Source organism: Hypanus sabinus, chromosome 1 (assembly GCF_030144855.1).
Source record: "Hypanus sabinus isolate sHypSab1 chromosome 1, sHypSab1.hap1, whole genome shotgun sequence".
NCBI classification, from domain to species: Eukaryota; Metazoa; Chordata; class Chondrichthyes; order Myliobatiformes; family Dasyatidae; genus Hypanus; species Hypanus sabinus.
In genome coordinates this window covers 92,349,897-92,410,844 of record NC_082706.1, presented here as the reverse complement: position 1 = coordinate 92,410,844, position 60,948 = coordinate 92,349,897, and the positions used below count along the sequence as shown (strand labels likewise).

Below are 60,948 nucleotides of genomic sequence, written 5' to 3'. Positions count from 1 at the left end.
GTTGGTTCTGCGCCACTTTGAGGGCCTCAGCACACAATCAAGACAGTGGATTAGATTGAATGTTAAGGACACTTTCTTTGAATGAGGGGTTAAAATGTGGTCCAATTTACCCTAAAGAGGGCATAAAAACTTGGTGCAATTATTAGAACAAAGAGATGGAGCCTCCCTGGATCCTTAACCAATATTTGGCCTACAACCAATATCTTTTGAAGAACTGTTTTTTGATCAGTTATCTCATTTATTTGTAAGAACTCATTGTGTGTAGATTGGCTGCTCAAGTTCCCTACATGGGCAATACACATCGCAAGACATGAGTTATCTAAAAAGCATTTGGAAAACACGCTGAAGGCATTAATGACATCAGTTCAACATTGTTTTATGTTAATATACAAAATATTCAAAGAACATTTATTACCAACGAATGTTTAAATTATAAAACCTTGATATCCGTTTGTTTAATGGACAGTTGCAAAGCAAGAAACCCAAAAGAATCATGTGAACAAAAGAAGCCAGCAACAACAGCATTCCAAACCAAATTGAGTCCTTAGATCCAAATCCCCGGAGCAGCTCCGAGTAGGTCCAAAGCCCCAGTATTCAGTTCAGCATATTATTGGGGAAAGTTGCTGCAAAGTTCGCAGACACAAAGCACAGCAGCCGGGGGCAGTCTCACAGCCGTAGTGCTGCAGAGAGAGCAGCCCAAAGACTATCTGGGCCAGTATTTAAATATATGAGAGCTTATCCAAAGAATTTAAATAACAGAATACTTTGATTTTGGGGAAAGAGCAAACATATTTGAACCAAATTGGAAAAAGTGATAGCTAAGTATAACGGTACCATGCTGGATTTTCATTGAGCAAATTAGGGGAACTTAAAGTCTGAATGTGAAATTAAACAGAAGAGAGGGAGGATCTTCAAGTTACTGAAGAGAATGAAATGGGTTAATCCATCAAAAACAGGGGTCCTTTTCTAAAAATTGTAAAGTGTAAAAGTTGTATCAAACCCATATAGAATTTTGGTTCAATCATTCTTGGAGTAAAGGCCTATTTACATCGCACCTTTCATAGACTTTGAATAACTCAAAGCTTTTATGGACAATGGAGTACTTTGGAAGTATAGTTGATACTGTAATCCACAAAATAATGTACAATTGAGAAATAGAAAGAATTAACATAGACCAGTACAGCAGAGCATAGGGTCTGGTCCTTCAGCTCACGTTTGTGCTGACCAGGATGCCAATTTAAACCACACATTTGCCTGCCCATGGTACTCCCTATCAATATTCAAAAATTATTTTGTATTCTGCATTTTGTACTCCTGTGAGGGTAAATGTGACATTTTAAAACCTCACCCCGATGCCCCAAAGACAGTACTTTTGGCATTCAGTGTATATGCTGCTTAAACATTGCTTTCATTGTCAAAGCAACACTCAATCCAGGCAAGTGGAGAGTATTTCATTAAAGTCCTGACTTGTGTCCTGTAGATGGTGAAAAACTTTCGGGCTGTCATGAGACTGCTGCAGTATTTATGTAGCCATATCAATTGATCACCAGTGAACCCCTCAGGTCATTGATGGTGAAGTACTGGGCGATGGTAATGAAGTGCCAAAGGTAGGTTGAAGTTAAATATGTTCTTCTGCATTCAGTGTGGTAGTGGGGCCTTGTCCTGAAATGAAAGGTTACAGTTTGACATATTTCAGCCTTATAGACTGGAGTCTTCCAGATCGTATGCGTGGAATAGTAATATAGAGCTTTTGGAGAATGTGCAAAGAAGATTTACTATTACATTGCTAAAATTGAAAAGTTATACAGTACTAATGAAATGATTTTGGCTCTTTTCTCTCAAAAAGAAGTCTGAGGGATGACCAGAAAGGATTTGATAGGGCAGACATACAGAATGTTTCTATGTACACTATAAGAGGCCAGAGGAGGACTTAAAACAAGATAGCTAGTAGTCTAACAGGTACCTTGGGTCATTTTGCAAAAGAAACTCATATAATTCTGTTTCTCTATTGTAATTGCTATGCGTGATGGATCAGCCTTACTTATAATGGCTTTAAACACCATCAAGGTTTGAACAACTATTTTTGAGATATGGTATGCAGATCAACTATATTCTGAAAAATGAATGCCTGGAACTAACTTTATGGTAATATTGTTCTACATGGTTGCCATAGCAACCACCACTACAAAAGCAACCAATAGCAGTTGCCTTCACAAAGAGTGAGTCATTAAACTAATTTAACAAGTTTAAAAGATTATCAGTAAAAACCAGTAAAAAAGCTTATACTATCTGAAGGCTAGATTACATCATTGTCCCTCATTTTTTTTTTATTTAGTACTTCAGCCAGAAATTTAAAGGATGAGTAAGAGTTGAAAATAATCTCATATTTAAACAACAGAATGATTATAGTTACTTTACACAAGTATGGCTTACTGTTGAAATAAAGCTTGAATGCATTTTCAGTGCATATAAAATGCAAGAGAACCTATTCAACCTGTAGAATCAGGTTTATTATTATTGACATACGAGGGGTGATTGATAGGTTTGTGGCCTAAGGTAGGACATAGTCAACATAGTCCCCTCCTACATTTACACACTTAGTCCAGCAGTCGTGGAGCATACGGATCCCTTCTTTGTATAAGTCGGCATCTTGGACTTCCAGGAAGTGGTTCACAGCAGGGGTGATTGATAAGTTCGTGGCCTAGAGTAGAAGCAGAAAGTTATACAGCTCTCATTACATGCACATGCAGTTCAACTCTGAGTGATTATGCAGAAAGTTTGAAGTTAATAACTCTTGTGGTATTTCTGTTTCAGATAATTGAAAATTGTAAGTAAGCACCATCTGAGAAAATGGACATCAGCCTTCATGCAGTCATCCACTACCTCGGTCTCAAGGGCTTATCACCTAAGGAGGTCCACGAGGACATGGTGGCAACATGAGGGGAGGGTGAAAAATAAATGTGCTGGGTTTTCTAAAATTGACTCCTTTTACCTTAGGCCATGAACTCATCAATCACCCCTCGTATGTTCTGAAATTTGACTTCCAGCAGCAGTACAGTGAAAGATACAAACTACTCCAAGTTATAGAGAGAAACGTAGTGCAAATGAGGAATAACAAGATCGCATTTATGGACTAATCAAATCTGATGGCTGACAAGCTGTTCCTAAAATGTTGAGTGTCTTTTTGGACTCCTCATCTCCTCCCCAATGGGAATATTGAGAAGAGGGTATGCTTCAGATTGTAACTGTCCTTAATGATGTTTGCCATGTTCTCGAGCACCAACTTTTGAAGATGTCCTTGATGGTGAGGAGGCTTGTGCCTGTGATGGAGCGAGCAGACTCCACAGCCCTCTGCAGCCTCTTTAGATCCTGTGCATCATCAGTCAGAATGCCTTCCATTGTATAAATTTGTAGGTCCAAATAAAGGCTGGAGTCCCTTCTTTGTGATTGCATCACTGTGTTTGGCCCAAGGTTTAGTCCATGATGTTGAAACCAAGGAATCTTAAGCTGCTCACCTTTCCCACTGCTAATCCTTCAATTAGGTCAGGTGTACATTCTCCTGGCTTATCCTCCCTGAAGTCTATCATCATTTTAGAATTCAAGTAAGAATCACTTGCATGCCTTTATGGAGCAGATGGATGGGCTGAATGGCCTAATTCTGCTCCCATGTGTTATGGTCTATACAAGATTCTTCAGAAACGTTGAAGATCTATACATAATTGAACACACACTCTGCAGTATGTTCGCTACTCTCACCAAGGTAGGTGATGCCAGTGGTTAGGAAAGACTTACTTTGGTAACATCATATTAGAATTAGATTATTCTAAAGTAAATGTAATATTGGCTAATAACTCTTAACTACTTTGTTGTAATATCATAACGTAAGACAATTACAATTCTGATCTAAGCTCTCTGAAACATGTTCAACTTGTGCTGTGGTTTAGAAAATTCTGTCAATTTGAATCTACCAAATCCTGACGAACTGATTAGACTAATAGCTGTAATGCTTCTACAATAATGCACCTAATCTGTTTCCTAAATTCAGTTTTGTTTTTCTTTAAGTTATTCTAAATTTGAATATGTTTCTAAAACATTAAAGTCACAGATTTCTTAATAATTTCTTACCGGTGGCTTCAGTAACATTTCCAAAATTTGAATTCCTTTAATCTACATGACAGGATGTGGTACATATTCACTAAAGTCTTGAATAATATTTAATAAATCTTTCATTCATGTTAAGATTATTTATTATTTTACACTGGGAAAATAATTTATGCAGCAGCGTTCATAATTAGTAAAGATAACTTTCGGATAACAACAGAACACCCATCTTTACTTATTTACATGAGGACTGAAGTGATAGAAAGAGACTAGGACTTGAAAGAAGAAATAGAAGTGATCTGAGAAATAATAGGCACTGGAACATGGAAGTTTCAGACCTCACTGGACAGATGAACCAAGTTAGAAAATGGAACTCTTCATCTTGTAAACTTGTGACGACCGCCAATCAACATACACCAGTTGATGTAAAACAAAGTCATTCAAACTTTTAAGCTCTCCCTTTCTTCATTTTAGCAACCTTTTCTTTTCTTTTTTTGACATGTTTAGGCACTTTGTTTTTCCGTTTTTCTCGCTGGGCTTCTTTAACTAATCTTTTCCTATCCTGTGGAAAAAAGAAACAGCATTGTTCAGAAACATGAAATGCATCAATGACTCAATATTAACTTCTCATTATCCTACAGTTTGTTAATTTTGCATCAACTCACATTTGCATTAACTCACTGGTGCAATTAATGTAACTTACAACTACACCAATGGAAGCAATAAATGCATGAATTTAATTCACTGCTAAATGATATAATGCTCATCACTGCTCCAAGTACATTTTTCTTTTAATCAGGTTAAATTTTTGAGCGGCATTGTTTAGTGGTGATCGATTATTCCAAAACCAAGAAGACTGGTCTCTGGTTACAGCTAAAGGGAAGTAATCAGATCCATCAGTCGGTATGATGCAACCTCATTTCAGCCAGCTGTCCCTGGTAACTGACCCATCACCTCCCCCTCCCAATCTAGTATAATACCACCAGTTTTGGACGAAAGCAATACTTTGGCAGAATCCACTTTACATTCCTATCAAAAATTACAATATACATCTCCTTGTATACAACTGTATTATATACCTCCTTCAGTACCTAGTCTCTCTCCATTCATCCTTGCACTAAGACCCTGTTTCTATATGTGCTTGAAGTCCACCTGCGCTTGTGTAGTATTAACAATAAATAACAGTTCAAGGTTTCCAATTACTACATTGCACCATTCTGTATGGGTACCATGACCATATCATAATACAGGCTGTCAGGAAAACCAAAAATCTAAGTTCCCACTCAGGTTGCTAAGAAGTTAGGGAATATTGTTGACTACGTAAGCTCACCTTTTTGTTAGTTTCATCTTCCTCGATATGCTTTTTTGAAGGAGTCTTTTCTTCTTCTTCAGGATTGAGCTCTGATTTAGAGTCATCATCATCAGAATTAGATTGTTCATCACTTTCTTCTGAACTCTCGAGAAGAGCAGGTACCTGAAACAACAAATTAAAATGAAATCCAAGGTTTGGATTAAGACAATCTACCATCCAAAGTTAACGCAATAATTTACAAAGTGTAAATCACTAATCACCAACAAATTCAATAGAATGTGTTGAAGTATTACTCAAATACCGAAACAAAATGGGAAACATGACATCTTAAGTCCATCACTCTTTGTTTGCTCTCAGTTCACCCATTCAGTACATTTCTTAGATATCATATCTCTGGCTGAACCCTGTTAAATGTAGTCTTCCAAGAAAGTAGACAAAAACCCCTTCTCAAGGCATTCGTTTCATCTCCCTTTTTCCTCAAACTGCATATTTTTTTAAAAAAGAAACATACCATTAAAACCCTGCAGCAAAATGAAGTTTGCCCACATCAATTCTGACATTTAAATCTTGAAAATGTACTTGGTAAGAACACACAAAATGGCCGCTTTTCTCAAACTTCCTTTGCAATTTAGACAAGATTCTGGGTACCCCATAGACCAGGAATTAAAGAATCCTTACATCCAAACTCATTTGCCAGAAACAAATCTTACCTGTTGTACACCTGTCAAGTCCTTCTTCATTCCTGTTACAGTCTGGTACAGAATCTAAGCAAAATCATAAATCATAGTGTCCTAAAGTAAATTGTTTTAAAACAAATGTAAAACACATGCTGTTTGAAGGCATATTTACAAAAACTGGAATTAATCACACTGAACATACTTCTACCTGTGGTATTTTCTAAAAATATTAAGAATCTCAATAGATCCACAACATCTGAAAGAGATTAATTGATTTTATAATATGCACAATTGGTTCTTTTGTTTTTCTTCAGTAGTCCCCCGGGTCAAGGATAATCTGTTTCCAGCTCATTTTTGTCGGCTCTAAGGTGCTGTTCATCTGTCATCTGGTTGAGATATGTGGGGTGTGCAATTAGTTGGGTTGTGTACTCCTTTAACTTATTGCAAGTAACCTCTCAATCTGACATGAGAGGCCCCATCAGGCTTGAGATCGCACCTCCCCCTCCCCCCATGGGACTGGAAGTTGGAAAGCCACGTCTCGGCAGTTGAAGGCTCCACTGAAGGACTGAGTTTGAGCTGCCATGTCCGGGTGGGCCATCTGTTAGTTTTTTGTGCGAGGGAGGATTAGGGTGGTGGTGGGGGGGGGGGGAGGGGATGAATCTCAGAGTTGTATTCTGTGTAATACTCTAATAATAAAATGAACCTTTGAACCTGAGCTGCCATGGTGGAAACAACAGCTTCTCAGGGTCTTCCCAACTGCTGCTTCCCCGCTTTGAGTAGTAAAGGCAAGGAATTAGTATTGGTCTGGAGGGTGTACATTTTTATCCCCCCAGAGATGTTAAGAAATTAATTTCTTTGTGCTCATGTCAAACTCTTTCTGTGACAGTGCTTGTATTGAGAGTCCGGTGTAGCAGATGTAGCTTGCTCACCACAGCTGGTAAAGCATGATCAGAGTGTCAATGATGAGGATAACAGCCTGGGAGAAGGAAATGACATTACTCTTGCCCATTTTAACATGGATTTGTTGGCTATCGTGGATCACAATGGTGAAGTCTCCAGTGCTACGAGGTGTCTACTAAAGGCTATCTATCCATGTCTCTGAAATAAACAGAGGACAACATCAGTGCTGCTTAGTAGACAGCGAGCCAAGCACTGATATATATATTCAGCTCACAAAATATAGGAAATATATACACACACACTCACTCACTATTGGTTCAGTGAAATCCGCAAAAATCTTCAATGTAAAACAGCCAGGGGTTCCTCACAGAAACTTGTGCACTTCTGCCTTTACCTGCAGAGATGCATATACTAGACTGTTGGATATATGCAGTAATAGTTGTGAATTTGGATTGCTTTGTCATTCTTTCGTCAAAATTTAGGCCAGTGTATTGACATTCACAGTTAAGCAGTTTCAGTGCTTTAGCTGAACTATAAACTTTAACTTAAGAAATAGTTACTTTGGAGGAGAAATTATATATATTAAAAAAATTGGGTGGATTTCCACAAATACCCAAGGATGAAACCTAATGCCTTTCTGTGGATTCATTATTTTAATAAGCAGTAAATATCTTCATATAAAACATACTTCCTTTTTTTCTAAAGCTCATCACGAGCACAACCACTTACATTGTCATGCTGTTTATGTAAGATATTCTCCTCCTTGGACTTGGTCATAATGTCAACATCTCGTTCATAATGCTTCACTTCATTCAGCGTCCTGGGAATGTAGGCCTTTTTAAACACCTACACAGAAAGCAGTATATATGAAACCAACTTAATCATGTGTTTAAAGGTATAGAACCAACTAGGGTAAAGGATTATTAAATTTCTTGCCTTCAGTTAATACAGGTCAACCTTCTATAATCTGGCACCTCTGGGACCTGAGCAGTGCCGGATTAGTGAAAGTGTCGAATTACAGAGGGATCACATTAAACAATAGCTAACCGTCTCATCGTACCTTTAAAATATCATGTAAATCAGTACAAGTTAGATAATAATGAAACAGAAATATTAAATAAGTAGCAAGTGAAATTTTAATAAAGTAATATACTGTACAGGGACAGATAAAATAAAGGGTACAGGTAAATGTATAGGAATTAACTTATACAGAACAGTTGAGCACTTCTGCTTCTAAAGTGAGACGTTTAATATACCTTCAGGCAAAGTTACATGTCTGCAAGTGTGGGGTTGTCAGGATCATCAACATCTTCATCTTGAAAAATGAGTGAAGCATCAGGAACTGGTGCTGAAACTGGTCAACAGTTTCTTCAAAAACCGTTGATGATGGTGGAAGCACATCTGGGTGTACAGCAGAAGTCGGAGAAAGGAGGTCTTCTATACGCCACATTTCATACAACTGCCAGACGGTCGGGGATTCGGCACTGGGCTCTTCCCTCTTCACTTGCAATTACTGAGGGAATCCTTGTTAGTTTCTTTTCCTCCGCTTAGTAATATGCTTAAATTCAGCAGGTGGCCACATCTGATCTGAGGTAGTCGGTAGAAGAGAACGGAGCGCCAGCCAGGCGACGCCAGAGGGCAGTGTGAGACTGCCAGCAGGTGGACAAGAAGGCAGACCGACTCAATGCATGCCAGCTCCCCTACTGCTGGCGGGTGAGACGGGCAGGTGCCGGGCAGCCGCGCCTCACCCAAATGATATTAATAAATGCAGGAAAACAAGCAGGAATCGCCTGTCTGTGCTTACAAGAGCACGCCAACACATGAACAACAGATCTAGCACAACGAGAATAATGTGCAGCAGATTGGTATGGTGGCCCGGGGAATTTGAAATTGCAGTTGCACGGAAAATTTGAAATCAGTGCTGGATTATCAAAAGAATGGATTACAGGTAGTCGGATTAGTGAAGGTCAACCTGTACTTCTATCTTTCCCAATCTACTAAATTTTTTTTAATTGTTAGGAAGAACATTTAATGGACAATATAAATGAAAATACAAAACAGCAATATTTTTATCACTTTGTATGCAATATAAAATATGCAATAATTGTTTCTCACTGTTTAACTTTAAACAATACATGCACAGTAACAGTATGGATGCAAAACTGCACCCTCATTTCTGAGTCAGAAGTTTGCAGGATCAATGCCCAGCCAAGAACCTGAAGAACCATTGAACCACAGGAATGCTGTGAAATGAAATTTAAGTGAGATGTTGTATCGATGCACCAGTTAATTCAAATATTCCCTCACCCAATGAGGAATGGCAAGGAGTTTCCCTTGCATTTTGTTTAACATTCTTCCCAAGTAACCTCATCAGAAACAACTAGAAGTTTGATGGGGTCTCAGCCTGAAACATCAAGCGTTCATTCTCCTCCATAGAGGCCGAGTTCCTACACCACTGTGTTGTTCAAGACTTTCAGCACCTGCAGAATCTCTAGTGTTTAGAAGTTTGATGAGATTTTTGTATGAACTTCATGTGCAAGCTGGTCCAGAAACAAGTTCAGGGTATGTTCTAGCAAAGGTTACAAAATCAATGAAGAACAAATTATAGAAAAAATTCAAACAATGAAAATATGCTCTTTAAAATGACATGCTAGCAATACCTATAAGCAAGGCAAGGATGATAAATGGATGGAACCTGGCACACCAAATTATACATGTAGCAGAACTTTGGCTGTGATGAAATCCGTGAAGAATGATGAAAAGAGAATGAGTTGTGGCAGGAGAGCACTGCAGTGCTGCAAACTAGAGGCAGTAAATGCTTGCCTCTGGATTGGAAAAGATCTGCATGATTTTACATTGGTGGATACTCAGGGTATCTCCATCAGACAGCATTTGGCGATAGTAACTCAACTAGTGAATGGTCTGATTTAGCCGATGTGTGACCTGGGAGTAGGATTATGTTAACAGCACTATTGCAGTGTCTGACAAGGCCAGAAGACAAAGACTTTGGTCTTCCTAAAGATCATCTGGTGAAAACTGTGGAAAATGCTCATGCTAGACCAGCAATGTGATGGGGAGGTCACCAGGAAGTAGAAATGGGTAACTTTACAGTACATATGAAAGCTGATCCTATGACTACAGTATGGTCTCCATGGGACAGCATGTAGGAGGGATTGACCATGCAGTTGAATGTCATTATTTCATCAGAACCTCCTCAATTTAACGTTGGGCATAATGGACCAGAATCCAGCTGCTCTACAGCTCAGTAAATTGAACTAGCCCCTCACAATGGTGACACGAACTTGCGTAAACTACAAATGCCTTCCTTTTGATTGGTACTGGAGGAGTGGCCTATTGCTGTATGGCCCGCTGTGGCAGGCTGGCAATCCTCTCTCCCTCATGTGGTGTCTCTCTCTTTTGATAAATATTGGTGATATCATAGGATGATATCATGGTTCTGTGTTTATGGATTGGACTACATCATTTATGGACTGTGGACCTTTTCCAGACTCAAGTTTTTTTTTGATTTGTGGTTTTTTAATCACCTGTTCCTTGACCATTTTGCTGTGTGAGGAAAAGGAGTTTGGAGGTTGATGTTCTGTTAGCTTTTTTTGTTCAGGGAGGAGTTGTTTTTTTTTTGGGGGGGGGGGTGATGTTCCTGTTCCCTTTTATGCGGGTGGGAGTGGGGCTTATGGGGGTTGATGATTGGGATGCTGCTCTTTTTTGTTTGTTGGGAGGGAGTGGGTTTGATGTTTTCTCTGAATGACTTTCATGTTCTTTGTTTTGTGGCTAGCTGGAGAAAACAAATTTCATAGTCGTATATGGATACATGTCTTGATAATAAACAAACCTTTGAAATGCCATTATAGCTTCATAAAGCAGTTGAGCATAATGACGATAGTGATCAACACAAGTTAATCTACACCCCTATTTTAATGTAATTAGCCCACTCAGGCAGTAACACTGAACAGTGTACTAATACATAAAGTGCAGAGCAAGGTAGATAAATGTGTTCTAGGCAAAACTGCACCAGAAATACATTCAAAGATCTGTAGAAGGTGAAAATATAGACAATCGATATCCCACAGAAGATACACACCTCTTCGTCTACTTTATCCTGGTTAGATCTTTCCTCCTCTGTTCTATTTGCAGCTAATTCCATTGCCTAAAAACATAGGTGAAACATTTGGTAATGTTAGACACACAACAAACTAGGAATTTCTTTTATTGCTCATTCATTTATTAAATATTCCAAGAATAGAATTATAATTTTGTAGCACTTTGTTCAGTAAAACTATTCAAAACTGAGAAAAGTTTGCATCTAAAAAGCTCAATCAATCATATTTGGAAAAATACACAAATATTAACAAATAACTTAAAGACTTTGGAAAATAAACAGCCTGGTGAAATACATGGGGTTCCCAACCTGGGGTCCACAGACCTCTATGGTATTGGTCCATAGCATAAAAAAGGTTGGGAATTCCTGCCCTAGAGCATGTTGCATGAAATTTACTGTTGCGAAGAATGAGCATTTTTAATGGCAATACCAACAGCTTAAACTAAATCATACAATTTTAAAGAGGTTGAGGAAAATGGAGGCCAGAGGATTCATAAAATGATTAAGTCGACACTACCAATAAAATATATGCGCTTTGAGTAACAGAGTAGAAAACCAAATTTCCTATCCCAAAATTCTTTATAAATCATTCTTGCTTCATTTCTTGAATTGTACATTTTATAAGACCACTAAGAATTTTGAAGTGCCAATGAAATTTTACTAGAATGACAAGGAGTTTCAGATATTTACAAATAGTGAGCAAAGTTAACCCATAACAGGGCTGTTCAGAATGATTGGAAGTTTTGATAGAGTAGTTTGGGGAATCTATTCCAATTGACAGAACAGTCAATAAACAGAGGAGACATGGAAAATAATGAATTATTTTTGTCTTAATAGCTCAACCTTCAAAATACAATTAGACCAGAGATTGCTGGAAAGAGCAGGTCAGTTAGCACGTGCAGAAAGGGAAACAGAGTTAACATTTCAGATCAAAGATCTTTCATCAGAACTGGAAAAGTGAAGTAACAGCTCAGGAAGGGTATAGAATGGATAAAACAAAGGGTGCACTTCTGTTATAGAGAAGTAGAGCTGCCAAGGTGTTTCCAAAGTTTACAGAGCCAACTGGTTGATAGATTAAAGAGAACAGTTAGAGAAAGAGAAAATAAACAGAAGTTCATGTAATAGCTGCAAAGCTGTTTGGAGTCCCAAATCAAAAGGAAATGCCAAGCAGAAAGGCAGAGTGTGTAAAATGAGATAACTGATTTAATAGTACAGATGGATATCTTTTATAGCAGAACTGCTTAATTCTGATACAAAAGGAGAAAGTGACTTACCTATTAAATTTGAATCAATCTAAAGACTACAATGCCTAGATGGAAGAGGATGTGGTGTTTCTCAAGGGTAGATTGAGCCTTATCGACACAGGAGGCAGAGTAGGTTGGAAAATTAACATGACAGACAGCTGTTTTTTTCTGGTGGTCAGAATGCAGGTGCTTCACTGAGCACTAACTAAACTGCGTTTGAGGAACTAACTTGCCACAATAGCAACGATGCTATTTAAAAATCTAACTATAGTCATGATTTCACAATCTTTCCAGATCCTTTTATACACAATATCTACTGGAACATTCCCGTTTCCCTTTAGCTTATAGAATGAGGGCATTTTGGCTATCAAAACAAAGCATAACTTGACTTTATCATTTTACTAGATCTATCACTTTGGAAAAAGGTAGCAATGTCCAAAATCAGTTTCTCTTCATTTGCCACTTATACATTTTAGAGCAGTGCCAACGCTATATGTACAGTTGCAAGAAAAGATTTGTGAATCCGTTGTAATTACCTTGTTTTCTGCATTAATTACTCATAAAATGTGGTCCTATCTTCATCCAAATCACAAAAATAGACAGATACAATCTGCCTAAACTAATAACACACACAAATAATTGCACTTTTCATGTCTTCATTGAACACATTGTTTAATCATTCACAGTCCAGGCTGGAAAAAGAATGTGAATCCCTGTATTTAATAACTGGTAGAACCTCCTTTAACCTCCACCAAATGTTTCTTGTAGCTGTTGATCAAACTCGAACAATGGTGAGGAGGAATTTTAGACCATTCCTCCACACAAAACTGTTTCGGTTCATCAATATTTCTGGATTACCTTGCATGACCAGTCCTCTTCTGGTCAATCGAGTTAAAATCTGGACTCTGACATGGCCATTCCAAAAGATGAATTTTCTTCTTCTTAAGCCATTCTGTTGTTGATTTACTCTTGTGTTTCAGATCATTGTCTTGTTGCATCATCCAACTTCTATTAAGCTTCAGGTGATGGACCGCTATCCTGACATTCTCCTGTAAAGTGTCTTGATACAATTTTGAATTCACTGTTCCCTCAATGGTTGTAAGCTGTCCAGGCCCTGAGGCAGCAAAGCAGCCCCAAACCATGATGCTCCTTCCACCATGCTTCACAGTTGGGTTGAAGTTTTGGTGTTGGTGTGCAGTGCCCTTTTTCATCCAAACACTGTGGTCAGTCTGCATTTCTGTCAAGAAGTTCAACTCCCCACAGAACATTATCCCAGAAGCATTTGTTACGAATGTGCCACAACTCTGAGAGGCCGAAGGGTAGAAAGTCGCCCCCTCCTTTTTGAGAATTGCAAGATTGCTATTAATCCAGGAAATGAGAGAGAGACACGCAGAATCCTCAATGTTTGGAATGTGTCTTGGCCTCAGCGAAACAAAAACCCCTGATAACAGCTATTGTCTCTTGGAGACGGAATTGTGTATTGAGTACTGTACTATTCATTGAAACCCCTCAGGGGACGACCAGAGTGGGCTGGTTGAGGGATTGCATCATCCCAACCTGACTGACATCTGAGACCCCGTGAGTGAGGATAAAAGAGGGTCTGGGGAACAACCCCTTTAGACGCACCAGGAGAAACGCTAGAAATCCCGTGACAGCGTTTAATAGCGACAGCTCGTGTGCGTCCTTCCCTTGCCTGGGTTGGCGGCCTCACCACGGAAGAACGGCTTTAGCTAAAGGAGAGGCCACAAGTGAACGGCCACACCAACTCCCAACAGATCGAAATCATAAAAAGGAAAGCTGGCAAGTTTCTAAGAATCTCTCTCTCGACTCCAACCAAGGCTGCAGCCTGCATGAACTAAGTGACTTTTATATTTCCATCGGACAATACATTTATCCCCTAGACAACGATAGAGCTTATTTCTTATTGATTATTATTATACCCGCACTTTTAGATTTAGTATTGACAACGTATATTATCTGTATATTTGCATTGATATTATTTTTGTGTATTTTTACTAATAAATACTGTTAAAAATAGTACCATCAGACTTCAACGGACCTCTCTATCTTTGCTGGTAAGTGACCCAGTTACGGGGTTCGTAACACATTATAAAACATCTAAGTAGTCTTTTGCAAACTTGAGAAGTGCAGCAATATTTTTTTTTTGGAGAGCAGTGGTTTCCTTCATGATGTCCTTCTATGAACACCATTCTTGTTCAGTGTTTTTTTTATAGCGGGCACATGAACAGAAACTTTATCAGGTTCTAGAAATTTCTGCAGGTCTTTTGCCGTTACCCTTGGGTTCCTTTTCACCTCCTTCAGCAATGCACCTTGTGCTCTCAGTGTGATCTTTGCAGGGCGCCCACTCCTAGGGAGAGTAGTAACAGCACTGAATTTCTTCTATTTGTACACAATTTCCCTTACTGTGGAGTGATGAACAGTCAGGACCTTGGAAATGCTTTTGTATCCTTTTCCAGCTTTATGGATCTCTACAATTCTTCGAAGGTCGGTCCTTTGAAAGTTGTTTTAATTGAGGCATGGTGCACATAAACAGATCTTTTTTGAGAAGAACAAGCTCTGTCAGTAACCTGACTGTGGCAGGCCACCTCTACAATCCACACTTCCAATCTCATCTCATTGATTGGAACACCCGACTCAAAATACCTTTCGTGGAAGGCATTATCCCAGAGGTTCGCATACTTACTTGAGCCTAGACTATAATTGTTTAAATGGTGTATTCAGTATTGATAAGAAGTACAATTGTTTGTGTTATTAGTTTAGGCAGATTGTGTTTGTCTATTATTGTGACTTAGATGAAGATTAGACTACATTTTGAGCAATTAATGCATTAAACTAGGTAATTGCAAAGAGTTAACAAACTTTTTCTTGCAATGAAGATCTATCTTCAGCAGTATTAAACTCCAAATAAAAACCACCTGGAAGCTTGTTGGAAATTAAGATTTATATTTTAAATTAAGCCTTTAAAACACAAAAGAATGTAATACGAGTTATGTTCTAGTGTAATCTTCGGGTACAGTAAACTGGGGATTATTGCAAACAGATTCAAGTTCTTGAACCAACTGGTACAAACTGAATCATTACAGCACTTAAGTCACTGCATTAACATGGATTTTTTCTGTTATAATTGTAGAATCGTTTGAAAAATTGAGTATAATGTTTATGCTTTCTTTTGAATGCTGCCTTCTTTCTGTGCTACATGCCTATGATACCGCTGCAAATTTTACACTGTACTTGTGCAGACATGTACTTGCACATAACAACAAATTCAAATTTGACTTTGACATTAAGCCACAGTTTTAACAGTCATTCAGGTTTATATTTATACGTTTTTCTAAAGTTATAATGAAACAGCAAAGTACAATGATTCAAAAAGTAGTATTGTCTCAAGTATAAGGGCTTATTTGCAGTAGAGTCTAATACTGCTAGTTGCTACAGCTCCACCAGAAGTGTGCAACTGTAATTACACTATGACATACTTCATATGAGAAAATATCAAGCAAAAACAATATTTTAACAATTTTGTAGCATATGATGGAATCCTCCTGGTCAAGTAATGTCATTTACTTCTTATGGTGAATGAAACAATTGGCAATGCATATGGAGCAAACATATAAATTAACAGTAAAACATCAGAGAAAGGGGATATAAACTAAACTTGCTACTAGGACACTACTGATTAAAGCCAAATATCAGAAACTTGACATGCCTTCTGCTACTTGGAGAAAAATATAAGTTTGTTTTACCTTTTGAAGGTAGGCATCAAGGTTATCTTCTGCAATGGAAGGATCTGTGACAAATTCAAAAAGCTCCCGCACAGTCATAACGGCGACATTGTGTTTACGGAAAAAATCTACCACAAAGAATAAAGAATGAAGTTTATCATATTTTAAAAATATATAAATACAGCTTGAGATTATGTATGTCTCCTAAAACTCTAGCAGATTTCAATAGATGCACCATGGAGAGAATTCTCACTGGTTGCTTCACTGTCTAGTAGGGAAATGCCAATCCACGGCATCATTAAAAGTGCAGAGGGTTATAAACTCAGCCAGCGTCCCCAACATCAAGGGCATCTTCAAAAGGTGATACTTTATGAAGGCAGCAGCCATCATTAAAGACCCTCACCATCCACGACATGCCCTCTCCTAAAAGGAGGTGGTACAGCTGACGATGCACACTCAATGTTTTAGGAACAGCTTCTTTCCCTCCACCATCAGATTTCCAAATGGTCCATGATCCCTGAACACTACCTCACTAGTATGCTCTCTTTGTTGCATTATTTATTTTTAAAACTTTTTTGTTGTAACCTACAGTAAACTTTACATATTGCACTGTATTGCTGCTACAAAACAATGAATTTTATGACATATGTCAATGATAAACCTGATTCTGATTCAGATTCTGAAAGAATTTCCTGATGATCTGAATAATAATAATGGGAATCCTGCAAATGTTTTAAAAACTTTGTTAACTGTTTAATCAAGAATATAAATCCTCAATAATCTATAAACTTAGATGATTTGTATAAAATTGCATGTGTTCATTCCTACAAATTTGATAAGCAATGCCCACTGTGTATCAAGTGAAGAAACTCATCCATAATACTAATAATACATCAAACTATTTGACTAAAAAAACACCAAGGAGTCAAAATTAAGCTAGGTATTCACTGAATACATATAGAATGTTACATTTTTTAATTATTCAAAATTTAAACTAAAATAATGTATGCACAATTACATTCTAGAAAAAAAACAATAAAAAAATAGCTATAATGAAACAGGATCTATTGCTTTCCTGGCAGATATGTCGAATATACTCTTCTCGCGCTTCCAGTCGGGTACAGGTATCGATTATAACAGACGTTTCAAGGACAAACTCTCCCATCTTCTTCAGTGATGATACCCAGGTATGTCTAGACTGGTGGTATTTATACCCTCATAGTCCATCCTCCTCACTGGTTACTCCTCATAAAATCAGGTTTCCACTCTCCCACTTTGTTTACAATCAAATCCAGTTCTTACTTAGAGAGAGAACTTTGTCTTTGTTAAAATTCTTTTCCTCTAGTTTTACTTCAAAGACATCCTTTACCAGGAGGCTCCAAAGCCATTAGTGTGGACAGTAGTTTCGTGCCATCAAAGTCAATCCTTTAGTCATTGCAAGTGCAGTGTTCTGCTACTGCCGATTTCTTTGGATACACCTCCTGTGCCCCTTGATGTGGGTTTCCACTGTGCATCCTGTCTGGCCGATATATACTGTTTTGCATTCACAGGGAGCTCCACTTGTCTGAAGAAATCTGGACTGCCAGTAAACACATGTAAGACACTTTCACCTCAGGCATCAATTCCACCAAGACCTTAGGAGCTCTCTAAGATACACTAGGAGGGTTCTCCCCTAAGGCTATTGTAACTTACTACCTCACTAAGCATTTAACGACCGTGCTGTCTCCCTTTGTTAGGGGCTGTGGGCATCACATCACAATTATGACCCACTTCATTAAAACAACAACTAACATTCAGCTGAATCCAGAGGACGTAATGGTTAGTTTCAACATGGTGTCCCTGTTGAGGTTTAACAAGGGTACCATTGACCTTTCTGAACACCCCTTACATTGACATACTTTCTCCATAAAGAAAACTACCTCAGATACGTTGATGACACCTTCATAGTGTGGCCTCTTGGACTCCCAACTCGCCAACAGTTTTACTACCATCTAAATAGTATACATCTAAACATTCAATTTACAATGGAGACGGAGAAGAATGGTTGCCTCCTGGTGTTGGACATTCGAATGCGAAGCAAACCAGATGGTAGCCTCAGACAGGGCTTTTATCAGAAACCGACTCACATGGACTTTTACCTCACAATAACAGCCACCATCACGCCTCCCAATGTAGAGCAGTTCTTTCTACTTTGACTAACCAGACGAGAACTACTTCAGACCTAAGGAGTCTCCTTGAGGAAATAAGACGATAACAAACAACCATCTTACAGAATGGCTACAAGGTGAAGGAAATCAATCAGCCCCTTAAAAGGCTGACAGAAAAACCTGAAAACCTAACAAGGAGGAACCTGTCACTACCACTGGTCTTCCCTATATTTCCATGGTTTCTGGAAGGATACCCAGGATCTGGAAGAAATACCGGATTAATACCATCCACAAATTGTAAGGAAGCTCAGGTCATTGCTTATGTGGGTCAAAGACGACCTGGGACTCAGGTCATCTGCTGTTTACAGGATTCCCTGTGAATGCAGAGCACTGCATATCACCCTGACGGGATGCATGGTGGAAACCCGCATCAAGGAGCACAGCAGGTGCTGCCGTTTGGGTTACTCGGAGAAATCGGCGGTACAGAACATAGCACTGCATTTGTAATGGCCACAGCATTGATTCTGATGGCACAAAACTACTATGCCACACCACTGCCTTTTGGGATCACCTAGTAAAGGAAGCATTTGAAGTAAAACCAGAGGAAAAGAATTTTAACAAAGATGAAGGTCTCGCTCTAAGAAAGAACTGAAATTTGATTGTAAACAAGGTGGGAGAGCAAGAAACCTAATTGAATAAGGGCTAACCAATCAGGAGGGACAGACTATGGAGGTATAAATATCACCAGTCTAGACATCCCTGAAGAAGATGGCAGAGTCTGTCATTGAAATGTCAGTTATAATTGATACCTATACCCGGCTGGAAGCCGGAGAAGAGTTTATTCGTAATAATGAAACAATTAGACAAGCCATGCATTCTAAAATGACATCCCAAATATGAGTGAATAAAAAAATCTACTTTAATGGAAGAGTATTAGCTTAAAGTAACAATTATTTTGACCAAATCTCATTCCAAAATCTCAAAATAATCTTGTGATAAGATTTCCCATAAACCATTGATAACTATGAAATTAGGAATTATAATACATAATATTTTCAATGTTATGGAAACTATTAGATGGCAGATCAACAGTTTAGGTCTCCAGCATTGTATCAGGTATCAACTTAGTTCATATTTTCAGCATATGAGGGCACTCTCGCCTTACTGTGAAAACTCTAGGACAGGAGTTCCCAACCTGGGATCCATGGAATGGTAGGGGTCCATCGCATTAAAAAGGTTGGAAACCCCCTGCTCAAACAGATTTACTTAACATCTCTATGAATATTCAGTGCTTAACATTAAATATTATAGATTTATTACATAACAATTGATCACAGTCTCCAACAAATCAAAGGAAAAATCTAAGCATAACAAGATTAGTTGTGGTTTTGACCTACCATTAACATTGAGACAGTCTTTTCGGAGAAACTCCAAAGCACACGGATGATCATGTTCTACTGATTGGGATACATCAATTATATAAATACCCCCATTATGGTACCTACATAATGACATTAAGGAAAAAAATGAACAACACACACACCCAATCAGTGACCACTTCAATAGTATACTTGCTTGTTAATGCAGATATCTAATCAGACAATCATGTGGTAGCAATTCAATACATAAAAGCATGCACAGTCAAATGGTTCAAGTTGTTGTTCAGACCAAACCTCGAACGGGAAAGACATGTGATCTAAGTGACTATGACCGTGGAATGATTGTTGGTGCCAGATGGGGAAGTTTCAACATTGCAGGAACTGCTGATCCCCTGGGATTCTAAAGTTTACAGAGAATGGTGAGAAAGCAAAAAAAAAATCCAGCAAGTGGCAACTCTGTGGGTGAAAATTCTTTGTTAATAAAGAAGGTCAAAGGAGACTGGTCAGACTGACCACAAGGTGGCAGTAAACCAAACAACCACACATTACAATAATGGTGTGGAGAAAAGTGTCTCTGAAAGCACAACACACCATGAACCTTAAAGAGGATGGGCTACAGCAGCAAAAGACCACACTGGGTTCCACTCACGTGGCTACTTTATTAAGTACAATCCTCTACCTAAAAATAGTAAGGGGGGAGGGAGTGTGTGTGTGAGTGTGCATGCGTGTGTAATATATATTTATCTCTATTTCTTCTTTAAATTTGCGTATCTGTATATAAAATTACATCTCCCAATTGCTTGATTAATAATGTACGATATATTAATCATTCCTGTCAGATTTGCATGCAGATCCAGTTTCCTTATTGTAAAAGTGTACTAAAGTACACATGAAAATTAACACAAAATCAAAAATCATATCAGAAATGAGCTACTGTAATTTCACAAAAAACAGGCTGAATTACTTAAAGGCTCAGGAGTATCTGATGGAGATCTTTAAAATTGCAGTTGAAAACCAGGGGCCATAATTAAGATAGAAATAAATCCTATTTTCAGAAGGTTTTATCAGCCAGAGAAAGGTGAGAACATTGCAGAGTGAAACAAACAGCAACGATGCATGAAAAGGAAGCTAAACTTAAAAAAAAAGTTACATAAACAGACCGATAAAGGAACAATGCTATAAGCTGAGAAGACAATGTTAAACAGACAGTAAGAATAGAATTGGGCAGAGACAACTTGGATTAACGAAAAACATTTGACAAATCTGTTGGAAAAATTTTCAGCTTGTAACTAGCAGAATAGATAAAAATGAATCAGTTAATACGATGAGTCTGAAATTTCAAAAGGCAAGACAGTGCTGGACAGAAAATTATTAAACAAACAAACAAGGGCAAAATGTTGGCATGGAGAAAACAGTGGGAATAAATGGCTCAGTTTTGGGTGGACAGGCTGTGACAACTGGGATGCAGAAGCAGTTTACAATCTCATCAATGATTTTGATAATACATCCATGTTTCCTGATAATGCAATGCTGAGCACAAGGGACAATATTTGTCCACTGGTATATCAGCATGGTCATCAATGCACGGAGCTGAAAAAGATGGGGGAACATCTTAAATGGAATTTTTGCATCTGTATTTATTTGGAAATGAACAGTCTATAGAACTGAGCCAAACAGTAATGAAATCATGGATTGCATATGGATTACAAAAGAAGAGCATTTGCTATCTTGAAGCAAATTAGGGTGGACACGTCCTCAGGGAGTGGCAAGGTATCCCCTCAGACCTTGTAGGAGGCTAGTTCAGAAATTTCAGTGGCCCTAGCAGAGGTATTTAAAATGTCCATTTCCTCAGACAAGGTGCCAGAGAACTAAAGGATAGCTAATTCTATTCTGTTGTTCAAAAACGGCTCTAAGAATAAACCGGCAAAGGCTAGTGAGCCTGACATAAATTAATGGAAAATATTCTAAAGTACGGGATACATAAGTATTTGGATAAACAGGGCCTGGCTAAGAATAGCTTGCGTGTGAAGTTGTATCTAACCAATATTAGAGGTCTCAGGGAGATTAGCAAGGCTGTTGATAAAGTCCCACAGAGCAGGCAGATCAGCAAGGTTCAGTTGCTTGACATTCAACATGAGGTAGTAAACTGGATTCAACATTGCTTTGTGGGAGATGCCAGAGTGGCAGTATATGGTTGCCTCTCTGCCTGGAGGCATGGAAGAACTAGTGGTGTGCCGAGGAACTGGTGCTGAGTCCATTGCTGTTTGTCACCTATGTCTTCTTCTTAGATGATAACATGATAAACTATATTAGCAAATTTGCGGATAACATCAAGACTGGGGACAACAGAATCAGAATCAGGTTTATTATCACTGGCATGTGACATGAAATGTGTTAACTTAGCAGCAGTAGTTCAATGCAATACATAATCTAGCAGGGAAAGAAAAAATAATAAATTAAATAAAACATAATAATAAACAAGTAAATCAATTACATATATTGAATAGATTAAAAATGTGCAAAAACAGAAATAATGTATATTAAAAAAAAGTGAGGTAATGTCCAAAGCTTCAAAGTCCATTCAAGAATTGGATGGCAGAAGGGAAGAAGCTGTTCCTGAATCGCTCAGTGTGTGCCTTCAGGCTTCTGTATCTCCTACCTGATGGTAACAGTGAGAAAAAGGGCATGCCCTGGGTGCTGGAGGTCTTTACTAATGGGCAACAAAGGCCATCAAAGCTTGCAGCGGGATCTGGACTACCTACAAAATGGGAGATGTAATTTATGCCGACAAGTATGAGGTGTTGCACTTTGGGAGGACAAGTCAGGGCGGAACCTACATAGTGAACAGTGGGGCACTGAAGACAGTGGTAGAACAGAAGGATCCGGAAATGCAGATCTACAATTCCTGGAAAATGCCATCACAGGTAGACAGGGTCAAAGAGAAAGCTTCTGGCACATTGGCTTTCATAAATTAAAGTACCAAGTATAGAAGTTGAGATGCTGTTAAACGTATACAAGACATTGGTGAAGCTAAATATGGTGCAATTCTGGTCACCAACGTATCATCAAGATTGAAAAAATATAGAGAAAATTTACATGGATGTTGCAGGACTTCAGGACCAGAGTTACAGGGAAAGGTTGAATAGGTTAGGACTTTATTCCCTGGAGTGTTGAGAATGAGGGGAGATTTGGTAGAGGTATACAAAATTATGAGGAATAAATGAAAACACACTTTTCCACTAAGGTTGGATGAGTTAGGGATAAAAGATGAAATATTTACAGAGAATTTGAGGAAGAACTTCTTCACTCAAAGGGTGGTGAGAGTGTGAAATGAGCTGCCAGCAGAACTGTTAGGTTTGGGTTCTACTGCAACATTTAAGAGATGTTTGGATAAGGACATGGATGGTGGTGGAATGAAGGGCTGTGATCCAGTTGTAGGCCAACAGGACTTGCCAGAATAAGCCTAGCAAGGACTACATGTGCCAAAAGGCCTACTTCTGTGTTGTCATGCTCTATGATTCAATGACACTAATTGTAAACTGTAAGGACGCTATGTGGAAGCTTCAGTGGATAGAAACAGGTTAAGATGATGGGTGAAGGCACGGAACATGAGATACAATTGGAAAAATGTGATATCTCTGCCTTGCTAGAGACAAAGTTTTGTTTTTAAAGTTCAAAGTACATTTATTATCAAAGTATCTATAAATTAGACAGCCTTGAGATTTGTCTGCTTACAGGCAGCAACAAAGCAAGAAACCACAAATAATTCATTAAAAAAAATCAACAAACACTTGATGCGCAGAGAGAAAAAAAAACTATCATGTAAACAATAAAAGCAAGCAGCAGCATTCAGAACGGAAGTGAGTCCCTAGACACGAAGCCTGGAGCAGCTACAGCAGGCCACATCCTCGGTTCATCACGCAATGGAACAAACCATTGCGAAGTTCCCAGCCCGGAGCAGTCTCACAGTCTCAGCAAAAGTCAAGGAGCAGTGAGCAGAAAATGTTGAGAGACTGAAAAGTATTGATGTTCAAAGAGAGCTACGTACCCTTTGTAGCTAAATCACTAATGTATGTAGGTTCAATAAGCAATTAGAAAAGCTGTCTTTATTACAACACATCTGGCAACAATAACATAAATCCAAGGTGATGTCTGGTATGCTGAGTACAGGCCCAACCTCCCTTCCCAAGGAAGAATATACTTGAGGGTTCACCAGATTGGTTCGATGGATGGTGTGTTTGCAATGAGGCAATGCTTCCTTCAAATGCATGGTTGATAAAGGGTGTGACAGGTTAGATGAGTCAAGTTTCTTCTTGCTAGTGTACCTGGAACTAAGGTCACAATCTCACAATACAGGTCTGCCATGCAAGGCAGACAAGGCACATTTCTTCACCCAGAGGGGAGGAATTCTCCACCTGCAATTGAGTGTTTTAAATATTCAGGGAATCAGGGAGAGAAAGCAATTGTAAAAGTGGTGTTGAGATAAATGATCGGTCCCAATTGCAATGATGGAGAAAATTCAATGAGTCAAATGGCTGATTTCTGTTTCTATTTCTTAATGGTGTCTCTTGTAGAACAACACAGAGCCATTGAGCTAAACAGCATGTTAGTGTAATGTCAAATGTATGTGATTATGTTTCATCCCAGTCCAGTTCATACACTGTTACACACAGAACTACAGAATATGGAAAACACAAGGTAGGAATTAAATTTACAAAGTTGACAGTTCCCTTGGATATATCCATGCCCACCATTCCTGTTTCATATGATCGGCTATTTCCAGGCTCTCTATTTCTTGTCTTTACACAACTTAATACTAATGACCCTGTGCAATCACCAGAGTCACATCTATCTGTCCTCCTCCAAGATCTTTTTTTTTAAATCCCAATTAAACATTTTTGTCAAACATCCTAATATTGCAGCATCTCTTTACTTGCCTATGTCAACCTTTTGAGTTGTGGCTGGCTATGCTTTCCTACAAAGACATGGCATAAGCACAAAGATGCTTTCAGTTACTGTTCAGAAATATTTAAAAATATACAATGTTTAAATTTATAGTCAATATGTAATATTTACATTACAAGCTGATGTTGGTCGTTTCAAAATAAGTGAACCACATGACAGAAATTTGCACTTTAAGTGTGATGAGCTGAGACTGAGACCATGGGCCAGCTCTGGCTTCTCTGGGCTTTGTGCCTACGGAGTTAACTCTGTTCTGAATGCTGTTGCTTGCTTTTACTGCTTGCTCAATGTGTGTTTTTTGTTCTCTCTCTGCACATTCGGTGTTTGTTGGTCTTTTTTTAATGGGTTCTTTGGGGTCCCCACCTGTCCTTTATTCTTCCTCTCGCTATCCTCTCTCACATTCTGGATCCCCGCCTCCTGCAAATTTAGTTCAACCCCGCCCAAGAAGCACTAGCAAACTTCCCTGCAAAAATGTTAGTACCGCTCCAGTTCAGGTGTAAACCATCCCTTCGGAACAGATCCCACCTTCCCTGGAACGAAGCCCAATTATCTACAAACCTGAAGCCCTCCCTTCTGCACCATCCTCTCAGCCACATATTACTCTTTATAATCTTTCTGTTCCTTGCCTCACTCGCACGTGGCACAGGTAGCAATCCTGAGATTGTTACCCTGGAGGTCCTGCTCTTCAGCTTAGCACCTAACTCCCTGAATTCCCTACGCAGGACCCTCTCATTCATCCTACCCACGTCATTGGTCCCTACGTGGACCACAACATCTGGATTCTTGCCCTCCCTCTCGAGAATAACCTGCACCCGATCTGAGATGTCTCGGACCCCGGCACCAGGGAAGGAACATACCATCCGAGACTCCCGATCTTCCCCACAAAATCTCCTATCCGCCCCCCTGACTATAGAATCCCCTATCAATACCGCTCTCTTCTCTTCCCTCCTCCCCTTCCTAGTCGAGGGTCCAACCTCAGAGAAGCCCAGAGAAGGAAGGATTCAAAGGGGGGAAAGGGGCCACAGTGGTTGACAAAGGAAGTCAGAGATTGCATAGCATTAAAAAAAAAGTACGACAGAGCTAAGGTGAGTGGAAGGACGGATGATTGGGAAGTTTTTAAGGAACAACAGAACAACTAAAAAGACAATATGGGGAGAAAAAAATGAGGTACGAACGCAAGCTAGCCAGGAATATAAAGGAAGATAGCAAAAGCTTTTTTAGGTATGTGAAAAGAAGATAGTTAGGAACAATGTTGGGCCCTTGAAGAATGAATTGGGTGAAATTGTTATGGGAAACAGAGAAATGGCAGAAGAATTTAATGAGTACTTTAAATCTGTCTTCACTAGGGAAGACACAAGCAATCTCCCAGATGTATGAATGGGCCAAGGACATAGGGTAACAGAGGAAATGAAACAGATTGACATTAGGAAGGAAACGGTGATGAGAAGACTGATGGGACTGAAGGCTGACAAATCCCCAGGTCCGGATGGTCTTCATCCTAGGGTACTAAAGGAGGTGGCCCTGGAAATTGCGGATGCATTGGTAATCATTTTCCAATGTTCCTTAGATTCAGGATCAGTTCCTGAGGACTGGAGAATGGCTAATGTTATCCCACTTTTTAAGAAAGGAGGGAGGGAGAAAACAGAGAACTATCGACCTGTCAGCCTGACATCGGTGGTGGGGAAGATGCTAGAGTCCATTATTAAGGATGAAATAGTGGCATATCTAGATAGCAGTGATAGGATTGGGCCGAGCCAGCATGGTTTTACCAAGGGTAAATCATGCTTGACTAATCTGTTGGAGTTTTTTCGAGGATGTAACCAGGAAGTTAGACGGGGGAGATCCAGTGGATGTAGTGTACCTCGATTTTCAGAAGGCATTTGATAAGGTCCCACATAGGAGATTGGTGGGTAAAATCAAAGCTCAGGGCATCAGGGGGAAGACATTGACATGGATAGAAAACTGGTTGGCAGATAGAAAGCAAAGGGTAGCGGTGAATGGGTGTTTCTTGGAATGGCAGGTGGTGACTAGTGAGGTGCCACAGGGCTCGGTATTGGGACCACAGCTGCTTACAATTTACGTCAACGATTTGGACGAAGGCATTGAAAATAACATCAGCAAATTTGCTGATGATACTAAGCTGGGTGGCAGGGTGACATGTGATGAGGGTGTTAGGAGAATTCAGGGTGACTTGAATAGGCTGGGTAAGTGGGCAGATACTTGGCAGATGGCGTTTAATGTGAATAAGTGTGAGGTTATCCACTTCGGGAGTAAGAACAAGAAGGCAGATTATTATCTGAACGGTGTAGAGTTAGGTAAGGGAGAAATACAAAGAGATCTAGGAGTCCTTGTTCATCAGTCACAGAAGGTGAATGAGCAAGTGCAGCAGGCAGTGAAGAAGGCTAATGGAATGTTGGCCTTTATTACAAAGGGAATTGAGTACAAGAGCAAGGAAATCCTCTTGCATTTGTACAGAGCCCTGGTGAGACCACACCTGAAGTATTGTGTACAGTTTTGGTCTCCAGGGTTAAGGAAGGACATCCTGGCTATAGAGGAAGTGCAGCGTAGATTCACGAGGTTAATTCCTGGGATGTCTGGACTGTCTTACGCAGAGAGGTTAGAGAGACTGGGCTTGTACACGCTGGAATTAAGGAGATTGAGAGGGGATCTGATTGAAACATATAAGATAGAGGCAAGATTGGACAAGATAGAGGCAGGAAATATGTTCCAGATGCTGGGAGAGTCCAGAACCAGAGGGCATGGTTTGAAAATATGGGGTAGGTCATTTAGGACAGATTTAAGGAAAAACTTCTTCTCCCAGAGAGTTGTGGGGGTCTGGAATGCACTGCCTCGGAAGGTAGTGGAGGCCAATTCTCTGGATGCTTTCAAGAAGGAGCTAGATAGGTATCTTATGGATAGGGGAATCAAGGGATATGGGGACAAGGCAGGAACTGGGTATTGATAGTAGTTGATCAGCCATGATCTCAAAATGGCGGTGCAGGCTCGAAGGGCCGAATGGTCTACTTCTGCACCTATTGTCTATTGTCTTGTTTTATGGCTGTGTGTAAACAGACAAATCTCAAGGCTGTATAATTTATACATACTTAGATAATAAATGTATTTTGAACAAAGCACCTTCTTGTAGATTGTGGCTCTGTTTGTGAAGGACAGATAAAAAGCATAATGACTAATAGGTGCATTGCAAATCTTAAATATAGATGAGATTCAATATGACATAAAACATCAGGGAAGGAACTTACAACAGGTTAAATTCACTAAGATCAGCATGAACTAGCCGGGCATCCTTATACATTCTTCTCATATATTGAATCAGAAGAAGATAAAGCTCTCTGGCCTTGGATTCAGACAAATGAGCATTCTTCAACAGTGGTGCTGGCCTACAAGATAGGAGGGATGGTGAACAAGTACAATATGTCAATTCCTTTACATTGAAACAGGTTTTTTAAAACAATAAAAATGGAACTGATTAAACAAGATTAAACAAGATTAAACACCTGTGATATTTTAATTATGAACAAAATAAACTTTTTTTAAAGTAAGACTCACATCCAATAAAGCCATTTGCAAATTGGTAGCTTTGTTATTGCTTTAACTATACCTGCTATATACCACTACTTCTCTGAATGTCACAGTTTCTTATATTATTTAATGAAAAAAATAACAGGGGGGTTGTAATCATGCAAGAGGTCATTCACTGGTGAGATAGCACAAGATTTAGAAAGAGCTCAGGTACTTTCAGAACTTTTCAGTGGACTGAAGTCATAACAAATCTCTTTAGCACTTGAGAGGGACCCAAAAAAAAGTGAGGTGTAAGCAAAGTGGCCATTGTTGGAGTGCACAGGATTTGACTCAAAGGGTTTAGGCAAGAATAGACGCAGGCTAGAATTTAAGTTTGAGAAGTTAAAGGTACAATAAGTGTTGACAAGATGATAGTTAAGGCAGTTGAATGCTTCTCCTGTGAGATGTGGGATTTTAAGGTTATATAACAGTCTCCCTGGTGAGAACATCTGCAGGAAGTGCACCAGATTCAGCTCCTGACTAACAAGGTCAAGGAACTGGAGCTGGAGAATCATCCGCGAAGCTGAAAACATCAAATGAGATTTTTACTGAGGTTATCACACCCATAGTGCAGGCTTCAGATAGGTGGGTGACCACCAGGAAAGGCAAGGGGAGTAAGCAGTCAGTGCAGAATTTTACGGTGGCCATTCCCCTCAGCAGCAAGTATATCTCTTTGGATACCTGATGGAGTTGGGGTGGATGACCTATCAGAGCAGAGAAGGAGCCAGGCCAGTGGCAGTATGGCCAGCTCTGAAGCTCAGCAGAGAAGGATAAAATCAGGAAGGGTGATAGTGATGGGGTACTTGATACTTAGAGGGACGGACAGGAAATTCTGTGGCCGCAAAAGAAACACCAGGATGACGTATTCCCTTCTTGCTGCTAGGGTTCAGGAAGTCTCAACAGTGGATGCAGAAGAGTCTCAAGAGAGGGAGAGCAGCCAGAGGTCGTGGTGCATATTAACACCAATGACATAGGCAGAAAGGCGGACGAGGTCCTGAGCAGTGAATATAGGGAGGCTGAAGTGCAGGACCTCCAAAGTAATAATCTTTGGATTACTCTCAGTACCACATGCTAGTCAGGGCAGGAATAGAATCATGGCATAGATGAATGAGTGCTGCAGGGGACAGGGTTTCAGAGTTGTGGATCATAGACGCCTCTTCTGGGAAAAGTATGATCTGTACAATAAGGACAAGTCACACCTGAACCCAGGGGGAACCAATATTCTTAAGGGCAGGCTAGCTAGAGCTATTGGGAGGGGTTTAAACTAACTTTGCAGGGGGATGGGAACTGGAGTAATAAGGCTGAGGCTGGGGGCAGTTGATATACAGGTTATTGCATTGTGTAGCGAGATTGTGAGAAAGAACAGGCAGTGGGAGGAATTAAAGTATAACATGGGGGCAAAATCATAGAGGGTGATGAATCCACAACTGCAGGTGTTATACTTGAATGTGATCAGTATAAAGAATAAGGTATATGATCTTGTAGCACAGTTAGAGATTGGCAGGTATGATGTTGTGGCATCACTGAGTCATGGCTGAAAGGAGATCATAACTGGGAGCTTAACGTCCAAGGATAAGCATAGTAACGAAAGAACAGGCAGGTAGGCAAAGTGGGTGGGGTGGCTCTGTTGGAAAAAAAATGAAACCAAATCCTTAGAAAGAAGTGACATATGTAGGATTGGAAGGTGTAGAATCTTTGTGAGTAGACTTAAGAAAATGCAATGGAAAATATACCCTGATGGGAGTTATATACAGGCCTCCAAACAGTAGCCAGGATGAGGGATATAAATTACAATGGGAAACAGAAAAGGCATGTAAAAAGGGCAATGTTACGATAGTTATGGGGATATTAATATGCAAGTAGATTGGAAAAATCAGGTTGGTGCCGAATCCCAAGAGAGTGAATTTATAGAATGCCTTTGAAATGGCTTTTTAGAGCTGCTTGAGAATGAGCCCACAAGGGGAAGGCAATTCTGGATTGGGTGTTGTGTAATGAACCAGATTTGATTAGGGAGCAAAGGAACCCTTTGGAGGCAGTGATCATAAATTGGTAGAATTCACCCTGCAGTTTGAATGGGAGAAGTTAAAGTCAGATGTATCAGTACTACTGTGGAGTAAAGGCAGTTACAGAGGCATGAAAGAAGAGCTGACCAGTTGATGGGAAGGGGACACTAGCAGAGATAATGCAGAGCAGCAATTGGATGACTTTCTAAGAGTAACTTGGAAGATGCAGGATCAGTTCATTTTAAAAGGCAAACCCCAAATATGAAGTATGCTAAGTGAAGATGATGCAACTGTGGCTGACAAAGGAAGTAAAAAACAGCATAAAAGCAAAAGAGAGGGCATATAATATAGCAAAAATTAGTGGAAAGTTAGAGGATTAGGAAGCCATAAAAATCAACAGAAGGCAACTTCAAAAACGATAAGGAGAGAAAGGATGAAATATGAAGGCAAGCCTGACATAATATAAAAGAGGATACTAAAAGATTTTTTGAATATATAAAAAATAAAAGAGGTAAGAGTGGATATCGGACCGCTGGAAAAAGATGCTGGAAAGATAGTAATGGGGCAAAGAAATGGAGAACAAAATGAAGAACTATTTTGCATCAGTCTTCACTGTGGAAGTCACTATCAGTAAGTCAGAAATTTGACAGTCCAGGGGGTAGAAGTGAGTGAAGTTGCTATTACTAAGAAAGTGCTTTGAAAGCTGAAAGGTTTGAAGGTACATAAGTCACTTGGATCAGATGGTCTGCACCCAGGTTCTGAAAGAGGCAGCTGAAGAAATAGTGGAGAAATTAGCAATGAGTTTTCAAGAATCACTAGAGTCTGGAATGATTCCAGAGAACTGGGAAAGTACAAACATCACTGCACTCTTGAAGAAGGGAGGGAGACAGAAGAAAATAAATTTTAGCACAGTTAGCCTGACTTCAGTGGCTGGGAATGTGCAGCAACTGACTCACCTCTTGCTAGCCCAAGGCCTTTCCATAATCTGCAAGGCACAAGTCAAGGGTGTGATAAGATGCATTGCACACATCCAGATGAGTGCATCAGCTGCATCCTCATCACCAAGGAAGACAAGGGCATAGATCCATGGGAAATGGACAATTTACTATATCATCAGGTAGATTCCAGTGTTGTAATGGCACTGAAACAACTTGGTTAAGTGGTACAGCTAATTTCTGTACAGATCTTCAATTCTCCAATTGGGTATTGTCTGATCTTGTAAAAAATTTTGTTTTATCCTTAGCACTCCTGACATATAAAACCCATCAGAATAACCCATCTAGTTATTATTGAATGCAATAACAAGGTTCTCTTTTAAACATTTCATTCATTTTCAATATTAGTAGTTTGAATTCCACAGAAAAAAAACTCACATGTCATCTTTACCAATAAAGCCCATAACAAGCACATGACTCCTGAGCATGATTGGCTCCGGGCAAGGTATTTCTGCTGTCTGCAACCTATGACAAAAATGAACAGAGTTAGATTTTTACTTTTGTGAAATGAAATATTTGCAACTCTAATTTGCTGGATACACTCAGCATACATATTGAAATACTCTCTGCTGATTTAAAACAGATTAACAGCTTTTGTCTGAATTAATAACATCTAACATGATCACATTCAAATGTTAGTATCCATTGTTTATGTGCTGATAATGTAAATGACAGATTTGATATCAATCCTTTTGATGTCGAAGAGAATACTGATGTTGTGTCAAATAATTAGGAATTTTCCTGCCCAAGGTTTTGAACTACATCATGGGCCACATCACTTAATGATTGGAACAATTGTTATTGTAATATGCTCTCAGGTTTTTGTGCCCTGAAACATGTGACTCGACCTAAAACAATTCTTTGACTTAAAATATGAAGTCATTTTCTCTTTCCGAGATTGTCCTGACATATTGAATACTTCCAGAACACCTGGTTTTTATTTTAGATTTCCAACATTCATCATTTCTTTTTTATTGATTTTGAACTGGAACAATTATTTGGCATGACTGAACCCAGAATCTTTAAAAAAGAGGCCACATCATTAAATTCAAAAAACATCTTATGACTTCTTCCAAGTATGGTATAAGAAGTCCAGAAAAATGTCCAGAAAGCCATCTCACACGTGGTGGCAATCCTGGACCAAACTTGAATCAATGAAGGATGCTCGACCGTTGCAGCAGGGCTTGAATGCCATTACCTCTTACAAAGTGAAACCAAGCAACATGGATGATGACAGGGTCTCAGTCCCCAAGGAGCACAATATATACCTCCATACTTTGATAATAAGTGCACTTTGAACTTTCAATGAGTGGTGTGGCTCCTCCAACCTGAGTTTGGCCTTATTGTGGCAACAGAGGATCAGTATGCTTGCTTTGACTATCAAAACATGGAGGAATCTTCACAAACTCCTGCAGTCCCCGATGACCCTGTGATTTCAGTCTCTGAAGCTGACACGAAAGCATTCTTTATGAGGATGAACTCACAGAAAGCATCCGGCCCAGAAGGGTACCTGGCTGAGTACTAAAGATCTATGCTGATCAACTGGCTGAAGTGTTCACTGTCATCTTTAACCGCTCTCTTCGATACTCTGCAGTACCCATCTGCTTCAAACAGGCTTCAATTATACCAGCGCATCGGCAGAACATGGTAACCTGCCTCAATGACTACCATCCACTATGATGAAGAGCTTTGAGTAGATAATGATGAAACATTATCAACTCTTGCTTGAGAAGTGACTTGGATCCACTGCAATTTGCCTAGTGGCACAACATGTCCACAGCATGTACCATTTCATTGGCTCTTCACTCAACCTTGTCACAGCAAAGATGTACTTATCAGGGTGCTCTTATCAATCACAGCTCAGCATTTATTACTATCATCCACTAAAAACTAATCAATAAGCTTCAAGACCTCAGCCACGGTACATCCTTGTGCAATTGGATCCTCGATTTCCTCACTTGCAGACATCAGTCAATTCAGATTAGCAACATCTCCTCCACAATCTCCATCAGCACAAGTGCACCACCAGGTTGTGTGATTAGCCCCCTGCTCTACTTGCTTTATACTTATGACTGTGAGGCTAAGCAAAGCTCCAATGCCATATTTAAGTTCACTGACAATATCACTGTTATCAGTCGAAATCAGCATATAGGAATGAAACTGAAAATCTGGCTGAATGGTGCCACAACAACAACCTCTCACTCAATGTCAGCAAGACCAAAAGCTGATTATTGACTTACTGATTAGCTTGTATGGGGTGATAGTATTGAATGCCAAACTGTAGTTGATAGAGACCATCCTGATGTATGCATCAGCAAATTTGCAGATGACACCACAACTAGGGGAGTAGTGGACAGTGAGAAAGGCTACCAAAGCTTGCAGAGATATCTCGACCAGCTGCAAAAAGGCAGATAGAATTTAATGCAGACAAGTGTGAGGTGTTGCACTCTGGGAGGACAAACCAGGGTAGGACATAAGACAGTGAATAGCAGGGCACTAAGGAGTGCAGTAGGCAAGAGAGATCTGGGAATACAGATCCATAATTCCTTGAAAGTGGTGTCATAGGTAGACAGGATCATAAAGAGAGCTTTATGGTACTTTGGCCTCAAATAAAAGTATTGAGTAAAGGAATTAAGATATTGTCTTGAAGTTGTATAAGACATTGGTGACATCTAATTTGGAGTACTGTGTGCAGTTCTGTTCATCTACCCACAGGAAAGATATCAGTAAAATTGAAAGACAGAACATTTACAAGGATATTGCCAGGATTTGAGGACCTGAGTTATACAGAAAGGTTGAAGAGGTAAGGACTTTATTCCCTGGAGTGTAGAAGAATAAGGGGATAATTTATAGAGGTATAAACTGTTATGAGGGGCAAAGAGATTAGGTGAGACTAGAACCAGAAGACACAAGTTAAGGGTGAAAGGTGAAATATTTAAGGGGAACCTGAGGTGGTAAGAGTGTGGAATGAGCTGGCAGCAGAAGTAGTAGATGAGAATTTGATTTCACCATTTACAGCAAATTTGTATAAGCACATGGATAAGGGGTATGGAAGACTATGTTCCTTGTGTGGGTAGATAGGATGAAGCACAACAGTTCGGCACAGACAGGATGAGCTGAAGGGCCCATTGCTGAGCTGTAGTGCTCTATGACTCGGACTAGGTCATGAAGAAGCACCTTGGCCCAAAACATCAACTGCTTGTTCATTTCCATGGACGATACCGGACCTGCTGAGTTCATTCAGCATTTTATGTTTGTTGCCAAGGTTATTATGTTGCTTACAGAGTGATACTAACTGCACTTCAAAAGTAATTAATCAAAGTAATTGACAGTTCATTTGTACAGGATATAAAAATAAAGATCATTCATCACACACAGACTTTAAGTAGCAATATCCATATGGGAGTATCAGACATTGTTAAGAAATCAAAGTTGTTTTTATTCAAAGTCACAGCAATACAAGACCATACAAAGTCTTTAGATACAAGACCATAAAACATAGGAGCAGAATTAGGCAATTGGACCATTGAGTCTGCTCTGCCATTCAATCATGGCTGATCCCTTTTTCCCCTCCTCAGTCCCACTCCTCGTAACCTCTGATGCTGTGTCCAATCAAGAACCTATCAAGCTTAAATCTACTCAACAATCTGGCCTCCACAGCTGTCTAAGGTAATAAATTTCACAAATTCAGCACCCTCTGGCTAAAGAAATTTCTCTGCATCTGCTTTAAATGGATGCCTCTCTATCCTGAGGCTGTGCTCTCTTGTCCAAGGCTTCCCACCATGGTAAACATCCTTTCAACATCTACTCTGCCTCAGCCTTTCAACATTCAAAAGGTTTCAATGAGATCCACCCCTTCCATCCTTCTAAATTCCAGCAAGTACAGACCCAGAGCTATCAAGCATTCCTCGTATGATAACCCTTTCATTCCTGAAATCATCCTTGTGAACCTCCTCTGAACCCTCTCCAATCCCAAAACATCTTTTCTCAAGACGAGGAGCCCAAAACTGTTCACAATACTTGAAGTGAGGCCTCACCAGTGTCTTATAAAACTTCAGCATCACATCCCTACTCTTGTATTCTAGACCTCTTGAAATGAATGCTAACATTGCATTTGCCTTCCTCACCACTGACTCAACCTGCAAGTTAACCTTTAGGGTGTCCTGCAGAAGGACTCCCAAATCCCTTTGCATCCCAGATTTTTGGATTTTCTCCCCATTTAGAAAAGAGTCTGCACATTTACTTCTACTACGAAAGTGCATGACCATGCATTTTCCAACTTGGTATTTCATTTGTCACTTTCTTGCCCATTTTCCTAATCTGTTTAAGACCTTCTGCAGCCTACCCATTTCTTCAGCTCTACCTACCCCTCTACCAATCTTTTTATCATCTGCAAACTTAACAACAAAGCCATTTATTCTATCATCTACATCATAAATATACAACATAAAAAGTGATCCCAACACTGACTGCTGCAGAACACCACTAGTCACTGGCAGCTAACTAGAAAAGGAATCTTTTATTCCCACTCTCTGCCTCCTACCTAACAGCCAATGCTCTAACATGCCAGTAACTTTCCTGAAATACCATGGACTCTTAACTTGGAAAGCAGTCTCATGTGTGGCACCTTCACGAAGGCCTTCTGAAAGTCCAAATATACATCCACTCAATCTATCCTACTTAGTAATCTCCTCAAAGAATTCCAACAGGTTCGTCTCGCAAGATTTCCCTTAAGGAAATCATGCTGACTTTGTCCTATCTTGTCCTGTGTCACCAAGTACTCCATCACCTCCTCCTTAACAATTGACTCTAACATCTTCCCAACCACTGAGGTCAGGCTAACTGGTCTATAATTTCCTTTCTGTTGCCTATCTCCTTTCTTAAAGAGTTGAGTGATGCATGTTTTATGAGGTAACCACAAATTTTGAAACGTGGGGTCGTGTTAAAGTTACATTTTCTAATCAAGTAGATTATCAACAATATTTTGAAATTAAATATTCATTGGGTTCCCTTTGCCATTACCTGCCACTCCACGAGCTTCACATCTAGTACGCCATTCTCCGTAACTTCCACCATCTTCCAATGGGATCCTGCCACCGAGGACATCTTTCACTACCTTGCCACTGCTTTCTGTAGGGAGCTCGCCACATAACTCCATTGTCCACTTTTCTTCTCCACTAACTTCCATGTAGTATGACAATTGCTACAGCTGCCTCTACATCACCTCCCTTACCACCATTCAGGGCTCCAAACATTCCTTCCAGGTAAAGCAATAATTCACCTGAGCCTATTAGTGCCATCTATTGTATCTGGTGCTCCCAGTCTGGTCTTCTCTACATTGGTTGGACCTGATGCAGTCCGGAGGACTGCTTTGTTCAGCATCTTTGCTCTGTCTACAACAAAAAGCATGATCTCATAGTTGCTACCCATTTCAATTTGATTTCCCATCCCCATTCTGAAATGTCTGTCAATAGCCTCCTCTACTGCCACGATGAGGCCAAACTCAGGTAGGAGGAGCAACACCTCAGACTCAAAGTACACATATTCAAAGTATGGATGTATACTACATACAACCTTGTGATTCATCTCCCTACAGGCAGTGACAAAACAAAGAAACCCAATAGAACCCATTAGAACCCAATAGAACCCATTAGAACCCATTAGAACCCAATAGAACCCATTCAAAAAGACCTTCCAACACCCAATGTGCAAAACACAAAGAACAAATTGGTGCAAACAATAACAAGAAGCAAATAATATTCAATACTAAAGTTCACAAAAGTGAGTTCACAGCCATGAAACTGGTCATCACTGCAGGTGGTCCAGGAGTCTGTGAGTTACAGGCCACTGCCTTAGTTCCACATAGAGAAGAGTAAACCTTGCTGAGCAGCGAACCGAACACCAACCCCTCACCGACCTTTTCAATCTGGACCGGCGCTTAAATTGGCAAAACACTGGCTCACTCTTCACTCTCGGATCTGAGCCATGGAGCTTCAATTCACTCACGGGCCCGGGCTCCACCATTCAATTCAGCATGTACCTAACCTTTCCAATCTGGTCCAGTGCTTAAATCAGTGAAACATTGGCTCATTCTTTGTTCTCAGGTCCAGGCCCCATGACTCGACGACTCTTCCTCACCTAGGATCTGCCGCTTCAAATCGGCTCCAAGTCTGCTTTAGCAATGTCCAAACATTGGCTCATTCAGGCCCAGGCCCCACCACCTCAATTCCCCCCCCCCCCTTTTGTTTTTACCATTCTTGTTACTCTCTCCCCTCCTTATCCTCACCTGCCCATGACATCCCTCTGGTTTTCCCTCTTCTTTCCTTTTCTTCCATCATGCACTGTCCTCTCCTGTGAGATTCCTTCTTCATTCCTTTACTTCTTCCACCACCTATCATCGTTCGTCATCACTCCTCTCCCACCCACCCAACTCACCTGGTCTTACCTATCACCTGTCAGCTTATACTCCACCTTCTCCCCCCACTTTCTTATTCTTGCTTCTACCCTTTCCTTTCCAGTCCTGATGAAGGGTCTTGGCCCAAAACATCAACAGTTTATTCCCCTCCACAGATGTTACCTGATTTGTTGAGTTCCTCCAGCATTTTAAGTGTTCCAACATCTGCGCAATCTCATGTTTATCCTTTACTACCTTTTGAAAGTATTTGAGACCAGATTTGGGAACTACCATCAAATTGTCAGAATGTTCAGGAGAAAACAAAAATGGACACTATACGAAGTATATCCAAAGTTGCCTTGAACTCTACAGTTATGAACTTTGCAGCAATCATTCATGTGCTATATAAAAATTACCAAGACCACTTAAAAGTTCCAACAAATTGTTTGCAGTACCTGATCAAATTTCTCATCTCCTTCTCTGCCCATGTTCTCACCATTTTTCTTGGATTTCCCTTGCAATAACCATGGCGAAATCTAAAAAAAGGAATTGCCCTTTCAACAAAATGTGCTCAAAAACTTTAATTACACGCCTTCATTACAAAACAAAGACTTCCTTTTATAAAAGGTCATAAATTATTCCATTCTATACTATTCAATGCCTCTTAAAATTTTTCTTTAAATAATTGTAGCCCTATTGTATATGTTAAATCATGAAAACTAGTATTCATACTATTACAGAATAATAAACCACAAATATACAGGTATGGCCTATAATATCAGGTACTTATGACACTATGCTTTGCATACACAGACTATTGTAATAAGCAGCTTCAAGAAATGGTTTGTTTTAAATTTCTTAGACCAGGGATTCCCAACCTTTTAAATGGCAAGAAGCCTTACAATTAACCAAGTGGTCTGTGGACCCAGGTTGGGAGCTCTTGTCACATGAAAGATGTCCTGGTAAGGGAAGGTTATTTGTCCCAAACATGTGTTATGCAATAACAACAATGACTAAAATAATAATAAATATTTATATAAATTTACAGGTATTATTCAAAAATTCAATTATTTGGAATATTTCACTGACAATTTGTTTTACTTCCTGCGTTTCATCTGCAGAATTCATATGCTACTCTAGTTCAATGAAGATCGGTTGACTCCCATTTAGGAGATCTTTGCATATCAAGTGTTTAATCATGTGAACAGCATGCGCATTACAGAGATGGTTATAGCACCTAAAATAGAATAACAGAATGAGTGAGGTGCAGGATGTGTCTTTTATATTGTTTGTAAATGAAATATTAGGTGTGCAAATTTAAGAAATTCTAATACATAGAATATTTCAATGTGTCATACCTGAATTCACCGCTGACATATTTATCACGATCTTTAAATATTAGGATTGAAGTTTTGTAGATCTTTATTGCTCTGTTTTCTCCGTTGTTTGTAGTTGCATGATAAACATTTGCCTATTGGTTAAAAAGGATCAAAATTTGACTAGTGAAGGAGGCTTGAAGCAACCATGCAGAAAATAAATGAGTTAAATACGTCTCAGACTCCAGATTTTTTAACCTCCTCAAGTATGCAGCAAGACAATGATTCCTACTTTTTAGCTAGATACTAACACTTGAGAGCATAAAGCACCTTGCTGTACAATGAAAACATCCGTAAAATGAATCTGGTTAGTTAGAACACAGAAACATAGAAAATCTGCAGCACATTACAGGCCCTTCAGCCCACAATGTCATGCCGACCATGTAAAATACTCTAGAAGCTGCCTAGAATTTCCCTACCGCATAGCCCTCTGTTTTTCTAAGCTCCATGTGCCTATCTAAGAGTCTCTTAAAAGCCCCTATTGTATGCGTCTCTACCACCATTGCTGGCAGTGCATTCCATGCATCTACCACATTCTGTGTGAAGGACTTATCACTGATATCCCTCTTGTACCTGCTTCCCAGCACCATAAAACTATGCCCCCTCATTAGCCATTTCAGCCCTGCGAAAAGCCTCTGGCTATCCACACGGTCAACGCCTCTCATCACTTTGTACACTCTATCAAGTCACCTCTCATCCTCCGTTACACCAAGGAGAAAAGGCCAAGTTCACTCAACCTATTCTCATAAGGCATGCTATTTAATGCAGGCAACATCCTTGTAAATCTCCTCTGCACTCTCTCTATAGTATCCACATCCTTCCTATAATGAGGTGACCAGAACTGAACACGGTGCTCCATGTGGGGTCTAACTAAGGTCTTATATAGCTGTAAAGTTACCTCACGGTTCATGAAATCAATCCCACGGTGGATGAAGGCCAACACACCATACAATTTCTTAACTACACAGTCAGCCTGTGTAGCAGCTTTGAGTGTCCTATGGACACAGATCTCAAGATCTCTCAGATCTTCCACACTGCCAAGAGTCTTACCATTAATATTATACTCCATCTTCAAATGTGACCTACTGAGATGAACCACTTCACACTTATCTGGGTTGAACTCCATCTACCACTTCTCAGCCCAGTTCAGCATCCTACAGATGTCCCGCTGTAACCTCTGAAAACCATCCAGACTATCCACAACACCCCAGCTTTTCTGTCATCAGCAAACTTACTAACCACCGTTCTACTTCCTCATCCACATTATTTATAAAAATCGCAGAGGAGAGGCACCAGAACAGGTTCCTGCAGCATACCACTGCTCACCGCTCTCCATGCAGAATACGAACCATCCACAACCAACCTTTGCCTTCTGTGGGTAAGCCAATTCTCAATCCACAAAGCAAGGTCTCCTTGGATCTCATGCCTCCTTACTTTCTGAATAAGCCTCGCATGGGGAACCTTATCAAATGCCTTACTGAAATCCATATACACTACATCCACTGCTCTACATTCATCAATGTGTTTTGTTACATCCTCAAAAAATTCAATCAGGTTTTGTAAGGCATGACCTGCCCTTGACAAAGCCATGCTGACTAACCTTAATCAGAGTATGTCCCTCCAAATACTCATAAATCCTACCTCTCAGGATCTTCTCCAACAACTTGCTCATGAATGAAGTAAGACTCACTGGTCTATAATTTCCCGGGTTATCTCCACTCTTTTTCTTGAACAAGGGAACAATCTTTGCAATCTTCCAATCCTCTGGTGCGTCTCCCGTCCCTATTGATGATTCAAAGATCATCGTCAGAGGCTCAGCAACCTCCTCCCTCGCTTCCCATAGTAGCCTGGGGCATATCTTGTCTGGTATCAGTGACTCATCTAACTTAATATCTTCCAAACGCTCTAGCATATCCTCTTTCTTAATGTCTATACAGTACACTCAAACATTTCGGTCCACTGTAAGTCAACCCACAATTGCCAAGGTCCTTTTCCACTGGTGAAAATTGAAGTATTCATTAAGCACCTCTGCTACCTCCTCCGGCTCCATGCACGTTCCACTCTCACTCCTGATTGGTTCTATTCTCACAATGTTAATCCTCTTGCTCTTCACATACTTGTAGACTGCCTTGGGGTTTTCATTAACCTTGCTCGCCAATTCTTTCTCATGGCTCCTTCTAGCTCTCCTAATTTTATTCTTGAGCTCCTTCCTGGCATTCTTGTAATTTTCTAGACCTCTAACAGTATCTAGTTTCTCAAACCTTTCGTAAGCTTTTCTTTTCTTCTTAACTAGACTTTCTACATCCTTTGTACACCATGGTCCTTTTACCCTACCATCCTTTCCCTGGCTCAATGATGCATACCTACGCAGATGTTCCCTGAGCATTTGCCACATTTCTGCCATGCAGTTCTCTGAAATGTATGAATTTGAAAAGTTTTAAGAATTGTGTGCACTTGGTTAACAAAATTAGTTATGTCAAACTAAACGTGGAACATAATTTCTTTCTTTCTGACTTTCTTGCTAAGCATTTCCACAAAATGCATCCATTTTCTTAACTTCCAGAATATAAGAATTGTTAACTACATCTGTCACATAATTCTGAAATTATTATTACATACTCATGGGACCTAGCAAGCACATTAAAGTCATCTCATTCAAAACAATGATCTATATTTATCATTCTGAAATTAATCTCAATTCTCTTAATGGGAATTACCTCCTTGCCTGTGCTGATACATCCGTGGATTTGAGAAATCACTCCTCTGCTCAGCATTTTAAACAGAATCATTCGAGTTCTTGGATCCAAAACCTAGATATTGACATAACTATTAAGCCAAGTTTCATAAAAATCTGTAAAAACTGTTCAGGATACTTTAGCAACATTCTAAGCAAAGCTGGACCTTGATTTTAATAAGGCAACAAGAAATGCCTTTGGATAAAAATGCAAATCTCTGAGGGTAATGGGATTCAGTTGAAAATTACAGTAAGAGCAAATCTTTCATAGTTACTATAAATTTTGGCTGAATCCCATTACCCTCCACAAAGAGAACTGAGTTGGGTCTTACTCCGCAGTCTTGACTGGACAAAAACCTCCAAAGACATAAACCACCATGTCCATCAAAGGCTTAGAATGGCTTCAGAAAATATTGCAGGGTTGCTGCAATATTTCATGTTATAATAATTAAAATATCACAAGGAAGGGAATAAAATTGTATTTTAGAGATACTTTGGTGGAAAACATTCTTAACTTTCTACTTATTCAGTTTCAAAGCATGATTAAAGTTCCTGAAGAAAATTCAGATCAATGTTTTACCACATTCAGAAAAGTTTTGTTAATTCCATTGCTTTGCCCTTTAAAGTGAATCTTTTTTAAATAAATCGTAAAATAGTATTGAACAGATTAATGCTGAAGGATAAAGTCGATAATTTCTCTGACTATACTTTATATACAAAAACATAGTGCACAAATTATGTTAATGCAATGCCCTGAATGAAAGATCTAACACAATGCAGAATATTTCTTTAGTTTATCAAATACTCTATCTGTTTAATGATCAGTACCAATATTACCTGTTCTACTGTGGCTCGGTCAGATTTATCTTTAACTCGATACCTAAGAAACAAATGGTTAATAAAGAAGGCTAAATATGATTAAATATTTCAGATTAAAATCCTAATGTATATTTGAAGTTCCATTTAAGTATGGTAAACTTTTTAAAATATGTAAACAGATTACAATAAATACGTACGTAAGTACAAACCCTAATTCCTAATGAATAGTTGCTTGGTTTCTGGGAGAAAGGAAGTTGAATGACAGTCATTATCACCCACTATATTACCTAAACAAATCTAGCAATCTTAATAATCAGTAATAACCCACCTCTCTCTACACAGAGGCTGACTGTCCTGCATAGCACTTGCAGTCTTTACAGAATTTCATCTAGATTTCTGCATCTGCAACTGTGTGTAACTTGCATGTTTAGTGTTTTTCACATCCTGTAAGTATACAGTTAACTTACTTGTAACAAGTAACTTCTGTCCCCACTCACTGAACCTGCAAACCTGATTCCACACAACAGCATAGCAATGCCAGGATAGCACGAAAAAACTAAACTGATATTGACCAGTCTTGTTTTCTCACAATCCTTTTACTCAGATTACATTTTATGAGTAATTAATGCAGAGAACCGGATAATTGCAAAGGGTTCACAAACTTTTCCTTGCAATTGTATACTCTGGACTTCTGATAGAAATCAACAGACAGCAAATTGAAAGAAAACCACCTAGCAGTGAAGTCAATTGTAACACCCCAAATGTTTTGCCAGATATCAAAACAAAATAAGACTGCCATCACAAACCCTCAAAATGGCTGTATTACTCCTGTACAAACTAGTTCAAATGGAGAAGCCCAGTTTCCTTTAGTACTGTTAAATAAAGAACACATTAATTGCACATGAAAACGAATCAGATTTTACCGAAATGGATTATACTTACATGTCTGTATGTTTCTGCCTTGACTTTTCAGTTACTTTGTTTATCACAGAATCAGCAAAATTTAGTTTATCTATCAAAAAAAATTGAAAACTCAAAAGCTATTCTTTAACTGAACTGCTCTGTGCTCATCACAAAAGATTTATTTTGACAATGGTACATTATTAAACTCATCTAACAATGCGCATTATTTCCTGGCTGAAAAACAAGCATATCTGGTTCCTTGACAATTGGCATAAATACTTTGCATTTGACCACCATAAACAATGTGGTGGCTCAATTTTAATTCGTCTGAACTTTCTGTAGTCTCCGTACCAAAATATGCATTTTGGTTTTACTCAGTTTTCTGATAAGATATGCTGCTTTTTTTTAAAAAAAAAGAAACTAAATCACAGTAGTATCAGTCCAATCTCTAACATGGTATACTGACAAAATTTTTAATGCACAATTCACTGGGTCAAAAACCCAAACAGAAAGTGATATTCACTTTTCTGAATTCAAAGTCAAAACAGAAACTTAGTTCAAACATTCATTAATGTTAAATTGAGCAATATGAGAAGAAAATCAAACAGTTTAATGGTTCCAATGTTAACAGAATTTGCAGGTCTACAATGTCGTCAGGGCTGAAGTATTAAAGGTAATTGGAGAAATTGCTCCAAAGATTTAGAGAGCTTCAATTGAAGTATTTTAAAGGAGCCTATGAGGTATGCAGAAAGATTTACTCACCTTAGCAGAAAGATCAACAGTTGTGAGGGAGGGGGTGGATTTACAGTGGATCAATTGATAGGAGGATTTGAGAGGAATTAAGAATAAAATTATTTCAGAGTGAGGTCAGAATCCAGAGTTCACTAACTTCACATTGTCCTTCCAGTAAGATGGCAGCATGCATAGTCACAATGGCCTCTCAAGGTTCAATCAAAGGTGCTCTATTCATCTTTTACATCTTTTTAACAATCGCAAAACACTGCTGAATATTAAGAATATCATACTGCAGGTCTACCCCATCAGCGAGTTGCCCAATAGAGATGGAACTGTGCGCTGTGTGGTTGCCTGGACTTGCTGCATATTGTTGTTGTGTGGAGGTGGTGCGCAATCCGACAAGTCAGGCAAATGATTGTCTTCCGCATTTTTATTGTGATTGCAAGACCCTGTTGCACATGGTAATGTAAAATACTGCAAGTCTGGTTTGCTGATTCATTGGCAAGACTGCATTGGCAGGTGAGCTGCAGCTGTGTGGACCAAGTCTTTACGCACAGTGTCACCTGTTGCAGCTGCCTGGAGAGGAGACGTCGGGGCATCGGGGGAGTAAGCAGAGGGCTCTGTGGGCAAGCTAGAATCCGTACTAGATCTGTGCTTGGTGCTGCTCTCCAGTGTTCGCTCAGAACAACAACCCATGCACCATCAAGTTATAGGCCATGCCACTCAGAGACTTGGGCTATATTATATTTTTCTATGCTTTCCTGCTTTCATAACTATACGTGCTAAAACTGGAGAAATCCAACTTTCTTTTTGTGTTAACAGGAGAACAGGAATCTGAACATTTAAATAAAAGCACCTGAATAAGAGCCATAACCTGCAGAACCAAAGTCCAATAATTTGGAGGTGGGACTATCTCTGCACTGCAAAGAAAGAATGAGCAAAATGGCCATCAATTAAGTTTTAAGTTTCGATTCTAAGTAATATTTAAAACTTACCGAGATTAATTTTATGTTCAAATTTTCTCAGAGCCTTGTCTGGTGGAGCGGACATCCTTGTTGAATTATAGTTAGCTTGCCTATTTGCCTAAAACATTTCAGCAGAAAAACTTCTATGTCATCAACTTAACATTCATCCAAAGATATAAACAATAAATAATATTTACATTAACATCTGGACAACAGCAAATCATTAAAAATATTTATGAAAATGTTTGTAATATGAATGCAGAATACAAATTCACAAGAAATATTATAGAAAAACTTAAAAATATGTTGTTTAGAAGAACAAAGTTAGGATACATGCAGACTTTGCTAAAACAGCTAGAAAATGCAATGTTTATTAACAACATGGTCAAATTAATCACAAAGCTATTTTTTGAACAATTACAGAAATAGTTATTTATGAGCATTACATTTGGTATGTAACCAAAAGCATAACACTTTATAAGCATTACAACATTATAGCCCTGTTACTACAAAATCTATTTATATTGCAGGTTATTTTCAACAATGTACAAGTGTACATTCAACAAAATAAATTTATTCTGTTTTTTGAAAAAAGACCAAAAAAAGGGTTAAAAAATTGTAAACGATTTTCTGTGCAATTTATCTTGTATCCAAGTATGAACAGCCTAATACACAGATTTACCAGAGATCACGAGAGAATTTTTGAAGCTTTGCATTACCTGCTGACTGTTGTTCCTATAAGCTGTATAACGCTTGGTGAGATCACCATCACAATCATCCCAGTCCCAGTTTTCATCTTCATCGCTCTCAAAAGGAAATTCCTCTTCATCTGGATTTTTCAGCTGCAGAATCTCAATCTTCTTTTCTGCCCATCTAACCTCCTCTTGTGCTTTATCAGAATAGCCACCATCACTAAAAAACAAATTGCATTGAGTGTCTTGAAAATAAGAAGGTATTCCCCGTAATGCAGCAGAAATTCAATCTTTCACCTTATCAATTGCGAAGACAGTAGGGCATTTGATTATCAGTAATTGGGTTTTTAGGAAATTCTTATACAAAAAAAGGTTGCAAGACTACAATCTGTTGTTAAAGATGTGGCAATCGAGGGCTTAGAAAATAATAAAAGGACCAGGAAGAGTCAGTGTGGAAACATGAAAGGGCTTGGCAATATAAATGCTGATCCTCTGTTCCCCATGGTTAGGGTTGAGAACCACAAGTCACAATCTCAAAATAAGCCAAGGGATCTGTCATTTAGGGTAGCAGGGCTACTATACTACTGTTAATGTAAGCAAAATGTTTACCCTTTTTATTTCATAAAGAACTCCAGGTATTAACTACTGAAGGCAGCCATTAATTTAACGTCTTTATGGTAACTGTCCACTTTTAACTTTATAAGTAATTTGTATTATTTTAAAATCTACAAAATCTCTGAATTTTAAGTGTTTAGTTGAATAAATAGTGGATTGGTTGGCTCATAGTAACTTATTTACAATTCGTATGACTATTTTGGAGTAGAAAAACGGAGTTTGTATTTGTTTTGTATGTATTTCCCCATACCTCTGCACAGCAAGTCATGTATGGGATTATAAGTGAACAGTATACTGTATACAAAGATTCCTGATTTAAGAAATCTTGTGCTTTGTACAGTACTGCAATAGATTTTGACATTTTTGCTTTGACATAATTTATGAGGTTTCCAGCTTAATTTATTATCTATTACCACTCCTAAAAATTTTGTTTCAGATACCTTATCAATTTCAACATGTGTGTTTAACTTTGTGCATCCGAGACCCTTCCATTCTGAATCCACTTAGCCCAGGGGTCAGCAACCTTTACCACTGAAAGAGCCACTTGGACCCGTTTCCCACAGAAAAGAAAACACTGGGAGCCGCAAAACCCGTTTGACATTTAAAATGAAATAACACTGCATACAACGTTTTGTTTTGCCTTTATGCTATGTATAAACAAACTACAATGTGTTGCATTTATGAAATTGATGAACTCCTGCAGAGAAAACGAAATTACATTTCTGCATGCAACAAAAACATTTTGAACTCCGAAAAAAAGACGTTGGGTTGAAGGTTACTTTTAAGTAAAATACTCAACGTCTATTTGAGTCCTTCTTGTATTTATGAAAAACGCCAAACTTAAATTTGCCACCAGCAGCAAACCAAAAATAACGTCAGCCAGCTGGCAACCTGAAAAATAAAAGGACTATTTCACTGAACAATGAAAACATATGAATATACGTAAAATAATAGGCAATTAAAATATTTATCATACTTGGTCAGGTTGACTCACACCTGACAATGCAGTCGTATTCAGTAGGGATGGATCGATGCTTAGGGGAGTGACCGGGAAGGATAATGTGTTTTTTCCCTCTCTGAAGTCACAGAAGCGTTTCCCAAACGATGTTTGCATTGCGATGATTGCAGAATGTAAATACTCCGAATTTATCATGTCGTGACCTTGTTTGAACTCTCTCAAATTGGGGAAGTGAGACAATGTGCCTTTCTGTAAATCTCTGGCAAGCACTGTCAACTTGCGCTCGAATGCCAAAACATCCTCCAACATGTGCAGGGCTGTACGTCCTTTCCCCTGAAGAGCTGTGATCAGCGTGTTCAGGTGCGCTGTCATGTCTACCATGAAGTGTAGCTTTTCCAGCCACTCTGGCTGTTCCAGCTCAGGAAAGGTGAGTCCTTTGCTGCCCAGGAAAGTTTTCACTTCTTCCAGACACGCGACAAAGCGTTTCAGCACCTCCCCTCTGGACAGCCAGCGATAAAAACACGTTGTAGCGGTGTGCTATACGCAGTCAGCAAACTGCAGTCAAAGATAGCTTTATTCGAACTAAACAGCCTTGCTTTTAAGCCTCCCTCAACCCGCCCCCCATGGGCGCGGATGCTGCAAAAGACACGTACTCACAAACCCCCGTAGGCTATCTCCCTTAGCCTGAACGCTGGCTAATTGTGAGCCGGTTCGGATGTGTCCGGAAATGGTTCGCCACAACGTCTTATTTAGATTGCACAAGATCACCATAATCTTCAAATTTAGAATTACATTTCAAAAACTAACTAACATAAAATACATTTTAATTAAATACTGACCAATTATTTCCCAAAGCAACAGGGAGCCGCAACACAGACGTAAAAGAGCCACATGTGGCTCCGGAGCCGCGGGTTGCCGACCCCCAACTTAGCCTTTTCTTCTCCAAGGAAAAAGAACCTAGCTTAGTCTCTCCTCTAGCTGTTACACTCCATTCAGAGAAAAACCTGGTCAATTCTCTATATCCCCTCCAAAGCCAGAGAGGATCTTTCTTATCGTGCAATGACCAAACTGTACAATACTTCAGTTGGCCTACTAGTTGCAGCATGATCTTCCTGCTTTTACATTCTATCTCGTGGCTCGAATGTGTTCTCAGCTATCTTCTCAACTTGCCTTCAGAGATCCTTTGGCATATATATTAAGGTCATTGATATCCTGTCCTTCCTCGTCCCTACCAATCATGGTATATCGAAATCTTATCATTCCTCCTAAAGTGTAGAATATTTTCAGGATTAAATTCCACCTGCCATTTCTACGCCCATCTTCTCAACTGATCAATCTGATCTAGTCAAGAATATTCTCCTCTTTACTCACCAGGGTCAGGGGTTCCCGATATGGGTCAATGGAGCCCTCAGTTTAAGGTAAGGCTCCATGGCATTAGAGGTCGGAAAACCCTTCACTAGGCAATCAATGTTTATGTCACCTGTGGACTTTCCAATTATACAGTTCAGTTTATCATCATTTAGAAACCACAAATGCAATGCAGTTAAAAAAATGAGACAACATTCCTCCAGAATGATATCACAAAAGCACATGACAATACAGACTACACCAGAAAATCCACATAACATTTGGCAATCGCCAATCCAGAGTCTGGAGAGGCTGCTGCGTATTAATATCGCACTACCATCTTAGTGCGTTTCCCAGTAAGGAGCTCCGAACCCACCAGACAAAACAAGACTACCCGGACACACTAAGTCAGGAGACCAACTCTACCACCCAACAAACCAAAAACTAAAGCTACAAGACCTGCACAAAACCATATAGTTAAAACATACAGTTACAACAGTGCAAACAATAGCATAATTGATAAAAAAAAACAGACCATGGGCACAGTAAAAATAGTCCAAAAATGTTAAAAGACTAAGTTGAAGTCAGAAGTTTACATACACCTTAGCCAAGTACATTTAAACTCAGTTTTTCACAATTCCTGACATTTAATCCTAGAAAACATTCTCTGTCTTAGGTCAGTTAGGATCACTACTTTATTTTAAGAATGGGAAATGTCAGAATAATAGTAGAATGATTTATTTCAGCTTTTATTTCTTTCATCACATTCCCAGTGGGTTAGAAGTTTACATACACTTTGTTAGTATTTGGTAGCATTGCCTTTAAATTGTTTAACTTGGGTCAAACGTTTTGGGTAGCCTTCCACAAGCTTCTCACAATAAGTTGCTGGAATTTTGTTCCGTTCCTCCAGACAGAACTGGTGTAACTGAGTCAGGTTTGTAGGCCTCCTTGCTTGCACATGCTTTTTCAATTCTACCCACAAATTTCCTATCGGATTGAGGTAAGGGCTTTGTGATGGCCACTCCAATACCTTGATTTTGTTGTCCTTAAGCAATTTTGCCACAACTTTGGAGGTTTGCTTGGGGTCATTGTCCATTTGGAAGACCCATCTGCGACCAAGCTTTAACTTCCTGGCTGATGTCTTGAGATGTTGTTTCAATATAGCCACATAATTTTCCTTCCACATGATGCCATCTATTTTGTGAAGTGCACCAGTCCCTCCTGCAGCAAAGCAATATGATGCTGCCATCCCAATGCTTCACAGTTGGTATGGTGTTCTTTGGCTTGCAAGCCTTACCCTTTTTCCTCCAAACATAACGATGGTTATTAAGGCCAAACAGTTCAATTTTTGTTTCATCAGACCAGAGGACATTTCTCCAAAAAGTAAGATCTTTGTCCTCATGTGCACTTGCAAACTGGAGTCTGGCTTTTTTATGGCAGTTTTGGAGCAGTGGCTTCTTCCTTGCTGAGCAGCCTTTCAGGTTATGTTGATATAGGACTCGTTTTACTGTGGATATAGATACTGGTCTACCTGTTTCCTCCAGCATCTTCACAAGGTCCTTCGCTGTTGTTCTGGGATTGATTTGCACTTTTCATGCTAAAGTACGTTCATTTCAAGGAGACAGAATGCGTGTCTCTTCCTGAGCAGTATGACGGCTACGTGGTCCCATGGTGTTTATACTTGCGTACTATTGTTTGTACAGATGAACATGGTACCTTCAGGCGTTTGGAAATTGCTCCCAAGGATGAACCAGATTTGTGGAGGTCTACAATTTTTTTTCTCTGAGGTCTTGGCTGATTTCTTTTGATTTTGTTTGTAAACTTCTGACCCACTGGAATTGTGATATAGTCAATTAGAAGTGAAATAATCTGTCTGTAAACAATCGTTGGAAAAATTACTCATGTCATGCACAAAGCAGATGTCCCCAATGTCTTGCCAAAACTATAGCTTGCTAATATGAAATCTGTGGAGTGGTTAAACAATGAGCTTTAATGACTTCAACCCAAGTGTATGTAAACTTCTGACTTCAACTGTACATTCTACACTCATACTGTCAAGGTTTATAACAAACAGCAAGAGTCCCTGCACTGATCTCCACAGCAGAACTCAATTGTTACAGGCCTCCTACTGTATAACCTCCAAGACAACCACAACCTTTTCACAGGGTTTGGAGGCTTGCATGCCTCAATGACCCGGAGAAGTACATTGGTTGGAGTCAGGCCTTTATTCTTTGGCTCTTGGTAGAGTCACCCATGCCAAACAGGTCAAAGTGTAGAGTCCAGACTAAGTGTGGTCCTCCAGGTTCAAGGTTTCAGCTCAGGGCTAACAACCTTGACTCGTCAAACAAAACTGTTACTGAAACAGCAGTGAAGAATCCTTCTAGATCTGAGTGCGACAGTATTCCCAAGTTACCACCTGGAACTTGAATGACTGACAGTAGTGAAAACCAAGAGGAAGCTACTGACACAATGGAGGAGGCCCTGAACACCAGCAGAGATGGAGAACCTTCATTGCTGCCCTAAATGCCAGTGGCGTAACAAGCAGTAGGGCCTATTTCAAAAATAACCTCCACTAATCAAGCTCTGCTGCCAATTACCAAGCCAACGTCAGACCCAATTAGGCAAATTGCTCCACATTTCATAGGCTCTTGAACCAGTTTTACCTGTGGGATTTTAATCTGATTTGTTCCAAGGGTTACCTTCTTGCTGCTAATATTTCCTTGAATTTGCCTTCCTGTACTATTTCATGCAACCTCTTTGCCCCAATTACTTTTTAAATACTTTATTCTTCAGAGCCCATTATTTTTAACACACCAGGTCATAAACTACCTTTTTTCTCTAATCAACTTTTCAATGCCCTTTGATACCCATGATTTTTGACTACTCTCGATTGGATTTGTTGAACGCACCTTTCACTATCAGGGAAACACATTGACCCTGAGCTCTATTTCATTTTGAATGTCTCCATTTGTTACTTATACATTAATCTACATGAAGTGGCTCCCAGGTCCTACCTTCAATTCCTCGATTATATTTACAAGAGATCCCTGTTCCAGAACTATCTTTGTATTAGCTCAAAGAGCATGCCAGAATGTACTTTAAAAAGTTCTGCCCTGCTGCCCCTCCACCATCAAGCCTTTTGCACTAAATCAAATCCCAGTTCGTATCAGGGAAGATGAAATCGGCAGATCTTTTTTCGTATCAGGGAAGATGAAATCGGCAGATCTTTTTATGGTTCTCCATGATTTTCTGCACATCCGTTCCTCTATCATCCATCACGGTTTGGAGGCTGGCGGCACATCCACAGCAATTGATCACTTTTTTGTCATTTCACAGGTTCTTCCATGTCGTATATTATTGTAATACCTACTGCACAAAAACAGGCCCTTCAGCCCATCTAAGTCCATGGCAATCTGAACTTCTGTCTAGTTCATCCATAGGCACCCAATATTCCACCAAAATCCTCTCATCCATGTACCTTAAATGTTACAATTGAACCTGCGCTGACGGAGCTTGCAACATCCCGAGTGAAGCTTCCCCTCAGATTCTCCAAAAACATTTCACTTTTCACACCAAACCTATGATCTCTAGTTCTCGTCTCACACAACTTAAAGAGGAAAAAAAACCCTGCATGCATTCATCCTTATCTATACCCCTCAATTTTCTATCCCATTATAAGATCACCCCTCATTCTCCTGCCCACCAGGAAATCTCGTCCTACACTTTTTAACCTTTCCTCATTCAGGTCCTCAAGTTCTGACAACATCCAGGTAAATTTTTTCTGCTCTTTTTCAAGCTTGATATCATTCCAAAATTTCAGCCTCACTAACATCTTGTATAACTTCAACATAACTTCACAACTCCAGTACTCAATGTGACAAATGCTATTCACCGGTGATTCCAATTGGGGCCCTGTATTCTCAAGACACTTTGTTCTACCACACACCTCAGAGCCATACCATTCTCTGTGTAAGTCCTTCCAAAGTGCAACACTCATATTTGCATTAAATTTCATCTGTCATTTTCAGCCAATTTTTCCAACTGGTCGAGGTTACACTGGAAGCTTTCTCAATGTCTAAGACACCCCCACGTCAGTCTTGGTGTCATCCACAAATTTGCTAATCTAGTTTACCACATCAATGTTAAGTCATTAATATAGATGATAAGCATCAATGGCTTGATCCCTGTAGCACACTACCAGTCACAAGACTCCAGAGTGACAACCATCCACCACTCCTACTCCCTGGCTTCTCCTGCTAAGCCAATGTCGGATCCCAGTGGCCACTTTATCCACGCAACTTAACCTTCTGAACTCGCTTCCATTGTAGGAGGTTGTCAACAGCCTTGCTAAAGCCCATGTAGACAATATCCACCACCTTTCATAGAAACACAGAAAACCTACAGCACAATACAGGCCCTTCAACCCACAATGCTGTGCCGAACATATACTTACTTTAGAAATTACCTAGCATTACCCAGAGCCCGCTATTTTTCTAAGCTTCATGTACCTATCGAGGAGTCTCTTAAAAGACCCTATCGTATCCGCCTCCGCCACCATCGCCGGCAGCCCATTCCACGCACTCACCACTCTGCGTAAAAAAATTACCCCTGTACCTACTTCCAAGCGCCTTAAAACTGTGCCCTCTCATATTAGCCATTTCAGCCCTGAGAAAAAGCCTCTGACTATCCACACAATCAATGCCTCTCACCTCACCAACCTTCTTTGCAACCTCCTTAAACAAAACACTGATTGGTTAGACATGACCTACCATGCACAAAGCCATGCTGACTATCAACATGATATCCTACTTCCTTAGTGCAGTAACAGATCACATTAATATTTACATTTCCCTCTGATTTTGCCTGAAGAATTCATACCTTGGAAAGCTGAGTTGCCAGTTCTGACCAATTTTCAACTCAGCTTCAATAATAGCAACATCATCAATCCCCAGATTTTGAACACCAGTCTTTAGACTTACTAGTTAGACTTCTTACATTAATATAGATGCAATCCAAGCTAGCTTTCTCTTATGTATCTGGTCATTTAATCCACTTTCCATACTTGTCTGTTCTTCATCTGCTAACTGTACACGTGTTTTCTTTAGCAACAACTTATCAATTACACACGAGGTTCTGCAGGTGCTGGAAATCTGAAGTAACACACACAAAATGCTGGAGAAACCCAGCATCTATGGAAAGGAATAGTTGAAATTTTGGGGTGAGACGAATCATCAGGACAGAAAGAGGGAAGAAGACAGAATAAGTAGGTGGGGAGGAGAAGGAGTACAATCTAGAAGGTGATTGGTGAAGGCAGGTGAGGGGGGGGCAATAGTTGGAAAAAGAAAAGAGTTGCGAAGAAGGAATCTGACGGAGAGGAGAGTGGACCGTGAGAGAAAGGGAAGGGAGGGCACCAGGGGAGGTGACAGACAAGTAGGGAGAAGAGAAGGGGTAAAATGGGAGTCAGAATGGGGAATTGGAAAAGTGATGGGGGGGGAGGAATTACTTAACGTTAGCGAGATTGATGTACATGTCGTCAGGTTGGAAGTTACCCAGACAGAAATTGAGATGTTGCTCTTCCAACCTGAGTGGCCTAATCCAGGCAGTAGAGGAGACCATGGACTTTCATGTCGGTGCGGTGCGGACTCGAGGGGCCGAATGGTCTACTTCTGCACCTATTGTCTATTGTATGAGAAAGGGGACTGGAATTAAAATGGTTGGCCGCCCGGAATTCCTATTATTTAAATGCTAGTTCAGTACAAAGGTGCTGAAGAAAGCAATACAATTCCTGCCTCAATTCTTATTCCGTGCTAAGTTCACCGGTTTTTGGAAATTCTCCGGCCAGAGTAGAGAGGACAACTGATGACACCATCTCAAAAGCTCCCATTGCTGAGGGGTGGGGGAGACAGGTAAGAGACCCTGACATGACACAGAAGAAACGGTCTCTCCACTTCTCTTGGCGGCTGCCAGCGCCGAACCCGAGAAGATAGTTACCTCTCCCCGGACTCGGCATCGTCAAACTGTCCGGGAACCGGCGTGTCTCCCGAGGAACGGAAAACGTCCATCGTTCAGCCACAGTCACCACGCCGTCTCGATCTACGGCAGCCTCGCCGCTCCAAACAGGACGTGACGTCCGCTCTCCAACAGCGCCGACAAAACGCGTTTTCGAAATGGAACAGCTGTTAGGAAGGAACTTTTTTGATTCCCACTAGAGATCGCAAAGGCGCGATCTTGAAAAGAACTAAGTCCCGCCAAGGAGGATGCATTTACTGTAGGTTTTAATAAAAAACAGTATTTTAATTTAAAGAGAAAAAAATCAGAAATAACAGGTGTTCGTCGTTTAAGTTAGAACACTTTGAAATGGAATATCGTAAACTTACGAAGCGGTACTATCCCTGTCCTGATGCAATGTTTCAGCCTCCCACCGATACTAAACGACTGGTTGAATTCATCCAGCAGACCGTGTTGCTCCTATCTCTGACAATATAACTTGTCTCATTGCTTTGTCTGCTCAAATGTTGTGTTGAAGAAACATGGAGCGGGCTCACAAACTTCTGACAGACGCAAGTGCAACCGCGTTATACTGGCGAATGTATTAAACAATTTTTGAATGTATTACTGTGCTGTATTAAAAACGACAAATTTTGCAATGCAGCCATGCCGGCATTGCTTGTCTGTAGAGAACAACTCAATAAAATTCCTTGCCGTGATTTGTAAATAATAAACTTCAATGTAGCAAGGCGGTCAAATGTAACGTTAACTCCAGCCCCTCGTGAGCAGCGTCACAGAATGATCAAACTGTAATTTAACCGGACATGTGTGACGTCACAAATCCGGGTGGGAATGACGTCATGAGACTCTGCACTGCATGTACTGGACGAAAACCTGGATGTGAATACTGATACGGTAAGAGGGATGGAGTTAAACACTTGGGCTTTTAAATTAAAGGTCGGCTGTTTGAGTTCTTGATGTGTTATGGAGACCTCTAAAATGATGAATGGTCAAAAGTGGTGAGTATATAACCGTGTAGACAACAAGTCCACTGCACTTTGTAGGCCTACCTGGCGATGCTTTATCCCTTATTTTCCATTTGCTCTCATTTCTTTCTGTGCAGTCTTCCTAAGGTAGTTATTTTGAGCCACAGTTGGCTGCCAATGGTGCACACCACAGCATCCCACAAAGAGCAAAGGAGATGGACAAATGGCAATTCAAAGGTTCAAAGGTCAAATTTAATGTCAGATGTATACAATATACATCCTGGAATGCTTTTTCTTCACAAACATCCATGAAAGCAGAGAAGTGCCCCTAAGAATGCACAATTAAATGTGAGAACTACAAAGCCCCCCCTCCCGCATGTAAGCGGCAGCAAGCAACAATTCCCCGCTTCCCCCACCAGCAAAAAAAGCATATCGGTACTGTCACCGAGCCCAAGTGTGTGCTAAGCAATAGCAAAGACACAGACCAAAGTTACCCCAAAGGATTCGCATTTCATCCGAAATTCAACAAATCACAGGTTCTCTCTCTCCCTGGCAATGGAGAGGGAGGTGTCCCCCATTTTCACAGCGAGTGGGAGACATGACAACGACCCACAGGTTTACGATATTAAAAGTCCGTTTCGTTGCTTTTTTCACAATTTCCCAAACTCCTTCAAATTGAATAGCATGAGATATCTTTTATGTTCATCCAAGATTGCCAATATCGCTGGTCAGTGGTGTAGTGACATCAGCACCAGACCACGAGGCAAATGGTCCCGAGTCTGAATGCGGCCAGCTCCTTGCACACTTTCCACCTGTACTGGGTTGAGTGTTGAACTAGCAACTCTGCCTCATAAAAAAAAACAATCAAATGCTACAGAAACAACAAAATTGCCACCCAATGAGCCAGAAGGCGTGAAAAGGAACAACAAGATTGCAAATAAGGCCAGAGTTTAAGATCTCATCCAAGTGGTACTATCTCTGGCAAAATAATTTGTCTCAGGAATCTACAAATCTCTCAGCCAAAATTGTGTGTCACTATTTCCTGGCTCAGACACATTTCAAGACTGTCTCATGTTAAACCATAAGTATTGAAATACAGTTTATGCATTCCTTACTTATAGGCCTTTTCACTCACAATGTTGTTCTAACCTTTTACCGTACTCTAAGATAACCCCTCTCACAGAGCCCAATGTTTCTTTTTTAGCCATGTGCCCAATAAGTGTCTTTTAAATGCCCCTAATGAATCTACCCCTACCGCTGCCCATTGGCAGTGTGTTCCATGCACCCCCACCCAGTGTTAAAAAAACACTTCTGTCAAACCTTTCTTTTTCTCCCATGGCCTTCTGTTCCCTCCTATTGGATTCCCCCTTCTCCAGCCCTGTATCTCTTTCACCAATCAACTTCCCAGCTTTTTACTTTACCTGGAGTATTGTGTTCAGTTTTGGTCTCCAAATTTGAGGAGGGACATTCTTGCTATCGAGGGAGTGCAACATAGGTTCATGAGGTTAATTCCTGGGATGGCGGGACTGCCATATGTTGAAAGATTGGAAAGACTGGGCTTGTATACACTGGAATTTAAAAGGATGAGAGGGGATCTGATTGAAACATATAAGATTATTAAGGGATTGGACACGCCAAAGGCAGGACATATGTTCCCGATGTTGGGGGAGTCCAGAACCAGAGGCCACAGTTTAAGAATCAGGGGTAGGCCATATAGAACGGAGTTCAGGAAAAACTTTTTCACCCAGAGAGTTGTGGATCTATGGAATGCTCTGCCTCAGAAGGCAGTGGAGGCCAATTCTCTGGATGCTTTCCAGAAAGAGTTAGATAGAGCTCTTAAAGATAGCGGAGTCAAGTGATATGGGGAGAAGGCAGGAACGGGGTACTGATTGTGAATGATCAGCCATGGTCACATTGAATGGGGGTGCTGGCTTGAAGAGCTTCACCTCTTCACCTCTCCCCCTCCCGGTTTCACCTATCACCTTGTGTTTCACCCTCCCTTACTCCCTCACCCTCTAACCCTGACTCCTCATCTTTTTTTCTCCTGTCCTGCTGAAGGGTCTCGGCCCGAATCGTCGCCTGTACTCTTTTCGGTAGATGCTGCCTGGTCTGTTGAGTTCCTTCAGCATTTTGTGTGTGTTACTGTGACAAAACCCCTATATTTTACTCCAATTTCCTTAAAATTATAATCTTCATATAGCAATTTTTTTTGCCCTGAGAAAATTCTCCTGCTGTCCACTGTATCATCTTAATATGTCCACTATCCTCCTATCATCTTAGACAACTCTATCATGTCATCTCTCTTCCTTCTCGCTTATGAGGATGGGTTGAGCGAGTTAGGAATTTTTCCCCCAAAGAGAAAAGCCTTAGCTCACTCCTATCCTCATAAGACATGCTCTCTAACCTGAACGTCATCCTGGTAAATCTGCTCTGCACTTTCATAAAGCTTTCATGTTCTTCTATGATGAGGGGACCAAAACTGAACACAATACTCCAAGTATGATTTAACTGGAGTGTTATAGAGCTGCAACATTACTTCATGGCTCTTGATCTCAATCCCCTGACTAATGAAGGGCAACACACCTCACGCCTTCTTAACCACCCTATTAATTTGAGCAACAGCTTTGAGGGATCTATGGACATGGACCCCAAGATCCCTTTGTTCCTCCACACGAGTAAAAATCTTGTCTAGTCCATACTGCACCAACCACCGCCACTGGGCTATAAACATGCAGGAGCAGTGTGTGGTTAAGTGCCTTGCTCAAGGACACACATGCTGCCTCGACTGAGGCTCGAACTAACAACCTTCAGATCGCCAGCCCAAAGCCTTAACCACTCGACCACGTGCCAACACAACCCTGCCATTAACCCTGTATTCCGCTTTTGAGTACGACCTTCCACTTCACACTTTTCCAGATTGAGCTCCATCTGCTACCTCTCAGCCAAGCTCTGCGTCCCAATGTAACCTGTGACAGCCCTCACACCATCGACCTTCATGTGCAGAATTACTAACCCACCCTTTAGTAGCCTCATCCACATCAGTTATGCAAACCACAAAAGCAGGGTTCCCAGAACAGATCCTTGCAGATCCACCAGTCCATGACCTCTAGACAGAATCTGCTTCATATACTACCAACCAATGGCTGCTGTGGCCAAGCCAGTTCTGAATCCACACAGCCAAGTTTCCCTGGATCCCATGCCTCCTGATTTTCTGAATTAGCCTAAGATAGGAACATTGGCAAACACCTTAATAAAATCCACATACATTACATTCATTATTCTACCTTCATCAGTTTGTTTTGTCACTTCCTCAATGAATTTATTCAGGCTCATGAGACATGACCAACCCCTCAAAAACCACAATGCTTTTCCAAATACTTGTAAATCCTGTCTCAAGGAACCCCCCCCCCAATGATTTGTCCACCATTGACATAAGATTCAGTGGTCTATAATTCCCAGGATTATCCCAACTATCTTTCTTGAACAAAGGAGTAATATTTGCTATCCTCCAATCTTCTGGAACTTCTGCTGTGACCAGTAAGGATGCAAAGATAGTTGCTAAAAGCACAAGGATCTCTTCCCTCACATCCTGTAGTTATCTGAGGTACATCCAGCCTGGCTCCAGGGATTTATCATCCTAAAGACTTTCAAAGGTTCTACCTTATCGTTTTTCTAAATGTCAACATATTCCAGCATATCAGCCTGTTTTACACTGTCCTCACCTTTGTCAGGACCTCACTGGTTTCTCTAGGTTTCCTCTACTATGCCTAATCAGCCCTAACCGCTCTCTAGTCATCATCCTATTCTTCACATACACAAAGAATACCATGGGTTTTCCTTAATCCTGTTCCCTGAGGCCTTCTTATGACCCCTTCTATCTCTCCTAAATCCATTCTTAAGCTCTTTCCTTGAGACCTTGTGGCTCTCTGGAGCCCTGACTGACCTTTTTTCCCCTAAACCTTAAGTAAGCTTCTTTCTTCCTCTTGACTTGATGTTCCACACCTCTTGTCAACCATGGTTCATTCACTCCACCATCCTTTCCCTGCCTCAGTGAGACAAAGCTATCTAGAGCCCCATGCAAGTCCTTCCAAAACAACTTCCACATCTTCATTGAGTACATCTGCTCCCTGCATTATAGTTCACCCCTCCCAATTATCTACTTTCTCATACTGCCTGTTCCTGTCCCTGTTCGAAGCTACGCTAAAGAACAGGGAATTGTGGCCGCTGTCTCAGAAGTGCTTGCCCATTTAGAGACCAGGTTCATTGCCTAGTACCTGATCCAGTATGCCCCCCCTCCAACTCGTTGCTCTATGCAAGTATACATTGTGTCAGCAATCCTTCCTGGATATACATAACAAATTCTGCCCCATCTGAACCTTTTGCATTGAAGAGTTGCCAATCAATATTAGCACAGTGAAGTCACCCGTGAAAGCAACCTGGTTATTTTTGCACTTTTCCGAAATCTGTCTCCCGATATGCCCCTCTTCATTTCAAACCTTTCAACCTTTGTTCAAGCATTCCTTTTGCCTGTGTAAATAAGGATGACTTTTACCCCTCCAGTGCCAACGATACACAGACTGAAGGGACCCACAATAGCACTGCTGAAGAAAATAAGCTACATGAATCGAATATTGGCTTTGCTGAAGGTAATGTATTATGCATGATTTTGTCTCACTGCTAAAGATAAATTCTAATGATGGTCTACAAAAGGAAAGTGTTCTCTATTGGCCTATGGATACATAATAACCATGTTGTTTCTTTCATAATGTGGGGCAGTCATTATTTTCCAGACTACTGTGATTTGCCTTTTAAAACACTCTCAGGTTATGCGGGGCCATCATGTCAAGCTACAGCAATAAGGTATTCAGCTTCCAAAGCTCTCATTTGGCCTCTGGTTTTACAAAAGCCAAGTTAAATGTCATGCAGAATGCAGAGCACAACACCACACACAGCCTGAATAATAGCCATAAATGTAAGTTCATGATGACTGAAACATTGAAATAACAGCAGAACATACTGGAATTACTCAGTAGCACGGGCTGCATCTGTGCAGTTTAAGATCCTTCATCAATTTGTTGATTGAAAAAGCAAGGTGAGAATACAGTTGTACTGAGTCCACCACCGAAAATGTCAGTAGCTGCTAGCAAGACAGAATTGTTTAATGTTTCACATATAAATGAACAAAATAAGTGTATAAATCGGCTGCTTAGTCCCTTGAACCCAGTCTGCCATTCAGTAAGACCAAGCTGATTGAGTTGTAACATTAACTGCACATTG

General features: G+C 40.1%; 1 protein-coding gene across 2 annotated transcripts; it reads right to left on the bottom strand.

Annotated features, from left to right (window-relative positions):
• Positions 1-4,222: 4,222 nt before the first annotated feature.
• On the bottom strand, positions 4,223-55,359 carry riok1 (RIO kinase 1 (yeast)). 2 transcript variants are annotated; one of them, XM_059972178.1, is made up of 17 exons: positions 55,075-55,359; positions 45,805-45,997; positions 45,116-45,203; positions 43,425-43,494; positions 42,501-42,543; positions 41,647-41,739; positions 38,912-39,024; positions 38,009-38,089; positions 31,538-31,624; positions 27,843-27,980; positions 19,639-19,742; positions 16,116-16,222; positions 11,090-11,155; positions 7,720-7,836; positions 6,124-6,177; positions 5,432-5,575; positions 4,223-4,663 (listed from the first exon to the last, which is right to left on the bottom strand). In XM_059972178.1, the coding sequence occupies exons 3-17, from the start codon at positions 45,168-45,170 to the stop codon at positions 4,550-4,552; spliced, it is 1,386 nt and encodes a 461-aa protein (XP_059828161.1). In that variant the 5' UTR covers positions 45,171-45,203; positions 45,805-45,997; positions 55,075-55,359; the 3' UTR covers positions 4,223-4,549. The 2 variants fall into 2 exon arrangements, with proteins under 2 accessions (XP_059828161.1, XP_059828155.1); XM_059972172.1 differs by lacking the exon at positions 55,075-55,359 and adding an exon at positions 54,689-54,807.
• Positions 55,360-60,948: the final 5,589 nt, after the last annotated feature.

Coding starts and splice junctions, on each gene's coding strand:
- riok1 (XM_059972172.1), bottom strand. CDS start 54,759: ATGGACGTTTTCCGTTCCTCGGGAGACACGCCGGTTCCCGGACAGTTT. Junction 19,743..27,842: donor CTTAGTGAATTTAACCTGTT/GTAAGTTCCTTC, acceptor GTCATTATGTAG/GTACCATAATGGGGGTATTT. Junction 16,223..19,638: donor AGACTGTCTCAATGTTAATG/GTAGGTCAAAAC, acceptor TCTTTGTGGTAG/ATTTTTTCCGTAAACACAAT.